This window comes from Carya illinoinensis, chromosome 4 (assembly GCF_018687715.1).
Source record: "Carya illinoinensis cultivar Pawnee chromosome 4, C.illinoinensisPawnee_v1, whole genome shotgun sequence".
NCBI lineage: Eukaryota > Viridiplantae > Streptophyta > Magnoliopsida > Fagales > Juglandaceae > Carya > Carya illinoinensis.
Genome location: NC_056755.1, coordinates 38210854 through 38282942, shown reverse-complemented (window position 1 = coordinate 38282942; position 72089 = coordinate 38210854). Strand labels below are relative to the sequence as shown.

The window sequence follows — 72089 nt, the reverse complement described above, 5'->3', positions numbered from 1 at the left end:
TCATAAAACCTAGAACTAGTGGCATACATTACATAAAACAGAGAAAGAAAATGAATGCTTATCAGTGATACAATCAAGATAACAAAATAAAATTAAAAAAAAAAAAAAAAGTAATTGAAACTCTATAGAGTAGACGTACTCTTTATCTGCAATGTGAATCGTCGAAACCAAATCGACCTACACCGCCAAAAGAACAAGAATCCCACAATCAGATAACCGCAAATAAGAAACATACGTACCCACTTGAAGTGATAAGAAACCGAGCTTGTACCTGAAGAAAAGGCCGCAAAAGAGACCAGGGAAACCTCTTCCTGTACCTGACCACAGCAGTCTGCAACTCCGCGCAGCCTCCATCAACACCCCTCTTGAACCTCATGAAGTCAGCAATGGAGTTATTCTGCAAAAACTGCTCCGTCGAACCATCTTCGATGGATTGTTTCAAAGAGGCCCTGGGGATTGCGAAGTTAAGGGGTTCGGACAAATTAAGGCTGCGTTTGGAGGTGAAGAAGGGTCTGAGCCTAGTGGAAGTGGAAGCGGAAGATGGATGCGCGCTGGAATGAGATGGAAATGAAGATGTGGAAGAGAGGATTGACAAAGAGCTTGCGACCATTCTTCTCTCGAGAGAGAGAGAAAGTTGTGCGTATTTGGATAACCAGAAAACGGGAGATTTTCCAGCGAGACCCTGCTTCGGGTTTTGCAGTTAATCTAGTTTCGTACCACAAATCTATATATATATATATATTTTTTTTTTCTTTTTTCTTTTTTCTTCTCCTTTTTAATAATGAATCTTTGCCATTCTATTTTATTTTCTCGTCTTTACTATTTATGTATTTAATTTTTATTTATTTATTAATTAAGAAAATGACTATTAGTGTATTGATATTTTTTTATATCTTTTAAAATATTTTAAAGTGTTAAAAAATATAAATAAGAATTTAAAGAAATTAAAAATATTAGTTTTGCCTAAAGCATGCCAAGCGGTTACTGGTAGATGGCACCCTAGTAGTATTTTTAAAAAAAATAGATAAATTTAAAATTTATATAAAAAATTATTTTTTTAATAATAGATTTTATTTTTTTAAAAAAATATAAGAAACTTACACACCTTAAAATTATATCTGACATTACTTATAAATATTATGAAATCTTTATATATATATATATATATTTCATGTATTTTTGTATGTCTTTGTTAACTAAATTCCATAAGATTTGTATTCAAAATCTTATAAATATATATATATATATATATTAAAATATAATTTCTTTATGTTGAATCTATTTTTCTTATGACCTAAACTAAGTTTAGAGTTTGGACAAAAAATCTTGTTCTTTTTGGACTGATTTGTTTCAATTTCAACTCTCAATGCGAACTTTTTAATAGATTAGAAGCAACTAGTAGTCTTAAAATTAGTTGAATCTTGCTTGCACGCCAAAAGTCGCGTTACTTTGAAGAATTGCTTTTGGATTATTTCCATTAGGTCGTGGAGGATGAATATGTTTATTTTTATTTTATATTTTAATTGGTAAATTCCATATGATTATTTGTAACACTAAGCAATAGTTATTTGTTTTCAGAGATGAGATAAGATGAGATGGGATAAATTGAGATTAAATTGAAAGTTAAATAAAATATTATTAGAATATATTGTTTTTATATTATGTTTATATTGTAATTTGAAAAAGTTAAATTATTTATTTTATTTTGTATGAAAATTTGAAAAAGTTGAAATGATTAAATAAGATGATATAAGATAAGAAGAGATAAGATATTTTGTGAAAGTGAACAAATGAAAATAACTCACTTAAGAGGGTGAGAAACCTCCAAAACAATAGAGAGGAAAAGAGAATGGAACTGATAGAATTTATATTCAATAACTAAATAATATTATTCGATGATTGTTCTGTCGTTCCTGCAAGCCTTATACCAACATATTCCCACTAACGGCTGGCAATGCAACCTCCAATCACATGGTAGGATTCATAACAGACTAAAGTAAAATAAGTATAAAGAAATACAGTGAATTAAACAAATGCTTAGCCATATAAGGCTTAAATTGTAAAAGCAAGAAATTGCATAGTCGCATCTCAAGTCTGTTGAGCCCAATCCGAGTCTTCAGCATCTCTGGCCCACGTCCAATCCAAATCCTCTTCCCAATCCTAACATGCGTGTGATAGATACCCCTCTCCTTTTGAAAACATTACCCACAAGGTGTGGGTAGGTTTCTCTCAACTCTGAATATGGTTCTCACATTGCATCCTCCATGCCCTGACCTTGCTAGCGAACTAAGAGCTCCATAAGGGCTTGATTTTTGCTCTTCCTCATCCTACAGGCCATAATCTCCTTAGGTTCGGGTTTAATCACCCCTTCTACGTTGATTGGAGGCAGAGTTGAGAGTGTCACAGCCCCATGCCTTAACTTCCTCTTTAGTTGCGAGACGTGAAATACCAGGTGGATGGACGTCGTGGGTGGCAGTTCAAGTTGGTAAGCCACCTCCTCGATCTGCTGCGTCACCTGAAAAGGCCCATAATATCAGGGTGAAAGTTTCAAGCTTTGTCCTCGCGCCACTCTCGTCTGCCTATATGGCTGCAACTTGAGGTAAACTCACTCTCCCACTTCAAAAGTTTGTTCCTTTTGCTTTAGATCTGCATATCTCTTCATGCGTTGTTAGGTCTTGTGTAAATTCTATTTCAACAATTGCATAATCTGGTCTTTGGTTTTGAGATTCTCTTCCACAGCTTGAACTTTAGTGGTCCTTGGGACATAGGGTAGTAGCTTTGGAGGCTCATACCCATATAGGGCCTCAAAGGGGGTAGTTCAGGTTGATGAGTAGTAGTTAGTGCTGTACCACCACTTGGCTAGGGATATCCAATAAGCCCAAGACTTAGGCTGATCACCCACAAAGCACTGTGGGTAGTTCTTCATGCACTTGTTCACTACCTCTGTCTGGCCGTCAGTTTGGGGATTATAAGAGTTACTGATAGATAATTGTATCACCTGAATTTTGAAGAGTTCCTACCAAATAATGGTGAAAATACTACCCTTATCTGACACTATTGACTGTGGCATCCCGTACAGTTTGAGCACATGTTTGACAAAGAGCAAAGCCATTGTTGTGGCGGAAAAAAGGGTAGGATAAAGGAACAAAGTGTGCATACTTGGTTAATCTGTCCACTATCACCCACACATTGTTAAACCACTGAAAATTAGGTGGCCCTCAACAAAATCCATGGTTATGCATAACCAAGGTTGGGAGGGAATGGGTAGGGGTTGGAGGAGTCCTCCAGGCTTAAACTGGTCTAATTTAACCCCTTGGCACACTTCACACTCATAAACTTTTTTAGATTAGACATCATGCCAGACCAATGAAATTCCTTCTTCACACGATGTAGAACCTTGTCATACCCTGAGTAGTCCCCTAAAGGCCCACTATGGAGAGTCTATAACACCTTATGTCTTGAATCACCATAATCAGTCACACACAATCTCTGTTTGTAGTATAGCAAACTAACAGTCCATCTTTTACTGCAAATTTCTGAGGAAGTTGGTCATTCTCAAACTGAGTGGGCAGGTTAGATGTGTAGGGGTCTTAGGGGTACCCCTTTTTTATTTCTTCCCAACAGTCAGTTGTAGGTGCTGACAAAGCATAAATGCTTACTTCTACCTCCTCCTTTCCACCTTAATCTCTTCTAGAAAGGGCATCGGCCACTTTATTTTCGATAACTTTCTTATACTCAACTCTTAAGTCATATCCCAATAGTTTAGACACCCGTTTTTGCTGCATAGGAGTGCCAACCTTTTGTTCAAGTAAGAATTTAAGGCTTTGATGATCTATCCTTACTGTAAAAATCTGCCCAATCAAGTAAGGCCTTCATTTTTGGATGACAGCCACTAAGGTGAATAATTCTTTCTCGTAAGTAGACCAAGCCAATACTCTTCCCTTCAAGGCCTAGCTAAAATAGGCAATGGGCCTATTTTCCTACATCAGTATAGTCCCAATGGCTTTCCCTGAGGCATCACACTCTATGACAAAAGGAAGTGTGAAATCTGGTAAAGCTAGGACATGGGGATTAGTGACTGTTGCCTTAAGTTTAAAAAAGGCCTATCTAGTCTCAAGGGTCCAACTGAACTGATTTTTCTTTAACAAGTTGGTTAATGTCCCTACAATGCCCCTATATCCCCTTAGAAACCTCCTATAATATCCTGTAAGGCCTAAAAAGCTCCTTGTAGACTTAAGTGTGGTAGGGAAAGGTCACTCTTCCATGGCTCTGATTTTTTCTCAATCTGCTTTCACCCCACTAGCAGATATTAAATGCCCCAAATAGGCCACCTCAGCACAAGCAAACCTGCATTTTGAGGTCTTAACAAGTAAACTGTGTGCCCTTAGAACCTCCAAAGTCAGTTTTAAGTGCTGCTCATGATCCTCCACATTTTTACTGTAGACTAGAATGTCGTAAAAAAAAAAAAAAAAAGAATAAATCTTCTTTAAGTACAATCTAAATATTTCATTCATTAGGTTTTGGAAGGTTGAAGGGGAGTTAATTAGCCCAAAGGGCATAACTAGAAACTCATAGTGGCTCTTAAGTGTTCTAAAGACCGTCTTAGGGATATCTTCCTCCCTTACCCTTATTTGATGATAACCTGAACGTAAGTCCAACTTTGAAAACACTTTAGCCCCACTGAGTTCATCAAGCAGTTTCTCCACTACTTGGTTGGGATATTTGTCTTTGATAGTGGCCTTGTTAAGGGCCATGTAGTCTACACACATCTTCCAAGATCCATTCACCTTTCTAACCAATAACACTAGTGAGGAAAATGAACTTTGATTGGGTTGAATTATCCCAGTTGGTAGTAGCTCCTGGATGATTTTTTTCAATTTCATCCTTCTAAAAGTAAGGGTACCTGTAGGGTCCCACAAACACAGGTGGTGTGTTGAGTTCTAAATTGATGGAGTGGTCACGTGTCCTGTTAGGTGGCAGCCCTTGTGGTTCCTCAAAAACATCAGTAAACTAATCTAATAGGTCATGCATGTGCCCAAGCACCTGTTCCCCCTCAAGAATGGTGTCATTCTCTAATAATTGTAGCAATAAACCCATTTTTTCCATTTTATGACTTTTATCGAGTCCCCCCAACTCAATTCTGGTTGTAGGGCTCAAGCCCTTCAACTTGATGGAATTTCTACCCTACTGGAATTCCATAGTCAGGTCTACAAAATTCTAGAGTATTGGTCCTAATTCCCTTAGCCATTGCACCCCCAACACCATGTCGCAACCAACTAATACCAAATTCTAAACTTCTATCAAGAAGTTATTTCCCTGCACTCTGAACTTTAATCCAGGACATCTTCCTTCACTAGTGAGCAGCTCCCCATTAGCTACCTTTACTTTAACCCTATTCTCCACTTCACTTCCAGGTTTCCCCTTCTTATCACCAAAGGGTCTTAGAAATTATGGGTGCTCCCCAAGCCATCTAGTACGACTACCTCTTGGTCCCCCCCACTCTCCCTTTCAACCTCGTAGTTTTGAGGTTTTGGGATCCTAACAGGGTATGTAGAGAGATTCTGGTTGTGTTGAGTGTTTGGTTTTCTAAGGTTGCTTCCTCTCCATTTTCCCTCTGAACTGCCTTCCTCCCTCAAGTTGTCCTCTACTTCCTCAATAAGGAATAGTGTCGAGTTAGAGCATTTGTGGTTTGGGTTCCATTTTGAATCATAGTAATAACATAATCTTTTATCCCTGCGATCCTTCATTTGGGTCTGGTTTATTTTCTAGACAGACACTATGGCTTTGAGATCTAGAGGTCCTTTTGGTGCAGTTGTTGGGCTGTAATAAGGGTTTTTTGTGATTATAGATTCAGGTAAGGGCGGCAATCCCTTAAAATGTTTCCTTATTGCTCCAAATATTTCCTCTTGAATCCTTGCTAGGCCATAAGCCGTGAGCAATATGTCTAGCTTGAATATCTTGACTGATAGTCTTATATCATCCCGAAGGCTACTCAAAAAGCAACTGATTTTGTAAGACTCAGACAAGCCTCTCAACCTATTAGACAGGGCCTCAATCTTGGATTTATATTCATCCACAATTTCAACTTGCTTCAAATGGGTCAATAATTCCATGGGGTCATCATATGAACTAGGTCCAAACCTAGTTAGTAGCGCTTGAGTGAATCCCTCCTAATGGTCCAAACTACTAGTTGCCTCTAGGTCTTGGAACCAAATGAAGGCTTGATCCTCCATATAAAAGGATGCCAACCTCAATTTTTGTTGTGCTAGTGTGTTGTAAAAATTAAAAAAAAAAATGGTTAGCCTTATAAAGCCATCCCGTGAGGTCTTCCCCTTTGAAGCTTGGAAAATCTATACGTATTGACCTTGGTATTATTTCTCCTCTAGATTCCTAATGCTCCTCACAGCGGTGGTGATTGGAAGACTCTGCCTAAGCATAATTGTGGTACAACTTCTGCAGCTTAGCATTCATCGTAACAAGTTGTTGCATGATAGTATCAGACTAGTGTTTCAATGCTACCATCTCGGCTTCTACTATTTTAAATTAAGAATCTGTAGATCTGTTAAGATTTATCAATCCTTCTTATAATTGACTTATTCTTGTACCTTCTGCCATTGTAAGCATAGTGAGATCAAAATCTCTAATACCAGATTGTAACACTCAAGCCACTAAATTAGGAAAAATGGGAATAACTCACTTAGAGGGTGAGAAACCTCCATAACAATGGAAAGGAAAAAAGAATGGAACTGATAGAATTTGTATTCAAGAACCAAATAATATTCTTTGATGATTGTTTCATCGTTCCTGCAGGCCTTGTACTAATAGATTCCCACTAATAGCTAGCAATGCATCCTCCAATCACATGGCAAGGTTCATAACAGACTAAAGTAAAATAAGCATAAAGAAATACAATTAATTAAACAAGTGCTAAGCCGTATAAGGCTTAGATTGTAAAAGCAAGAAACTGGGCCAAGCCCAGAGTCACATATCAAGTCTATCGAACCCAATCCGAGTCTTCAGTATCCCTGGCCCACGTGTAGCCTAGATCCACTTCCCAACCCTAACATGCATGTGACATTATTTTGACCTCATTGGAGCCCATGATTCTCTATCCCTAAACTAAATTCTGATTCGATACAATTTGAAAACAATAAAATTATAATTCTATTGTCATTGATCTTCTAAAATTATATCTATTAATGGTGCATACCACTCACTCTCATGCAATCAAGTTGTGAGTTTAAATTTGGAATATCAAAATGATTGTTACATGGGCAATGCAATGAAGAAGAAAGGGATAAACAATATTCTTGTTTATAATTATATGAGTAATTAGGGCTGTATAGAAACTGACGGGACTAATCGATGGAGTCTGAAATCGGCCGAAACTGATCGGCCTACGATATAAAATTAAGGAAACCAACGCTGGCCAGTTTGGTTTCGGTCTTAACCAAATCCAAACCACTGAACCGGTTGATTATATATGTATATATATTTTATATTATCCGCATATAAAACGACAGTGTCATTTTAGTTATGACTTTTATTTAAAAAAAGAGAGAGGTGAAATGGCACCATTTCGACTGCCATTTCGAGCTGGGATCAATAAACCCCCACTTCTTCTTCTTCCCTCTGCAAGTCTGCTTTCTTCCCACCAACGGCATAGCCCGTCACTCCCCTCCTCATTCACAACGATACTAAAGTCAAACTGACGAACTGCACCAACTCACACTGACACGAAGCTATCGATTTTCTCCCCCCTAACTGGCCAATTTTGAACCTCTCTAAAAGTCGTCGGTATGGCATCAATTCACACCGATGGCTTTTGACCGAAACCACACCGATGGCGTCAAGTTTTAACCCTTTTAAGTAATGTTAGGTACAAGTCCTAATATACAAGCTTTGTACAAACCATTTGTAAAAATGTAGGTCCCATCAAGGAAAAGTAAATTTTTCATACTTTTTGTAATGAGGTTCACTTTTTTTATAAAATGACTTGTGCGAGACTTGTGACTTTAGAGCTTGTATATACCATTTTTTTAAAAATGATAGTACAAGAAAAAGAATCATCTGAATTAATTATTGTTTAGAGATAAGTGACAATAAGTTAATCACTCAAATAAATTGACCCTCTTTTTTCAGAAAAATAAAATATGGCTGGCATTGGCATATACCCTCTGCATGGTTTAATATAAATAAATTATCTCTAACCCAAAGAATGTAAACCCAAGACTACTTTTAATTTCCCCTTTCATTCTTATGAACATATGACTGTAAGTGAACATGAATTAGTAGAAAGCAAGTAAATGAACAGAAAACCAGAAAATGAACGCCACTAATCTTCAAATCTCGAGTGGAGGAGCCGTCAAAAGACCATCACGTGATTTGCATGTGCCACCAAAGCTATGTGGCTTTCCTATGCATCGGTGCATTTTCCGACCTCCTACCACCACACGCGTGGCACAGCTGGACTCCCAACCTCTAGATCCTTCGGACCCCAGTTTCCAGGCTCTGTCCACAACGATGCATGTAGCATAGATGCCAGCTCCACCACGCGTCCCCCTATAAGTTTAGAATTGTGGTGAAAAATATTATTTTTAACTTAAGGTTTACAGTTTAGAGTTTAATGTAATAAACTTTATTATTAAAAAATTATTTATTATTTGAGATCTGTATGTCTAAGCATTTTCAAACATATTAGATTTATTTAGAAATAAATTTAAAAAAAAAAAAATTTTTGAAATAGAAATGACATATACTTGATAAAAATCAAATATTATAATAAAATAATAACAAAAATAGTCAATAGATTTTTCAGTAATTATAATGAAAAAGAAAATCTCTTCAACGATGCATAAGTGATAAGAGAAGAATGAAAAATATTAATAGGCAAAGTCATGAGTAGATTATACAAAAATAATGAAAAATATAGATGGGCAAAGTTGTCATTGTGTTAAAATGATGAGGGTCATTTTGTAATGTACAAAACACAGTAAAATATGGATTACTTTTTCTGAAGTGCTTCTGACAAAAAGTATCACTTTGATGCTTTTGTTGAAATGTGATTTTTTACTTTTTCTTGGTTTACAAGTACTTTGATGTAAAACTACTAAATGGACAAATTTTATCATTTAAACACTTTAGACTATTTTATCATACTTTTTAGATCTCCTATCGCAATCCCAAACAGGCTCTAAAACTGCCAGCGACTCGAACTATTTGATTCTAACTATCAAGACTATGTTACATCTTTCCCTAACTAAGAATCTAGGGAAAAAAATGTTAAGACCTTTGTCAGCAATTCCCTCAGATAGTTCAATGTTGCTTTCATGGATGCGGATTAAAACTGCTATTGCAACGGTCCCCTGGTTTGGGTCTACTTTATTAGTCCCATCGCCGATTTTTATTTTATCTTATATTGTATGCACTGCAATTTCTGTGAATGAGTTCTTGTCAGGGTCTCCCGCCTTCTCCTCTTGTATTCTTATTTTAATTCAATGCAAGTTTTATGAAAAAAATGAAAAAGTAAATGAACGCATGAAACCATGCAATATCTTGTTGTTCAGAATCTTCAGATAACAGAATAATACTTACCCAAAAGAGAACGGGGGGAAAACAGAACAATGTGCATCCAGGGCGGGAGAAATAGCCATCCATCAAATAACAGAAAGATAATCACATACTGAATGCGACATTCATTGCTCACTCCAAATCAATAAAAATACAATGAATTAGTGGAAAACCCCGCCCAGAAAATATCTCAAGCGCCATTGACGTATACAGGAAGTTTCCAACTAAAAAAATCAAAGATTGTTGGAACTCATCCTCAAAGGAGTAAAGTCGTATGTATAGAAATCTTCCTAATTCAACTTCAAGAGAAAGAATGACTGGTAATGGATTTCTTCAACTTCAATTAGAGAGGAAATAAAATGATAGAGACTGGCAAAAGAATGGTCGCCGAGTTTTTCCTAACTAAATCTATCCATTCCCGTCTCACGGTGACATCAGCCGTAGACCAGCTTTTAAATCCTCTAGGGTAATGGTACAAAGTTCATCTGTGTCTATACAGTCAAAACTTAGCCTAAGGTCCAAATACTCTCTAGCATTGACTAGAGTTGGATCCACTAAACCACCATTCATCTCCTTACGCTGCTTTTCCGTTGTTTCACTCTGTATCAGTGCTGCCACAGCTTCTTCAGTGCAAGAAGGGTGTAACTTAAACCCATACAACAAACTATCTTCCGCTTGATTATTCATCTTGATATGGAGAATCTTGGCTAGTTCTTCTGAACTGAAGTCATTAAAAGAGAAAATCTTGGTCACCCGCCTGCAGAAGCCTTCATTAGAAGCAATCACACGCTTCATTGGTTCACTATACCCAGCAAATATGACAACCACCTTTCCACTGTCCATGACAGACATAATCTCTTCTAAAGCTTCCAATCCATAGTCCTTATCATCTGCCTTCTGCATAGGTATCAGTCTATATGCTTCATCAACAAAAAGAATTCCTCCTTCTGCTTCTTTAATCTGTGCACAGTATTCTATGGTTAGTTTGTCACAGTAAAGCACAAAAGCCTATCTCTACGAGAGGGAGATACAGAACCTAAGAGCAATGATGCGGACAGCCCAGTATATACCTTCCTTCTAGTTTTTGGCCCAGTATGACCAACGAATTCTCCAACCAAGTCGGTCCGCTGTACCTCTGTTACTCTGTCGGTCGGTAAAATTCCCACCATATAGAGTAATTTTCCAAGGATTCGAGCTACCATAGTCTTACCTGTAGAAGATATTAATAATAATCTTGCTTTGCAAATTGATACAAGAAGATACAACAAAGTGATGCATTCACATATAGCAGAATGATAATGGTATATATCAAATTTTAATTTTCATTCACTCCTCAATGCCAGCAGTTAAAACCCCTTGAGAGATATTATTGGGATTTAAGAAATAAATGAGCATAATAAAAAAGAAATAATTTGCGTTTTGAAACTAGGGTTTCTAATTTTGTTTTGAATATTTTCAAATTATGCCTTAACTTCCCAAATTCCAGATGTTGTTTAACTGTTTGAAGGTTTTAAATGAATTGCTTTAGGTGCCGATTGACTTCATTAAATGTTGAAAAAGTTATGATAGGCAAGCAGGAAACTTTCCAATTTAAGCTTATAAGGTTCTGTGTAAAATAGGAAAACTTACCTAATTTCAGACTTCCTAGAAGCCCTAAAAGACATTTCTATCGAGTGCCTATAGGCTGTAAGTTTTCATTAACTGCACTTAAGGAAAAATGGGACTTCTAGAAACCCAAGGTCTGGCACCCCTCTTAGGAATAATTAGGTTCAGCCTCGCTTCTTTATTAACACTGCTAGGCTGCTAGAAAGTTCCCATTTTCTTCTCTCAAGTCTGCCATCCCTTTTGCAGCCACTCTTCCCCTAATTTTCCATCAACAACTCGAGGTCTAAGTCTGCTGCAGCCCATAGGTGAGAAAAAATTTTGAATTTTCAACACTTGTTCATGAGTTGATCAAGGAATAGCTGCTGAATGGGACCTTCATGTGTTTGTCCAGATCAGAAGCTTCAGATTTGAAACCCTAAACTGCAACCCTCCTTCCCTTTCTGCTGCCACTACAAAGTTTTTCCTTCACTTTAAAATGAAATAACCTCTGATTCCCATATGACAATATACAGAAATTTAAGGCTAAAGTAAGCAGAAACTGAAACAGTCAAAGAAACTCAAGCGGACAGATTCGCCACTTGATTTTCTTACAACTTCACGGATATTAAGGCGAGGTTATTTTATAAAACTGATCCCATGATAGATGTATGATGGATTGAGGGCAAAAGTAAGGCCATGTTTGGTTTAACAAAAAATTTCAATTTTTTATAAAACCAAATCAATTTTTCATCCCATCGTTACCCAATCATTATCTAAACACACACACACACAAACAACTTTTACAAACTCCAAAAGAAAAATAATCTTAAAACAACTGTACCTATTCACTTTCACAAACTTCAACACAACACTTACTTTTAAAAAAAATCAAATTGACCTCTTAGCTTCATGGAGATCAAGGCACTTCTCAGATTGCTGCAATTTAGAAGATGGTTCTAATATGTCTATGGTGGTGTCTTTGGAGGGAGAGGAACAAGCGAAACTTCGAAGATCGTGAGCGGTCATTGGATGAACTTTTTAACACCTTGTTCCAATGGTCGATTGTAATTGATTTTAGAGGCATGACCATCCATGAATTTCTTGTATCAATAGAACATCACTCCTAGGTGTTGCTCTTGTAGATGACCAGTATACTTGGGCTTTGCCTATTCTTATGATCAATAAAATTTTATTTACCAATTAAAAAAATCAAAATTTTCCCTCTCCTTTCCCAAAACCCATTCTCAAAAAAATTCTCAAATTTTCTCAAAATGGTTTTTTTTTTATGTCGGGGAACCTCTCCAAGGCAGGGCCCTTTGGACCCACCCCTGCAGAATAAACCCCGGTCCCGTGCACCGCACCCTCGGAAGTTTCCCTACACGGAATTGGTTAAATCGCTAGCTTTTCACCAGGGAGTGTGGCCCCAAAGGATTGTTTGTACCCATGAGGTGTTGAACCTTGGACCTTGAAGGGAATGAGACCCCAAGACCAAGGCCTTCACCACTTGGGCCAACCCCTTGGGGTTAATTTTCTCAAAATGTTTCATAACCAAGAATGGCCTAAGGCTTTTATTGACTGTTAGAATTTATACATGCTGTCCAAGGATGAAATAAACTGGTTTCTTTAAGTTTTACAAGATTTATGTCAGTATGAACACATCATACGATCATAGAATCCATGAGTGATGCATTTCATTGGTTGTATAATTGTCATACATGTAGTTAAGGGTGAGAGTTGGCTACTGCAGAGACACTGCAGCACCATAACCATAGAAGGGGGTTGCTGTTTGGACTAAATTTAGTTCTAACCCCAATGAGTAACCCTTGCAGTGACTCAAACCTCCTACGCATTGAGGGAAAACTTTGGAGTTGTAAGAGCACAAATTAGTTTCAGGCTATATGCTATGTTGATACTAGCCTTTACTCATACATATGATATGTTATGAAAGTGAGGTTTTGTAAATGCTTTAACCTGATGCATGTGCTATCTATTATGTCATTTATATATTTATGTTATGAAGGCTATGCCAATGTTTTTTATAGAAAAATCATGATTATTCTCATGTGATGAGTTTTATTTAAAAGCTCGCGTCATAACAGTTATGTGAAAAGAAATGGTCAATGAATGCATTATTGAATGTTTATTTTGGCCATATGATGATGCTTGGTGCCAAAGCTATGCTATGTACGGATGTGCAAGCCACACTGAAGATGTTGAGATGTGGCCTGACCGAGGTGTTCACATCCAACATGAATGTGGTACCCCTGATGTGAATGGGCTATGGAACTGGTGCATGATCTTGCACGCAAGGGTTAATGTGTTGGTCATTACGTAGGTAACTATTTAAATGTAAATGTTTTATTACATGTGTGCAAATGTTTAATTGTATGTAATAATGTTTTTCAAACGTAAATCCTAATTCAAAACCTTTTTTATTGAGTATTCAACTCATTTACTCTTTATGTTTTAAAATGTCCCGGGTGAAGAAGATGGGGATGGGCTAGCAGACCAAGACCAGTAGGAAGGGACCATGGCTTAATCAAGTTCTAGAAAGTGCTCATCAAAAGTGTTTTTGGGTCGAGAAGATATATTTACATCAAGGATATTATTTAATTTCAGTTTATTGAACTTTGTTACATCCTGCCTTATAGTTTGAGAATAGTTAAGTTATTGGTTTTGAGGTCTTAATATTTATGGATCGTTTATTACCTATTGCTACGTAATGTTATAAATTAGCATTCTTAACCCTACAAAGAGGTGTTAGATATATAGACAACCTAGTGATTATAAATAATAAAATTATGAGGCCTAAAAAACACCTTATTTTTTTAACAATGTTAGTGACTTACAAAAAGATTGTGCCCAAACGCAAAAAGCAAGTACCAAGCAAAGATCAAAAGGATTTCCAATGTTGAAGGAAAATATAGAAACATCATGACGAGCTAGAAAGAATCTTGCCAGCAACTACCTGTTCCAGGATTGCCAAGGAAAGCCATATGTGGGGGTCTTCTTGAGCCAATTTTCAGCCCAAGGGCCCTTCGTCTCTCATCCAAAAGCATACCCCTTGCCCATTTCCGGAGCTGTATCTTAAGCTCATGCAATCCTACTACCTTTGACATTTCATTTTCAAGTTCATCCATCTTAGATTTTGTTTCACTGCATGCTTCAATTGCTCTTCTCTTTCGCTGCTCTTCTAGATGCCAGTGCAAGAGTTCCCGCAACTTTTCACTTCCGGGGCCTCGTGAGAGATGATTTAGAGGAGTCATGCCCTCCTGCAATTCAAATGTTACACCAAATATGATTCTTTACCTAGGGAGAATCTTTTACTAAGCTGAGATTATGCCAATCAATTGCAGTCCACATACATTATCCTTGGCACTACAATCAGCATTGTATTCAAGCAATGTTTTGACAGTCAAGCAATCTTCAGCTCGAAGTGAGTACCAAACAGCAAGATGTAAAGGTGTCATTCCATTCTGCATTAACAAGACAGCACAAAAGCATAACATATCATCAACAGTCAAATCCCAGTTTTAATTTGAACTGCTCAAAAAATGGATCATAAGGCAAAGAAAAGCACATTTGCTTTTGCTTCAATAAAAGCACCATGACCAAGAAGCAGGCATGCAGCATCATTGCACCCATTCTTTGCTGCCATGTGTAGCGGAGTCTCTCCATACTGCAAACCACAATAAGTCACGAACACAAGCTTAAACAAATCCCCAAGCGTCATAACTGTAAGAATATCCACATCTATATTCACATTTTAGCCAAAGGAAAAATGCATACCATGTTCTTGGCTTCCAACTCAACCTTATCTGGCCCTTCCCAATCAAGAAGAAACTTGACTATCTCAACCCTGTTATAACCAGCAGAAACATGAAGTGGTGTCTGTGCCATCTGCAAACAGGCAAGCAAAACAGGTGCATAGAATAATAAATAAACAACTCCATATAACATGTAGATTTAGGAATCCTTTAATGAATATAATAAAACGTAGACCTCGCTTATTTTAATTCTAAAACTAGAAGCAGATACACATACAAGTACAGAAAAATCTAATAACAAAATAAATGCTAGCTCATTTTTATCATTTTACTAACAGGTTCCTTCCCACTTCCGTTGTTTGCACTCCAACATTTGCTGAACTTACTATGCATGTTTTCTACGTTCATCCTACCGTTGTAGAGCATGCTCATTCTTCGACCTTTATATCATTGACAGTTTCTCCGATCAAATTAAACCAAGTCTATGTCATTGCGTTATGGAACCTTTTCTTGAAACTGCCTATCAAATGCACAATTAAATAAGAATAACTTTGTATTAGATCAAAAAGATGAAGGATCAATGCACAATCATAGGAAAATTATTCATATGTAGCCCAATTGTGTACAAGCTAAAAAAAAATAAAAAATAAAAAATAAAAATAAAAAAATAAAAAAATAAAAATAAAAATAAAAAATAAAATAAAATAAAATTGTGTACGAGCTAATAGATCCATCTCCATATCTGTCTTTGATCTCATTAAAACACCAACTTCGTGCTTGTTTCCTCAACAAACTTCTTTTTTTTCTACTTTTTCTTTTTTTTTTTTCTTCTTCTTCTTCTTTTTTTTTTTTATTTTTTTTATTTTTATTATGTCGAGAAACCTCTCCAAGGCAGTGTCCTTCGGATCTATCCCTCTAGAATAAACTCCGGTCCTATGCACCGCACCTTCAAAAATTTTCCTACACAAAACTGGTTAAATCGCTGGCTTTTCACCGGGGGTGTCACCCCAAAGGATTGTTTGCACCCATTTGTTTCTTCAACAAACTCAACCACATTATATCTATATAGACCCCGCCAAACGCATGTCAACTACCACCGAAGAAAAAAACAATGCTTTTCAAGTTTTCTGGCTTATTTCCTTAGAAATTAATACAACATTCCCTACACACGAGACTTCAGCCGCCAACCCACCCCCCCGGCGGCGGGGATAAAAATTATAGGGTAGTCAATCCATATGAGTCATTGGGTTCGGTTCGTTCAATTTACACAACACAGTTCACACCCTTGAAATAACAACTGTGAAAACGGAAGTGAAAAAAAGAATTGAAATCTTGGGCAAAACGAAAAAAAACTAATTAACATAGAGAGAACGAAATCTTTACGACGGGATTTCTTTCATTGAGAAGAGAAGGGCGGTCTCGGAGTAGCCTTTGAACCCCAATAAGGTCCCCGGACTGGGCGCAGCCATGAATGGTGGTCGGCTTGGCAGATCTTGACCGTTGATCCTGTGGCCTCTGCATCCCTATGAATTCGGTCTGAATGTCTCTCTCCAGTAGGCGAAAAACGAAGAAAACGGTTGAGAGAGATTGCAGAGGCTGCTTTCTTTCTTCTTTCTGTTCTTCGTTCTACTTTTCTCTCGAGGATTGTCGTGTCCAGTCGTTGGCGGTCAGTTCGGAAATGAAGCTGAAACTCAGCCCGCGTCCGACTATCACGTCCGAAACTGCCACAACTGGGACTGTCCCCCCGGCTCTGGTTTTATTGTGCAACTCTCTCCCTTCGATTGATTTTAGTATTAACTATTCATTGGGTGTGTTAGAGCACCGACGTAACATTTTAAGATGAAAAATATTATTTAGTATATAAATAATTAGTAGAATAATTTAATTAATTTAAAATATATATTTTAAAAAATAAAATAAAATAAAATAATATGATATATAGTATGTATGTACGATAAGTAGTAAAACTCAAATTAATTTTTGCGATTTATCCAAGCCATTGAAATGTATTTTTTTTTTTTTTATGGATATTTGGGGAGGGGATCGAAGCCCAAACCTCACTTTTGGAAGCCGTTGGCCTTTGGCCATTGAAATGTACTTCATTTGTCATTTAGAGCACTACCTCCATCCCATAGCTGTTAGAATGACCTATTTTTTTAAAAGAGTAATCTTATATATAGGTAGTATGAGGATGTAAATCTCGCGAAATACTTTTTAAAAAGAGTAAAGCTCAATGTGAAAAAATAAAGTTTTTTATATAGGTTTCAACTATATCTTACTTTTGTTTATTTTAAAATAATTGTGTGAGGAGTGTAACTCCAGAAAATCTAACTAGTTTTAACTCTTTTAAATCCAATTGTTAAGGCTGTGGAAGACTCATAGGTAGTTTAGGGATGATAGTTACAATTGAATCTAGAGTTTGCATCTTTATGGTTGAATGGCGGTTCTCTTTTGAGATAAGTTCAGCAATTACAACCTCAATAAAGAAAATGGGTGTGCGATGCAAAAGAGATGCCCAAGTAGAAATTCTCAGAAAGTGCCATCATAAAATGTATAAATTTGTGACGATTACGATAGGCTACAAACAACTCAATATCCTTGGAATATTTGAGTTGGGGATTTGTAGTAGACAACTATTTCCAAAAATTATTAACTTGAGAATAGAAACCAGCAATAGATTAACCTGATACCTGATGCATATGATAAAACTTAATCTCAAGCTGAAACTGCAACGAAGCATCATAAGTACAGTTATATCTTTTAGTAAGAAAATCCTAAGCAGCTTTAGTATTACCAAGTTTGGGGAGCAAGCTATGGATGAAGGGATTAGAAGTGTTGATAAACAAAATAAGATTTTGTAGTGAACGTTATGTCAATCTTCAAGGTGGCATGCAAAAACATCAAGATTCTCACCTTCTTGTTGATTTGGTGCAATAATATCACCGGATACATAGCGCCACAATTTTCTTCCTCGAAGAAATACTTCCATATTTTTTACTCACATATTATAATTAGAACTATCTAAAAATTATCAATAGGACAAACAATGGTGTCAAGGTTGGGACAAGTGTGAGACATGCTATTGTAGTTTTTTTTTATTCAAACGGTCAACGGTCAACAATCAATGGTCATTGGTCCACAGGTCAAAAGTCAACATGTCAAAGAGGTTGGAACAAGTGGGCCAAATTGGATTGGGCTTGAACCAAAGTAGGCCGAATAAAAACAAAATGGAAGAATATTACTTTGGGCTGGGTGAAATTGGGCTTGAATTGGGCTGGACTAAGTTGCTGGAGTGAGGCGTGTACGTGTGACACATGGTGCGTATGGTCAGACACACCGACTAAAGCAGTAGCGCTTGAGGCAGCAAAAAAAGATTTGCTTGACACAGAAACATCGAGAAAACTCTTAGGACTCCCTTATGATCATATGATTTGATGAGAATCTAAGCAAGAAACAAACATAAACACGTGATAAACCACCGTCAAGTGGAGAGGTAGCCAAGTGCTGGCATGGAAGAAAGAAATAGCAAAAGGACGGCTTGCATAGACAGAGAAATCATAGATACCAAGTTAATGGTGGCTTTGATACCATGAATAGAGAGGGTTTTGGTGAATCATATGTGTATAATTTTTGTCTGTATAAAACTATAAAAAGTAGGCCTATATGTAGTTGAATATGACCAAAGTAAATAAGGAAATACAATGAAAAATGAAAGATTCTAACCTAGCATAATTACAAGAAACTAAGAATATTATCATAATATTATGTATAAATATCTAAGATACATATATATACACCAACTATAGTGTTAACTCTCTTTTACGGTAGTTTTAGGTCGTGGTCATGGAATGAAATCCTATAAATAGTGCTACTTGACTAAGAAATTTCTCCATGCAGTATTTGATGTGCACTTGAAGAAAATCTCTTCCAAAAGCCTATATATAAAATCAAAATACAAGAGTGCTTTGTCAGTGAAATTCCATTTCTTTCACCCACAGAAATTCCAAAAATAAACCCAACCCAAATAAGAAAAGAAAAACTCCAAATTCATGAATAACCCATGATATCACAAACACATCATATTTGAAGCTCCAAGAAAATTAAATTCAAGATTTACATTTGGTTCGAGATTGAAAGTAAATAGGAGGAGGATATGGGTGGTGGGCAGCATGTGTAAAGTTTAGAGACTCTGATTGCAAACAAAGGAATTGATTCTAACTTCATCAAAACGGTAAATTCACTTTTACATTGTTTTGTTTATATACATTATAACAAAAGTTGTTGAAAAAGGCAGAAGTAAAATATTACATGATTACACGTGTATACTTAAAACTAGAAAAGAACTAAATAACTAAGTGTTTAATAACAAGCACGTGATTGATATGCATATAATACTCTCCTTCAAGATGGAGAATCAATGTTTAAGATTCCCATCTTGTGTAACAAAGTAGAAAAAGAGAGAAAACCAAGTGGTTTGGTGAGAATGTCAGCCAATTGAGAAGCAGAAGCAACATGTAATGTTCAAATTAATCCAGCCTAAATCTTCTTACGAATAAAATGATAATCAATTTTTATGTGTTTCGTGCATTCATAGAAAACAGGATTTGCTGCAATCTGAAGTGTAGCCTGATTATCACAGAAAAGTAAAGCAGCTTGTGGGTGAGAAATGGAAAAATCAGAAAGCAAAGAATGAAGCCATGAAAGTTCAAAAACTGTAAAGGCCATAGCCCGATACTCATCCTCTACAGAAGATGTTGAGACAGTGGACTGCTTCTTAGCCTTCCAAGACAACAAAGACGTACCAAGAAATACACAAAAATCAGTGGTGGATTTCCTTGTATCAGAACAAGCTGCCCAATCTAAATCAACAAAAGCTTTGAGATGAAGTGGAGAATCTGATGGAAAAAATAAGCCTTGACCTTGTGTGGATTTAATGTAGCGTAGAATACGATGTGTAGCATGAAAATGAGGAACATGAGGATGTGCCATGAACTGACTTAAGGTATGAACTAAAAAGGTGAGATCTAGTCGAGTTAAACACAAGTATAATAGATGACCAATCAAAAGTCAATAAGCACCAAGATCAGATAGTAATTCACCCTCAAACTTATTGAGCTTCAAATGCTATTCCATAGGAAAATGGACAAGTTTAGCTCCAAGAAAACCTGTATCATTAAGAATGTCAATGGCATATTTTCTTTGACAAACAGAAATTCTTTTAGTTGAGCGAGCAACTTCAAAGCCTAAAAAAAACTTTAGAGGCCACAAATCCTTGAGTTTAAACTGACTATTGAGAAACTCTTTCAAAACAGAAACTACATAAGCATCATTACTGGCAATGACAATGTCGTCAACATAGACATAGAGAGCAATGAAAGAAGAACCTTGAACCCAAGTAAACAAAGAGTAATCATTCTTAGATTGAAAAAAACCATGTTGAACCAAGGTAGAGGAAAATTTAACAAACTATTGGCAGGATGCTTACTTTAATCCATAAAGAGATTTGTGTAATCAACAAGCTCGAGACCCCCTTACTGCCAAAACTAGGTGGAAGATTCATATAAACCTCCTCATCAAGATTACCATTCAAAAAAGCATTATTAACATCTAATTGGTTCAAAGACCAACCCTTGACAACAGCCAAAGCAAGTAAACATCAAATAGTCACCATTTTAGATACAAGAGAAAAAGTCTCCAGGTAATCCAAACCTTCATGCTGTGTATAACCGTTTGCAACTAAGCGGACTTTATACCTTTCAACTAAACTATCAGTTTTGAGTTTAACTTTATAAACCCACTTACAACTTATAGGCTACTTCCCAACATGTAGATCAGTAAGGGACTAGGTTTTATTCTCTTGTAAAGCTGCAATTTTAGTTCCCATTGTATCTCTCCAATGACTATAATGCATAGCTTGTTTAAAAGAAGTGGGCTCAAATTGATCAAAAATAGATAAGGAAAAACTCGATGGGCAGAAGTAGTTTGGAATATGAAAGTGTATGAGAAAGATCATAAGGTTTACCTGCAGGAGGAGATAGGATTGTAGGAGCTGAAATAGAACTACAATTATAATCATGCAAGTAGCCAGGTAATCGAGAAATATGAGTGGATCTTTTCAAACGATAAGAAGGAACATATGTTGAGGTATAATTTGAAGGAAACTGTGAAGAATTTGAAGTGGTAGGGTCAAAGATTGAGAAAGGTAAAACAAAACAGAAAAATTGTGAATTAGAAATAGGAGAATGCTGAGATGTATGAAGATTAAAAGGATGGAATGGGAAAATGGATTCATGAAACAAAATATCTCGTGAGACAAAAATGGAGTTTGTATCAAGATCTAAAAGTTTGTAACCCTTGACACCATGAGGATAACCAAGGAGAATACATTGACGAGATCTATGAACAAATTTAGCTCAATTATGAGAAAGGGTTGCAGCATAGCAAAGACAACCGAAAACTCTTAAGATGAGTATAAGAAGGAACAACATGAAAGAGCACTTCAAAATGAGCTTTATTGGACAAAACAGGTTTAGGAAGCCTATTAATGAGATGGAAAACAATAAGCATACAATCTCCCCATAAGCAAATGGGAAGATTAGCTTGAAATTTGAGAGAACAAGCAATATTTAAAATGTGTTGATGCTTACATTCAATAATGGAATTCTGTTGAGGTGTTTGCACACAACTATGCTCATGAACAACACCCTTAAGAGTAAAGAAAGCATACATAGAAAATTCTGCACCATTGTCTGGCGGAATGGTTTTAATTCTAGTTTGGAATTGAGTTTCAACCAAAAGAGAAAAAGGAAGGAATCAATGAGCATACTTTAGATTTATATTTTAGCAAGTAAACCCAAGTATGCCTAGAATAGTCATCGACAATTGTCAAGAAATATTCGAATCCATCAATTGTAGGAGTAAACATAGGATTCCAAATATCACAATGAACCAAATCAAAGATTAAATTAGTAACATGAGTACTAGTAGGATATGACAATTTCTTTTGTTTAGCTAGAAGACAAATTGAGCAATGATGTTGCTTATTACAAGAAGGAATTTCATATACAACATCATAAAGGATAATCAATTTAGAAAATGAAGGGTGACCTAAACGATGATGCCAAAGATTAATAGAATTGTGAAAAATAGGAAAAGCAATAAGAGCTACAATAGAAATGAAAGACTTGTGATACACTGGCTGCTGCAGAATGTAGAGATTTTCATGTCTGCTACCAAATCCAATCATCCTTCATTGAGTAAGGTCCTTAATGAAGCAATGTTGAGATAGAGAGAAAGAGGAAAAAAAAAAAAACACAACAACAACAACAATGTAAAGAACTAGTCATTTTATTGAAAAAAATGAGATATAAAGAGAAGGATGGCACATAGAGAACATTTCTAAGAACAAATGAATTAGAGAATTTTATTGTTCCAATATGAAAGATTGGAACAGAAGAGTCATTTGGTAACTTGATAGTAAAATTAACAACAGAAAGTGTGGAAATGAAAAAAATAATGGAAGATACTGTATGATCAGTGGTGCCTATATCAATGATCCAGGCGTTAGAGGACAAATGAGACAATTGAAAATTGCTAGAAAATACAAAATGTGTATTGTCAAGGGAGAAATTTTGGTGACCTGAAATATGTTGAGTGGCATTAGGCAAGGTGTTATTGGAGGCCACAGTAGCATCTTTCATGTACTCTGAACATTGTTTTTACGAGTTTAATTGCTAGATTATATGTATTATTTAGTCATTTTGATTATATTTTTTCAATTTAAACTTTAATTTCATAGTGGCCAAGTTTTGATTTAGTGTCTAATAATTTTATTGCAGGAATGAATTTAAAAATGATTAAGCTGAAGTCTGGTTAATAAGGAAGAAGAGAACAATCATTGTATAATTTCATACATCCAAAGTCAAAGAAATTCGAGTCATAAATAAGGAAGGAAAGAGTAATTAATGAAAAATATTCGGAATCCACAATCTCTCTGAGTATCTGTTATTATTATGGTCATATCTTCCACTGATGATATCTGATTAAGGCTATTAGGGATGCGTTGGAAAGCTAACTCAATATGTTACATTTATTTCAGAAATAGCCATTTTTTAATTTGGCCTTTTACTAAGTGAAAAGGGGCCCGCAATTTGCACATGAAAATTTGTAGTATTACCTCCCCGAGTTTGCACGAGATTTTCTTTCATGATTGGGAATAACTCATGAAAAAGTGAGAAAAATAGAGAGCCAAGGGGGAGAAAAGAAAAAGACTTTCTTGTTTTGGTGGAGAGGATGCTAGAGTTTGGAAAAACTGATCTTCTAGAAAAAAATTATTTTTCTTTCGAATGAGGAGCTAATTTCTTGGTGAAGTTAGGGATGAATTTGCTTGAATAATGATGATTTCAATTCTATCGGATTCATGTAATAAATTTTATTTCTGATACAATTCTTGTTATCATCTCTTATTAGTCTTTCTTATATTTGAATAATTTTACAACCAATACTTTTCGTAGATTCAGTCATACTTTCTCTATGAGATTGTTGATGTGTTTATGTTCAAGTCTGGTTGTTAATCTTATTGGTGTGATTCTCTGCTGCAGTATTGCTATTAAGTATATTGTTGTCTTTGAATCTAAGTCTAATATGATAGCAATCCGTGCTTTTAAAAGAAGAGTAATTTTTAAGAATTACATTTGAACAAATTGGTTATAAAGATATATTTTCCGATTAGAGAGTCTGGTGCTACGATATCTAATTGAGTATCTAATGAATCTGATATGGATAGAATTATCAAGTTCAAGTAAAGAATTCTAGACACTTCACTGCTTTGAATTCTGGTCAAACCTTTTTTATTATTACGTTTTGGTTCTTCAGTTTATTTCTTTTCAGAAAGGATTTGTCTTATATTGCTAATTTGATTTTTGTTTTCTTAAATTTTTAGTCTCTTTTATTACACTCAAGTCACATGACTAGAACTAGGTTCAACACTATGTTGAGATTGAGAATTGATAGATGCCAACAGTTGTTGACATTGTTCTGCAGAGATAGGCAACTGAGGAATTAGGCATAATCTGAAAACTAGGTGGATAGCCATGAAGCTTGTAACATTTATCTACATTATGGCCAGTCATACCACAGTGAGAACAAGTAGGTCGATCCTTACGATTTAATGATTTTCCAAAAGGGACTCAATTATTATTCACGGACTTGGAAAACAAAACAAAAGATTCCAAAGATGGAATGGTCATATGACTCACTTGTCGTTGTTTTTCTTTTTGTATAATAAGAGACAAAACCTTATTAATGGGAGGCAGATGATCCATGAGCAAGATTTGACCTCTAATACTTGAAAAACTCTCATGAAGCACCATAAGAAAATGAAGAACATATTGACGTTGCTGATAATCAATTAAAACCTTCAAAGCTCCACAAGAACAATGCGAAATGGGAGAATAATTTTGTAATTTATCGCAAAGCCCTTTCATCCTTATAAAGCAGGAACTAACAGACAAATTATATTGAGATAAAGAAAAAATATCCTTCTCTAATTGAAAGATACGAGGACCATTACCTTGATCAAAGCATTCTTTAAGATCAGACCATACCTCATTAGCAGTGTCAGCATAAATCACACTCACGGCAATATCCTTAGCAATAGAGTTAAAGATCCAAGATAGAATCATGTTATTGTAGCACTCCCAAGCAAGAAACAAAGGATCAGTGGAAATAGGTTATTGAATCAAACCATCAAAAAATCCAACTTTATTCTTTGCCCGTAGCGTCATCATCATTGATCTCGACTGAGTGGAGTAATTTCTCTCCCATGAGAGGTTGAGTAACCAGGATGGAGCCTGGATGATCTCCATTGTAAAGAAAATACGGATTCGAAGAGTCTGTAGAAGTAACAGAGGAAGCATTAGAGGAAGATGCCGTCGAAAAGAGAGAAAAAAAAAAAAAAAAGAAAGGCCTAAGCTGATACCATGTAAAGTTTAGAGACTCTGATTGCAAACAGAGGAATTAATTCTAATTTCATAAAAAAGGTAAAGTCACCTTTACACTATTCTGTTTATATACATTATAACAGAATCTATTGAAAAAAATAGAAGTAAAATATTACATGATTACATGTGTATATTTAAAACCATAAAAGAACTAAATAACTAAGTGCTTTGTAATATCTAGCCAGCAATGCATGTTAACATTTGTGTTTTGCACCAAATTTACTTGAGTACTTACTGTGTAGCGATTACTATGGGGGGATTAGATTAAGGAATGATGCAGTAAAATTAATTTTATGCTATAGCGTGTTGCCTAATTTATGTCACAAAATATAAATGGTTTGACTTTTATTGGTGAAAGCAATGTTTGGGATTAGTATTGGTATATATATGCATGGTTCCATAATAGTATAAGTTCAAATCATATATGCGGCTTTAATAAAGATTAGTCAATATTCAGCAAGAAATTTATATTAGTACTGTTACCGTGCCTATATCCACAGGCCTTTAAGAATGCAAAGGACAATGTGGAGGGAATGAAGAAGATCGTGATGCTAGTTTTGGATATTACATGAAGCAGCTGGATGCATGGGCTGATAGACACCATCGAGAAGCTTGACAAGGTGGACTTCAAACAGACTTCATGATGAGCAGCATGATGTGGTTAGAAAGAATTATTAGCATGGTATATATACATGCATATATATATATATATATATATTTCTTGTGGCTATTTGGAAGCTACATTTTTGTACTTAGCACAAATGGGTTGTTTTTGGTGACATTTTCATGAATGATTAATCTTATTACAATGCTATGATGATTATTAATCAATATCATGATTAATGTATGCATTGTTGGCAAAATTAGTATGAAAGGAACTTTTGGAAATTTAATTGGAATTGTTATAGAAAATGTCGTGATCTATATGATATTGCCGTGGGTATTTAAAGCAAAATCACAACAATAATCGCATAATAACAAAAGAAAAAAAATTACGGGACTTTATTTCCGGCACTACAAAACTGCCGACAAATAAGTTCTGCCATAGCAACAGCATAATAGCGGCGCCCAATGATCGCCGGTAATATATTTTCTTGTTGTCACAAATAAGTTTCAATGACAAACAACATTGTCACGAAAACATTTGCCAAAACCAAACAGGCACGTGGTTATATATGGTTTATGGCCATGATTGTACACCACAAAAGAGTTATAATGACCAAAAGATTTAATTGCGGTGAAAATAAGACAATGCAACAAAGTACTAGCAAAAGTATTAGGCAGTGCGTTTTTCCTATTAGTAGCGACCAATAAACGGCAGAACTAATCATCTGCGGCTGTTTTTACGCCACAAATGGAATATTTGGGTGATTTAAGGCCTTATTTGCGAGGTCTTTTAAAATTAATTACCACCATTAATAAAGTCACCGGGAATATTAAATGCGGCAATATGGTTTGCCGCAAACATTGCTTCACCTCATGACATAACCGCTAGAAACAATTATTTCCGAAGAATTTAAGCAACCGCAACAAAGTACTAGCCACAATATTGGGCAATGCTATTTTCATATTAGTGGCGATCAGTAACCATCAGTAGTAATATTTTGCAGCTACATAGACAGCCGCAAAAGGAATATCTACAAGATTGAAGGCTTTATTTGCGAACTCTTTAGAAATAATTGCCACTAATTAAATACCCAGAAATATTATAGCAGCGATATAGTTGGAAGCAAATTTTTTTTTTTTATGTCATTAAATAACCGCAGGCTATAGTTTTTTTTAAGGGTCTAAATTGCCGCAAAATGATTATCTTGGGCGATTCATGGACCAACCTAATGACTTATTTGAGACATATTTTGCAACTAATTGCCACGATTGTTAGCGCTGATAATAGTTGAGTATTTGCGACATGTATTAAAACTCCTAATTAAATAGAGTAATTCAGAAACTTAAACAGTTGCCAATTAAGTCATGAGACTAAATAATCGCCGCAATTAAGCTGTTGTGGCGTTCCAAGGTCATAGATCCGGCGAACACAAAAAAAAATGACTTCTATTGTAGTTTGATATACATCTAATAGCATGGTTAGGCTGGGACGGTACAAAGGATGGCAAGATTGTGCCGTGCTTGGTTGGGTACGTTGTGCGCGCGGCGCGCGGTGCACAAAGAGATGAGAGAGTGCGTGTGGTAGTTCTACGGTGCTTAGTGATTGCGAGAGTAAGACGGTGTAGAACTCAAAAGGGTAGGTATGCTTGCAGTTGGATAATTGTACACGCAGCAACCACAATCCTCCAAACATGCAACTCCATGCACGCCCACTAGTCCTCTTCTTTACGTGATCACCTCCAACAATCAACGTAACTTCATCAAGTTTCATTTTTGACACGTAACACAATCTCTCAAACACTTACATACGTTGCAGTGCGTGGACGCAAAGGTTGCTTGCTATGATTATTAATCAAACTCCACTCATGCATGCATGACTACAAGGAAATGAACTTCTTCTGGGTCCAAACCTCCATTACAGGTGGATGACACAACGTATTATCGTATTATATATATTGCCATCCCCATAGTTCCCGTATAAAAACTGATGAAAAATGATAACTATTACAGTTATAAAAAAATTATACAAAGTAAATTTATAAATTAACGTGATTTTATGTGATATGTTAGATTTGCTTTATGAGTTTATATAATAAAAATAGTTTTACAATCTAATTGTATAAAATCAACTTTACAATCTTACATACTACGTCATATTAAGTTACATCAACTTATAAATTTATTTTTATATAATTTATCTATATATACCTAAAAGATTCATCTTTCGTTAATTTCAACGTTAAAAGAATGTCTTAGTTTAAAGTTTAAACCTAAGGCTAACGGTCTCCTCTCCCACGAGGAATGTACGAGATTGATTATTTTGGGTGTTGAGATTATTAGTTCAATACTTCTCAACATATTTTATTATTATTTATTATTTTATTATTATTTTTTACTTAATTTTTTTACTATTTATTTATTTTTACTACTATTTAATATTTTATTATTACTTTTCACATATTTTTTTACTACATATTTCAACACCCAATCCCAACCTTAACAAGAAAACTGATACACCATATTAATATCACATCAGGCCCAATAAAAGAAATTGACACAATTACATATAGATTTTATAAAAATAAATTTATAAATTGATAAAACTTTACATGGTATGTTACAATAAAAATAACTTTAAAATTTAATATATCATATAAAACTATATCAATTTATATAAAATATTTTTTTTAATTTTACGTGGCTAAATCATTTTTTTTTAAAGTTTTTTTCATTAGGAACGCGATAAGTAAATATCCTATTAATCAATGAATTAAATTGGGATTAAAGAATAAGCTTATAATTATTAAATTGGGATGAAAGAATAAGCAGATTACTAAATAATACAATTACAATTCTTTTATAATTTATTTTATAATAAAACCATGTGAACATGACATTTTATTAGACATCAATTTTGATTTAATAAAATTACTTAATTTAATATAAAATTTGAAGATAATTATTTTCTTATTACCCACTAATCGCTGTCAAATTCTTTTTCATGACAGCATTAACTATAGCAAGTTTCGAAAGTGTCGAGCCAACGGCCCGACCATACCAGAACAAAGCGGCGCGAAGACCTTAGAGAGTGAGAGACCCACAAATTACAATGCTACGTGTCAGTCATTACACATAGTGATGAGGTTGGTTTAGCGTGTGGTCATCACAGTCCTCTCTTCTTCTCCTTCCTCCAGATCTCCTCCGAATCTCTCTCTCTCTCTCTGCTATTTTATTATCCTTATTTGTTTTTCTAATTTTATCCCAAGAAAAAGGAAAATCTACTGTACAATACATAATAAATATCGAAGACATCCCACAAAATATTGGAACGCTTGCTGTTATATGAACTATCGATCGGTTATTTTCAGTTTACAGTAGCCATGGCCACAGTAACTAGGCTTCACGTTTTCCCACAAAGCTTCGAGCACTGCGTCAAGCACCACCACTGGGGTTGTCAACCCGTCGTGCTCCGACCGGGTTTATGCCTGTACGGGTTGCGACAATCTGGTCGGGGTAATGGGATGTGTTCGAAACAGTGCCGGTCTCTTAGGAGGGAGGAGGGAGAAGTTGATAAGGAGAAAGAGAGGGTGGTGAAAAGTGCTAGAAAGTGTCGGAGTTTGAAGGAAAGTGAGGGTAAGCTCGAAACCGGAACTGGGTTTTGGAAATCTTTCAAGACTACTATTTTGGGTGGTTTTGGTGCGGCTCATGGTGATGAGTATAACACGGCTGTGGCCACGGTGGAGAAGGTGCTCTCCTTGGTAAGTTATATATGCTTTATGTTATCTTTATTTTAAAATTCTTCTTTTATTTGGTGAGATGATATTTGAAAGTTGGCAATTTTCCGAGTTTTTATTTTAAATTGAGTTTCCGGTCTGTTGGTTGCTATGAAAATGTTGAAGAATAGCAAACTTATTCTAACTGCAAGTCCTCAAACTTCATTACTTGCGACTTGAAAAACGAAACTTTCCCACTTAATGGCGCCTAACTTTAATGCTTTTCTTTGCTCGGCTATTCAGCCTTTTGAACAACAAAACTCACATGACTCAAAAGATCGTTTCTATTTTACTAATAATTAAATATAGAATTTGTGAGTTTTGTGAAACTTTTCTCATTTCTGGCGGTAATAATTAAAGAGAGACTGGACTTACCAAAGGTAGACTTTACTTTATTGGGAACAAAAAGGGAGTGAAATCTTAAGAATCAGAATGTTATTTTTTTGTTGTTATCCCTTTCCTGTTTAAATTTACTGAGTTGTTACGAAGTAACTTGTAAATTTGATTAACTTGTGTTAGTGAAATACACAAATTTGTGTGGAAAGTTTTATTTCCCCGACCGAAAGGACTTGCTCGTTAGTGTAATAGCCAACTGGTTTTGCATGGCAATCAAAGCGTACATGTGCTTGGGAAAAAAAGGAAAAAGAAAAAAATCAAGCCGTAGATGAGGTGAAGAAATTATATCGGCTGCCAAAAAAAAAAGCAGCGGATGTAAAACTTACCGAGCGGCTTGTTTGGTTGCTTTGTTTATTTATTAAGTTTTTGGTCAATAAGTGATTTTATTTGCTGATGAATTAGTTATATGGCCTTTCCCTGATGGCCGATGGTGATTATATGTTCAACTCTAACACTAACCACCCACCCCCCTCCTCTCTCGTAGGTTGCTATCCAAATTGGAAGGTATATGGTAACCATGATGAGCACGGGAGCAATACTTGCAACTGGATTTCAGTTGTCAGGTTAGCGAACATACATTCTGATTAAGAATGCATGCATTAATATAAGGTGAGCATCTGTAGATGTTCCATGTACAAGAATTGAGTTGTGTGTAATTTTGTGAAGGTGGAGACAGTCAGATGGACACTTTGATTTGGTATAGCTGGCTTGGAGGAATTATTACTGGAACCATGATAGGAGCTAATATGGTTCTAGAGGAACATTGTCGTGCTGGTCCACGTAATGTTGTCATAACTGGAAGGTACTCTCTCTCTCCTCCCCCCCCCCCCCCCCCCCCCGCCGCGCCACGTGCAGGGGGACGCAAGGGGCTTGATTAAATGGAGTATCCTATAATAAATGCTTAATGCCTTACCCGGTCCCTTCCCAAAGCTTGTCCTTGTATGCCATTATTCATTTGTGCACTCGATGTTGGTGTGAAGGGGTATGGCTCAACAATGATGTGTTATCATGAACTTTTGTCATTGTATTCCTTTGTCAAGAAGTTAGAGATTGAAACCTATGTTATATTTAATCTGATGTTAATGCTTTAAAATGTATGAGTAGATGTTTCCTTCTCCCAACTAATAAATCACCTGATCCTGTGGCTTGGGACAATATAATAGGGTGGTGTGATTACAATTTGGTCAGATGGGCTACCAGTTGCTTATCACTAATGAAAAAATAACAAGTCTATGATTTTGTATGTTTTAAATGTCTGGTACAGCACAAGGGGACTGGGAAAAGCTCTTGCTCGTGAATTTCTTCTTTCAGGAGATCGCGTGGTTGTTGCTTCTCGCAGGTGGTATTCAGAACTAGGATATTGGTTTTATTATATAATGCACCTTTAATTCCAACATTGTTATCACTAACAAAGGCCACTTCCATTCATGGATCTTGTGATGGCAGCCCTGAGTCTGTCGATATGACTGTCAAAGAGCTTGAGGAGAACCTAAAGGAATGCATGGCCGCAGCAAGTGACTCGTCCAGGAGAAAGCTGCAACATGCAAAAGTGGTAGGCATTGCATGTAATGTTTGTGAACCCGATGATGTGCAGAATTTGGCAGAATTTGCTCTCCATGAACTGGGTTTAATCAACATTTGGGTGAGTAAGTAACCTTTTTCAATTGATGCTTGTTGCTAACCAGTCACTAGCAGCTATTGTTGCAGAAGACAGATGTAGCAGTAGCATTTTATTAATATTATGCATTTTCATTTCACTTCACTAGTTTATACATCCATTTTATTGTTGGTTTTGCAAAAGATTATTGGTTCAAACCTTAAAACACCGAAACTTCTCATGGCATTAGAGTTTTGGCTCTCAATTATCAGATGGTTATCTTTATTCTGTCTCAAAACTCATGCTTTTTGGAACCATCTCCCATGTAGTCATGATACCAGACTTGAATGAGATGAAAAGTGGTATGAAATGATACTTTGTTTTTCATTGAACTACAAACTACAGTTATGAGAAGCCACTTAATTGGATATGGACATCTTATTATGATAAGGTTCCTGCATTTTGTGGAAATGGTGATGATGATTTGATAATACTGCCTATCTTTCATTATTGCCTCTGACAATACTGCCTATCATTTGTCCTTGTCTTTATCATATGCCAGCACAATTCCTGTGTATTCCTTGTTAAGTAGATTTTTTTTTTTTATAGATGTAATGTGGCATTTCTTGTACCCTTTACCGTTCTATCAATTACTTATATATTCCAATTTGTACTTGTACTATTTGGCAGATAAACAATGCTGGCACAAATAAAGGTTTTAGACCATTGCTGGAGTTTTCTGATGAAGATATTAAACAGGTATTCATATATGAATTTGTTAGTAATTTTTTTAATAGGTTCTGGTATTACCTATCAAAAAACAGGAGTTCTGGTATTTGAGAAGTTTCACTTTCTCCTGTATTATGTAGCTGTATTTAAGTGAACAGGATCTCCTTTCAGCAACCTAGCAAGCTCTTTGAAAGTAATAGGAGTTATGGTATTGAATCGCCTCTTTAATGATAGAGAACTTGATTTTAAACATCGCTAGTTTTCGTTGTTTGAATGACTACTAGTTGTTAGCCAAGCTTTAAACTGCTATACATGAATAAATGTTGAGAATTATCTTTAACCCCCAACTCCCAAGGGTGCACACGGATGCTTGTGTGTGAGTGGAAGACATGGATCATTTGCTTGCCTCTAAATGTTATGGTTCCAACTTCTTATTGAGAATCTATCTTGTATACTTTGCCTAGTTTTCCTACCAACAGTCACAATAGTTTACCCGTTCTGGTAAGAGATGTTTTACCTTAGAGCTTGAATTGATTTTCCTTGTCTCTCTCCAACTGATGCTAGATTGTCTCAACAAACCTGGTTGGGTCTCTTCTGTGCACTCGAGAAGCCATGCAAGTGATGAAGAATCAGGATAAGGGGGGCCACATTTTTAACATGGATGGTGCAGGCTCTGGGGGATCCAGTACCCCTCTTACAGCTGTGTAAGTTCTTTCGTATTTTATTTCACTCAGAACTGAGCTTATTCTGTAGCGTGCAGTGGTTGAGAATTTTCTCCTAGATTTTGCAAATTATTTTTCAGTGACTAGTGGAAGTTAAACCATTTCAAGTTTTCATGGTTGGTGTTGATATTTATTAGTTTATGTCCTTTGACTTGCAGTTATGGGTCAACAAAGTGTGGTCTTCGGCAGCTTCAAGCATCCCTTTTGAAAGAGTGCAAGCGATCTAAAGTTGGGGTGCACACAGCATCTCCAGGCATGGTTCTTACAGATCTGCTCCTGAGGTGCACAAGAAGCATCCCTACCTTTTCCAATGCTTATAAGTCCTTTCAGTTTCCTCTCCGATGTCATTCTAACGGGCCTCAACATTTAGTAGTATCCACGTCTATTTTCTAATTAAATTTGTATACTTAATTTTAGATTCAAAGGTTGCTTCTGCTCTTCCATCTATTGATATTGTGCTAACCTTATATACTGTCTGTGGCTTCTATGGTTCGCAGTGGCTCGACTGTACAGAATAAGCAGATGTTTAACATAATCTGTGAGCTTCCTGAAACAGTTGCTAGAACTTTAGTTCCGAGGATGAGGGTCGTAAAGGGAACAGGGAAGGCAATAAATTACTTGACTCCTCCTAGGATCTTGCTTGCTTTAGTCACCATATGGCTTCGACAGGGTCGCTGGTTTGATGCACAGGTAATCTTCATTACTTCGTGAATGCATTACACTGCTGCAGCTCGAGTGCTCCACTATGGGTTTAGTCTAACATCCAGAGGATCTTCTTATCAAATTACTAGCAGTAAATAAAATCTTCACATCTGTAATGATTGAATGTGAGTGTGGTAAATGAATATAAATTTAGCCTTACATTGATTCCCCTGCATCTAAACTGATCAGGGGGGAACAGTGAACATTGATTCTGCTCCATCGATGTGGTAGATTTTCCATGCCAGCAAAACTAATCGTGCCAAGTTGGCCAGTGGACACAAGTTCAACTACTTACTGTGAAAAGTTAAAACGCAGTCCATTATCCTATTTCAAGCTTTTATTTTTCATATTTTGCCTTTTTAATGTATTTCACTTGATAAATGCAATTTACCTCGGAATTAGAAGGTCCTTCATTTCCTGTTTGAATACTGTCTGGCATGGGGATTCATATAGTTTATTTATATCCTAAAAGTAATTGAATATTTTATAAAAAATTATAAAAGGCATAGCTCAAGAACTATGCAAGTGAACGCCTAATTATAAATAGAAAAAGATACCAGGAAATCATGAAAGCATCAGCCAATTGAAATCTATAGTACCTGCCCAAAAAGAAAATATTGAAAGCTCTTTCAAGTTTCATCCTTCGCATGTGTTCCTAAATAATTCTGTGATGTGTCATATGACATGACACATATATAGTGCATAGAGATATGTAAGGTTTGTTTCTTTTAAAAAAAAAAAAAAATAGATACTTCAAAGCATAAATTGAAATAATTTTGTCATGTAAGCATCATAATTCATCCTTTACTTATGAAGTACCTGATATGTTAGATTTGCATTCTTGTATTAAAGAGGGTAATATCCTATTGCACTTTTTGGACTAATATTTATCAGTGCAGTTTATAGTTTGATGATAATGGCAATTGTGAAAACTACTTATTTCTTTAAGCTAATTATGCTGTGATCTAGCAAAAGCTTATTTCGACACATATTGCAGGGAAAGGCATTATATGCAGCAGAGGCAGATCGCCTCCGAAATTGGGCTGAAAACCGCACTCGATTTTCTTTTACAGATGCAATGGAGATGTACACAGAAAACACTTGGATGTCAGTTTTCTCACTTTCTGTAGTTTGTGCCTTCATAATCCTTTCTACCAGTGGCAGCACCTATCCTGGTACTTGAGTTCTTAGCACAATTACAACCTGAAAGAATCAGGAATATTTGTAGAACAGGCCAATGCTCTTGTTGAAGGATGTCAACTACATCTCATAAATCAACTACCAGCTGGTTAGTGGTTTTTATATCCTGCATCCTTCAGACACTTCCCTAACAATTGGGAAGTCCAGTTATACCCTGCATCCTTCAGACACTTTCTTCAACCACGCATGCACAAGAGTCCATCCAGTAAAGGTTGAGTGGTGTAGACAGAGATGAATGCTACTTAAGTCAATTATTAAGCATTCCAGATTAACATACAATGTTTCTACGACCTCATTGTGTTCCCTTTCAACATCTTTGTACATTCATACAATGCTTTGACAATCACTTTCAAAGCCGTTTCTTTCTTTGATGTCTTTCTGTTATTGTATCTAACTTAATGATCTCCTGGCAGGCAAAACGAATCTGGATTTCCTCTAATTTTCTGACCCATGCACTTTCTAATTAATGTTGTGGTCCATACTATCTATAGGCCGCATTTCATGTCGTGAGATCCACAGCTACTTTCACTCTCAAGTATAGAAAGTGTTCGGATATAAGAATTGTAGAGGATTTTAATCCAAAGCACCATGGCCCATTAAAAAAATCATTTCAACATATCACAGCACATCATATTATCAGAAAGAATGGAGGACATATTTTTTTTTTTTTATCAGTAAACGACAATGCGTTCACAACAGTATCCTAGTTTTAGCAGTTTAGCAGTTTAGAGTTTTACTTTTTTCAAAATAAGTTTATTAATAAATCTTTATTAATAAAGATAAGTACATTAGTGGGAGTGGAGATTCTCAGCAAACACCTGCAAATAATATATACGGCGCACAACTTAAAAAATAGAAAAATATAGACATTCAATCTATTTTATAGAGAAAATGAAACTTTTGTAATAGTAACATCGTTTTAGGTAAATATTCTCATTTTTTTAAAGGAAACAATTTCATTAAATCAGAAGTATCAATACAAACGAAGGGTATCCACCCATATAACATATTTAATAAAATCAGGAGCAGATCCTTCCCATACACTTACATTTAGAAGATTCCAAGCATGCTTTGCCAATTTGCGTGCCCCTTCATTGCCTAAACGACCAACATGCTGTATACTGCATTGGTTGAAGATTCTCATCATTTCTTGAATGTCGTTAACCATATTTCCCAGGAGAGATTTGGAAGCTCCTTTATCTTGAATGGCTTGGACCATTATTAAAGAGTCACTCTCAATCACCAAGTTTGTAATTCCCCTGTGGATGCAAAGTTGCAAACCTCTTAAGATTGCCAACAACTCTATTTCAATAGGTTCATTGACAGCCATCTCCTTCTTACTAGCTGCAAATAGCACCTTTCCCTTATCATCTATAAGGATGGCACCAATCCCCGAACTTTGTTGATCTTGAAATATAGCACCGTCCACATTAAGCTTTAGAAATCCAAGTGGAAGGGGGGAGCTATGTTCCTTTATGCTTCTTGTCCACACACTTACTCACTTTGTGATCGGACCATAATGAAAGAGCATTTTGAATTGCAATAGCAGGCTGAACATCTTTATTTTCATACAATTTCTGATTTCAACTGTACCAAAATCCCTAAGCCGTTAGGAAGAATTTCTCCACTACTTGATTACTGCGATTAGCAAGGACATGTCTAACAAGATCACCCAAATCTAAAAAATTGGTTGTAAGATGCCCCCATTGACAGTTTCTTGGTCCGAATACCTTGGCCTTGAGTTTTCTCTTTATTATATAAACTATACCACCGAATACTATACATGGAAAGTCAACTACATACAACAAACGGTGCCTAACATTCCTCCATAATTCAACTAATACAGTGCCTAATATTCTCGTTGACAGCCCCCCTCAAATTGATGCCCGTAAATCAACAAGCATCAATTTGTTACTTAGGAAGTAATGTCGATGACTAGTGAGAGCCTTGGTGAAGATATCAGTAATTTGTAGTTCAGTAAAAATATGTGGAAGAGTGATAACACGAGCTTCAAATGCTTCACGGATAGAGTGACAATCGACTTCAATATGCTTCTTGCGCTCATGATAGACAAGATTGGTTGTGATCTGAATAGCACTTGTATTATCGGCATGTAGAGGTGTGGGATCAGTCTCTAAAAAATCTAGCTCAGCAAACATACCTCGAAGCCAAATAATTTCAGAATAAGCTAAAGACATCGCCCGGTATTCAGATTCCGTGGATGACTTAGAAACTCTGTCTTGCTTCTTACTCTTCTAAGAGATCAATGCATTACCTAAGAACACACACCAACCAGTGATGGAGCGACGTGTATCCTCACAACCAGCCCAATCAGCATCGCTATAAGCAGCAAGACGAGTAGAGTTGCTAGCCAGGAAGAATAAACGACGGGCAGAAGTGCCCTGAACATAGCGTATGATCCTACGAACAGCAGCCAAATGAAGATGACGAGGAGTCTGAAGAAATTGACTAACTTGCTGTACAGCAAAAGAAATGTCTGGTCTAGTAATGGTGAGATAAACAAGGCTACCCACCAACTTTCGATATAAACTAGGATCAACAAGTAAGTCACCCTCCTCTTTGCAAAGCTTGACATTTAATTCCATAGGTGTATCAACAGAAGTAGCCTCCTGTAGGCCAGCTGTAGCCACCAAGTCACTAGCATACTTATATTGATTGAGTGAAATACCAGAAGGACTACGATGCACCTCAAGACCAAGAAAATATGTGAGAGATCCAAGATCTTTCATATGAAAGGACTCTAAGAGATGAGTTTTGAGCTGGCCGAGTAAGACAGAATCGGAACCAGTGATCACAATATCATCAACATAAACTAAAAGAACAACAATACCCATGTCTGATTTCCAAAGAAACAATGAAGTATCATACTTGCTTTGTTTGAATGAAAATTGTAATAAAGTTGTGCGGAATTTATCAAACCAGGCCCTTGGAGCTTGCTTGAGACCATAAAAGGAGCGACGAAACTTACACACATGTGAAGTTGGAGAGGTGAACAATCCCTGGGGTGGCTTCATGTAAATACACTCTTTAAGATCACCATGAAGGAAAGTATTCTTAACATCCATCTGATGTAGTGGCCAATCATTGGAAGCAGCAAGAGCTAGAATCAGACGAACAGTAGTCATTTTAGCCACAGGAGCAAAGGTCTCTTCATAATTGACACCATATTTTTTATTATTCCCAAGTGCAACAAGTCGAGCTTTGTAACATTCCAAACGTCCATCAGATTGGACTTTGACTAAATAAACCCATTTGCAACCCAGAGGAACAATGGTAGGAGGATATGGCTCAATGTCCTAGGTGTGATTGGCCTCTAAAGCAACAATTTCTTCTTGCATAGCTTGTCGCCAACAATCTTGCTTGACAGCATGTGAGGAGCATATGGGAATATCAAAATTGGATAATGTAGCACTAAGAGCAGGAGCAAACCATCCATACCTATCCGGAGGTACTGACACTCGAGAAGAGCGACTTGCCAAGTGCTCTGAGGGTGTTGCAATTGATTGGTCTTGGAGCATGGTAGGAGCAGATATCGGTGGAGCCACCGGAAGAGATTGTGGACGGGAGCGTCTCGTATACACAAAACCTGGTCTAAAGCGAGAACTGACGGGATGATGATCTGAGAATGGCTGTTCAAAGGAGGGGAGAATCACAGTAGAAGAGGATGACACAGAAGACACAGGAAAGAAATGTTGATTTTCAAAGAAAATAACATTTCTAGAAATCCGTGTACAATGTAAAGTATGATCATAACACACAAATCCCTTTTGACACACATTATATCCCAAGAAAGCACAGCGGATAGATTGAGCAGATAATTTATGTCGCTCATGAGGAGTTAAATGCACAAAACATACACAACCAAATGTACGAAGGTTATCATAACTAGGTTGCGTAGCAAATAAGCGGAAATAGGGAGACTCCATATTTAAGACTTGAGAAGGCAAACGATTAATCAAATAAGTAGCTGTTTTCAGAGCCTCGACCCAAAACATAGATGGAACAGAAGATTCTAACAAGAGAGTATGTACCGCATCAAGGAGATGACGATTTTTGCATTCGGCTACTCCATTTTGTTGAGGAGTAGAGGGACATGAACGTTGATGAATAATATCCTTAGAAGCCAAGAATGTTTGAAACTCAGTAAACAAATATTCACCACCGGAATCTGTGCGTAATGTTTTAATAGAAGCAGAAAATTGATTGTCAACATACGCTGAAAATTCAGTAAAAATACGAAAGACCTCAGATTTAGAGCGAAGGAAGTAAACCCAAGTAAATCTACTATGATCATCAATAAAAGTCACATAGTATTTAAACTTTTCATGTGAAGAAACAGGAGAAGGTCCCCAAACATCACTATAGATAAGATCAAAGCAGTGAGATGCTCTACTAGCATGCAAAGGGAAGGGAAGAGTTTTGCTTTTACCAAGTTTGCAAGAATCACATTCAAGAGATAAAGAAGAACGATTTTTATTACCAAGTAAACTAGAGTTCAATACATGAGATAAGATTTGAGTATGGGGATGACCTAAACGACGATGCCATACCATACTAAGATCTGAAACATTATTACAAGCAAAAGACTTAATAGAAGAAACTGGAGAAAAATTGGGAACAGACAAAAATAGTGGAAACAAGCGCCCACTTTAGGTCCCTTCGCGATCGGCTCCCCCGTTACCTAGCCCTGCACAACACAACCATCACCAGAAAAATTAACAGTACAATTATTATCAACTAATTGGCCGACAGAAATAAGATTCGTAGAAAGCTGAGGAGCAAGAAACACATTAGTGAGCTTCGAAGAAACATCTCCGACAGCAGCTATGGGCAAAGAGCTGCCATTGGCAGTCTGAATAGCAGATTTACCAGCGTAGGGCCGGACATGGCATAAAGCAATGAGATTATTAGTCATGTGATTGGAGGCCCCCGAGTCCATGTACCAGAGTTTAGTAGAATTGTCACCTTGGAACCCCATTGCTGATAATGTCGAAATGAGCATCTGTTGCACCATGTCGGGGGTGCAGTAATTCAATGCAAGAGGTGCAGGAGAGCCATTTGCTGCAGAAGGTGCTGCGGGCAAAACAGTAACCGAAGTCTGAAATGCTTGGGTCTGACGATGCTGAGGGCGAGTACGACACTCTGTGATAATGTGACCCTTCTTCTTGCAATAAGAGCAGAATTTCTTAGAACAATTGGCAGCAATATGCCTATATTCCTTGCAGCAGAAACATTGTAAGTTTTTAGAATTGATAGGAGGTCCTCGTCTGTGTGCAACATAAGCTATAGTTGACATCCCAGAACTGCCATGAGATTGCTCCAGAATAGCTTGAGTACTAAGACGTTGTTCTTCACGAAATAACTCTCCAAAACAAATATCAAGAGAGGGAACAGGAGATCTATTCAGTAAAGAGGAGCGAACAGATTCATATTCTGAACGTAGCTTCATAAGAAACTGATCACGGCGGCTAGTCGCATGAAGAGTCTGAATAGTGCAAAGAGCGGCATCGGGAACATCCGCTGTAACCAAATCAGCATATTCATGCCAAAGGGTCAGAAAAGCCGAGTAGTAGTCCTGGATAGAAAGATTACCCTGTTGAAACATGGCAATCGCATGTTCTAACTGAAAGCGACGAGCATCATTATCCTGATGATAAACCCTCTTCAAGTAAGCCCACATAGATTGAGCGGAGCGATGGGGTCGCAAGTTGGTGACAATATGAGGCTCCACGGAACCAAGAAGCCAAGACATGATGCGTGCATCAAGCACGGCCCATGACGGAGAAGACCCGACATCCTGAGATTGTGTAGAAGCTGAGGGTTTGGCGACATCCGTGCCATCAATATGACCCCAAAAGTCTTTGCCCTTGAGAAAAAATTCAAACTGAAATGCCCAGGTAGAATAATTTGTACCCATAAATTTAACACACACAAGTGCAGAATCCATTGGAAAAAAAATTGCCAAGACAAAAAAAATAGCACTAAAGATGCAAAGAAGCAAAATCACAAAAAAGAATTAGGAAGCTAATAAAACTGCCGAGAGAATACCAAAATTGTCAAGAGATAAATGCCCGAAAAAAAATGGACTGAAGAAAGTAACAGAGTGCATCGAAGACTGACCCACGGACTGTGTGCTCGAAATACCACACAGAATCTCAAATCTAATCCAGAATTTCACGTTGGATTGCTTAGAATTCTCCAGAAGGTGCCGACATATGAAACCGAGAGGGGAAAAGAAAGAAAAAAAAATACACGGGAAGACAACACCTGACCTTAATGTCCAGAGAGCCGATAATAAAGACAACACGACGGAATGTATTTTTAGCTTGTGAAGGGTTAGGATAGATCAAGTCAAAACAATTTTCTATGGTATTTTAGCACCAGATTTTAGTTTGTATAGAACTGGTAAACAGACCGAGAGAACTAGTAAACAGAACTAGAAGAGAAATGAGACCGAGAGAAATGAGACCGAGAGAAACCGAGAGGAGAGGAACCTGCAGAACCTGCCGAGAGGAGAGGAGAGAAGCTGTTCTCGTGTGGTTTGCCGAGAACCTGCAGAACACGAAGCCAACAAGATGATGGTGCCAAGAACTTGCCAAAAGACAACTCACAGAGTGCCGAAAGACACAGAACAGAACTGGGAACAGAACAGAGCAGTTTGGTCGAAAATTTCTGTAAGAAAAAAATTTCTGTAGAATCACACTACTAAGATAGATCGAAACACAAGAAAAATTTTAAGAAAGCTCTGATACCATGACAGTTTCTTGGTCCGAATACCCTGGCCTTGAGTTTTCTCTTTATTATATAAACTATACCACCGAATATTATACATGGAAAGTCAACTATATACAACAAACGGTGCCTAACATTCCTCCATAATTCAACTAATACGGTGCCTAATATTCTTGTTGACACCCATAACTCTTGGCTCTCCCAACATTGTCTCAGCTTAGGACATTTGCATAAAGCACGTAACACATCCTTTTCTCTATTTTCACAAAAAACATGAGTCATCCCTTATCACCTGCCTTTTCTTCAAGTTAACTCTTGTAGGGAGACCATTCTTACACGCTCTCCTGTAAAAACCTTTATCTTGTTAGGAAGGTTTAGCTTCCATTTTACTTTCCATAAATGCTTCTGTTATGCTATATTGTAAGATTCTGCTTGTCTGAAATCTTTCTTCAAAGTTCTAAAAAGTTTGTAAGCACTTTTCTCCGGTTCCCATATTAACTTATCTTGATTATCACTTGGACTAACTAAGATTCTGAAAATCTCTACTGCAACAGTTGCTAGAAACATCTGATTCACCTTCTCAACATCCCACCAATAAGTATTCTTATCAATAAGGTATTCAACCTTTTGATTCACATCCATCTCTACCTCATGAACACTATGTATCCATTGTCTATGGTTAGAGACCAAGTAATCAGTCCAGAGGTTTATCTCACTGCCTTTCCCCACCCTCCATCTGCAATCCATTTTCAGACTTTGCTTGGCTTTCCATATACCCTCCATGCATACGAGGGGTAATAGCCCAATTTTGCATTCAAAAACTCTATATTGGGGAAATACTTGGCTTTGTATACTTTATGCAATAGAGTGGACTCCTCATTCATGATCCTCTAGCCTTGTTTTGCAAGAAGGGTCACGTTAAAAAGTTTTAGGTCTTTAAATCCCATGCCTCCATCTATCTTAGAATCAAACATTTTCCTCCAACTTACCCAATGTATTTCTTTCTCCTCATTCTTCTATCCCTACCAGAACTTAGCCATCATCCTTTCTAAATCCTCACACAAGCCATCTAGTAATTGAAAATAACTCATTGTATAAGTAGGAATAGACATAGCTACAACCTTAATTATGATCTCATTTCCTCCTTGTGACAGCAGTTTCTCTTTCTAGGACTTCAACTTCTACCAAACTCTATGTTTAATATTAAAAAAGACTTGATGTTTTGCACGCCCAACAATAGGTGGCAGTCCCAAGTATTTATCATACTGTTGATGCTTTCGGACTCCCCATAGCGATAAAAGGCCTTCTTGTTGGATAAGTGAAACATTTTTGCTAAAACCATGATTGTCTTTGTTCTATTGACCTGCTGTCAAGATGCTTGCTCGTGCACTTTAAGTAGATGTTGGATCCTCAAATTTTCCTGCATACCAGTCTTGCAAAACAAAACACAATCATCTACAAAGAGCAGATGATTAATTCGATGTGCCCTTCTACATACTTGAATGCCTCTGATATGATGTTTAGTTGCATCTTGTTGAAGTAGACAAATAAGTACTTCAATACAAAATAAAAAAAATATATATAGATAAAGGATCCCCTCTACCTAAGACCTCTAGAAGGAAAATGAGACCTTTAAATTAGACTCACCATTTATGAGAACAGAAAAAGATACAATGCTTAAAAAATTCATAATCAACTCAACCTATTTTCTACTACAACCCATCTTAACCATAGTGGCCTAAAGGAAAGACTAATTGACTCGATCATAGGCTTTACTCATGTCTAGTTTGAGAGACATGAACCTATCTTTACCCTCTCTAGGGTTGAAAAAAAAATCAATGAATTGGTAAACTAGATCAGATCGGACCAAACCGATGGGCTGGGTTTTGATACTGGGTTCGGTCCAATTTGGTACTGATTCTATTTTTCTCAAAATCGGTCTGGTTCCAATTTTCATTTTTCTAAAACCGGACCGGTTCATATATATATTAATTTTTTTATATTGTAGAAAATATTTTTTATATTATATATAATATATAATTAAATATAAAATAATTTTGTGTTATATGATAAATTACTTATTGATATAATATTAAATTTTAAAATCTTATATAAATAACTATATATTATCACTATATTCTATTGTATTAACAGTTATAAAAATATTATATCATTAAATTATATATTATCACTATATTATGATATACCATATTATATGCAGTATATAATATATCGAAAAAATCAGATTGAACCGGATCAGAACTAGTAAAATTGGTGGTACAAGTTTAGGAGTGTAACCAGTGCGATATCAGTTCTTCAAATTTCAAAACTAGTATATACCAGTTTGGTTCTAAAATATATCCAAAACAAGACTAAACCGGATCGGTTACACTCCTAACCCTCTCTTTTCCTCCTAAAAGAATGAATGATTTCATGAGCTACAAGCACATTGTGAGTAATGAGACGACCAAGAATAAAAAGCACTTTGAGACAATGAAATAACATAAAGGAGAATACCCTTTAAGCCTATTAGCAATAGCTTTAGATATTAACTTATAAATCACATTACAAAGGCTTATAGGTTTATATTTAGCAACAAAAACATGATTCTTTTTCTTTGGGATCAAAGTGATAAAAGTGTGATTTATGGAATGAGGAAACTAGCTAGTATTGAGCACTTTAAGAGCAACATTTGTTACTGATCTTCACATTATATGCCAATACTTCTGAGAAAATATAGAAGCCATCCCATCAGGATTTGATGCTTTGGTTGGACTCACTTACTAGAGAGCCTCTTGTATATCTACTTTTGTGAACCTCTGGGACAACACCTAGTTCATATCCTCTGTTACTCTACCTTTTAGGCCATCCAAAAAGTCCAAGTACCCTCTTTAATTAGGAACAGTAAACAAATCCACAATAATCTAGTCTATTCCCTCCTTAACATGCCAATTTTCTTCTCTAACTTGTATCCCAATAATGAAGTTTTTCTTTTTTCTTTGGGAAGCTTTCCTATGAAAATATTTAATATTGAGATCCCCCTCATTGAGCCATAAGTTTTTTTTTTTTTTTTTTTTGAATCTTTGTCTCCACATGATTTCTTCCTTCTCTAACCACTATTGTAACTCCACTCTAGCCTCCTGCAAATTAACATTTTGATTATAAAGATCATCATTATGGATCTGTTGTAGTTTTAGCCTAGCCTTCTTTTATATTTAGATGAAATTTTCCAAAACTAATTTTGTTCCACACTCCCAAATTTTCACTACATCTAGAGATTTTTTTCATAATCCCATGCATATCATCTACCCCTGCACAAACCTGCCAAGAATTAGAAATCACTTTCTCATATTCTTCATTTTCTCCCCACATAGTTTCAAATCCAAATGGTCTCTTTCTCCCTCTATAGAAACCTTTGCATGCAAAATAACTGGAATATGAACAAAATGGCCAGTCAATCCATGCTTAACAATTGATGTGGGGAACATATTTGACCAACTGTCATTTGCTAAGAATCTATCAATTCTTCCACTAATTCTATATTGAGACTCTCACCCATTACACAAAGTGTATTTTGAGCTAAGGTAACCCATATCAGATAAAGTAGAATCATCTAGAACAACTTTAAAATCCATCATTTGCTTCTTAGGTCTCTCTCTACCACCACTTTTTTTCCTGATTGCATATCACCTCATTGAAATACCCAAAAACCAACTATGCCTCAGGTTGAGTAACTTTTAATCTCCTCAAGAGGGACCGGGATTCATGTCTTTTTGTCACCTCAGGCTTTCCATAGAACCCTGTTAAACACCATTCATCTGTATCTCTCTTTACACATGCATGAATATGAAATCTAGAGAAGTTGAGAATCTACAAGTTAACAACTTCTTCCCAAAGTAGTGCCAGTCCACTACTTATTATTATGCAATCAATAGCAAAGCATCCTCCAAACGCCAGCCTAATCTTAACACTTCACAGTTTCTTAACTGTCAACTTTGTTTCAATATATAAACGGAGCTTCACTCTTGACTAAATCATGGAGTGCTCAAATTCTCTTTGGATTCCCAAGCTCACGAGAATTCCAACTTAAAATTTTCATGACTCTTGGCGGGGTTGGCCCCCAGCCTCTGCTATATACATTCTATATGTACATGCAAGTCATTCTCCTTTTGCAATGGGGTATCTATATATGGAAATTCTTTATGAGTCTGCTTTACCTTCTTTCTTTCTCTGTCACATAGAGTCATATCGTTCTCTTCTATTACACTTTTTTTTTTTTCATTAGACTCCTAGTAACAGATACTGAATTCATAGCTAGAGCTCGGGCTCTTCTCTTATAGTTTCTACAAGTTGGTTGATGTTGCTTTTGCCTCCTCACCTCTTATTAAAATTTGGTTTTACCATCTAAACATCCAAAGGCAAGCCTGAAAAGAGATCATGATCGCTTCTTGGGCTAACAGTTAATCGAGCATTTGGACTAGGCCCTTCACTAGCAAGGCCCACTTGAGGAATACTTTTTCCAGCTTACCAAATTGGTTTCCCTTTTCCCAAATAGGTAATTCCTTCAAATTTTCCCTCATTAATGCTCATCAAAAGTCAGATCTCCCTTTTTCTTTCATTTCTCAATTGTTTCCTTACTCATATCATCCATCAGAGCCACTCCCAGATTTTCCTCTTTATCTTCAACTTCTTTCTCGCCACCTTCCAAGCTCTTCCCATAATGATCCTTGGAGACTAATTCTTCATCATAGATGTCTTCCCGACTCCCATCATTGGTCGGCCGATCATGGAACCACCATGCTGTCTATAGGCCTATTACCCAGCTTGTTTCCTACCTCTATTATCTCAATATTGAGATCGATTAATTCAACGTCTCTCATTTGCCTCTGCACAAAGCCGTGACCCAAATTTCTCCCTTCCAACCTTTTTTGTGTCTCTTGAACATACCCTCCCTTCATGCACAATTCGACTACACTCAAAACAAACACAGGGAAGCTTCTCATATTTGATTGGCACCCACACTCTTTCCCCATTAATTGTGATTGTTCACCCTCGAGCAATAGGTTTAGTAATGCCCATGATGATTTTAACACGTAAACTCTTGCCTCATCTCACACCATGATCATCTACATCAACCTCTTCCACCACCCCTATAGAACTACCCGCCCTTTCACCTATCTTCTTGTTCATATAAGCTAGAGGTAGGTTATGTAATTGCACCCACATGGAGGCATGGTTGAAATCTATTTTACTAGGTTTTGTAAATCATCATAAGGCTTGATCACAAAAAAATTATTATCACGGAACCATGGTCTCCCTCCTTCCACACGTTGTTTATCTGCATGAGTCTTGAACAAAATTAGAGAAACATTCTACCCCACTACTTGAAAAATTGCTAGTTTGCTCAAACGCCAGACCTTGGTCATAGTTGTTTCAATAGTTGCTTGTTAATCACCCTCTCCATACAAACTTTTCCAATCAAACATCTTTTCCCCTTACGTTGAGCATTCTCTATTTCCTCGCCGTTGATATCAATGGGCACAACTTCCTCTTTTGTAAGAGTTAAAAGTCCCAACCGATCCTCAAGGTCTTCCATTGGAAGATATTGATTCACCACCCCTGCTTCCCACCAAACGAGAGCGAGGGAGCAAAAGAGGAGACTTGGTCTATCATACTTCGATAGCATTATAAATACTCTCATTTTAAAATATGATTGTATGAAGAATTGTAAAAAGTATTATACATATATCACTATTCTTTAAAATAACATACAATGGACAAATTGTATCAAAGAATTGGTCCCAATTTGCCATTCATGGTGACTATGAAAGTGGATGTAGAGCGATCCATTTATCATATTGCATTAACATCCATTGTGGATGAAGCCTTGAACATGAAGTATGTGGTGGTTGAATTTAACTGTAACAAGATGGTGTTGGGTTATTTCAAATATTTAAAATAAATATTATCTTTTAGAGTTTTCCTCTAATGCAATTTTTTGTTAGTCCTATATCAAAAAGACAATCAAACTTTTAGTAATTTATAAGTGAATGAGTTTCACGATATATTAAATAGAATATAAGGGCAGACACACAGTGATAGTATTACCTAGTGTGAAGCACTGACCACACGCGCGCATACACGTGTGTGATGTATAGACTCATTGACAGTTTAGACGCATTTAATCATTTACTTGAAAAAACATCTCATGTTCCATATAACCCTACTTTGAATTTTGGAACAAATAAATATCGATGTGTATTACAACTAAATTATTCTAATGTTATTGGAAGTTTGATATATGCAATGCATTACACACGTCTTTTGCGGTGGGCAAATTGAGTATATACACAAATTGTCCAGGTGTGGAACATTGGAAAGCAATTTTCATTGTTTTGGGCTATTTAAAAGGAACTAAGTCTTGTACTCTATATTATGGAAGATATCCATGTGTAGTTGAGGGTTTTAGTGACTCTAACCGGAATTGTGTGGATGATGGATCTAAATCCACAAGTTTGTGGTGTTCACACTTGGTGGTGTGGCCATCTCATGGGGATCCAAAAAACAAACTTGCATAACTCACTCAACTATGGAGTTTGAGTTTGTGGCTTTAGGAGTTGCTGGAAAAGAGGCCAAATGGTTGAGAAACCTCTTAATAGACTTGCCAATGTGGCCAAGTCCAATGCCTCCTATTTCCGTATATTGTGGCAGTCAAGCTACATTGTCAAGGGTGTATAGCAAATCATACACTGGGAAATCAAGACATATAAGTCTTCGACGGAATACCGTGAGACAATTGGAGGAAGACATAATCACAGTAGACTATATAAAGTCAAGTACAAACTTTGCAAAACCTATAACAAATGGCCTAAATAAGGATCTGATTCGTAAGACATCGCTTGAGATGGGTCTAAGACCTATATGGAATAGATCACTAAAAGATGGCAACCCAACCTCGATTTTGAATTCTAAATTCTAGATTCAATGGAAAAAACAAAGTCTTATTAGTGATGGTAATAGCACTAAAAAAAATTATTACTATTTAGTGCTGGTCCTGCAATGAAAAGGAAAGGTTGAGTATAACTCTTAGTTAGTTAGCATAAAAGGTGTTTTTTATGCAAGAGCACCTACAAGAACTCTACCTATGTGAGTGTAAAGTCAGGCCACTTTTGTTGGGGTTTGGTAAACCGCCTATACCACTCATGAAGTTGGTATAATGCGTATGACCTTTAATGTGAGGCTATAAAGAACGATAGAAATATGTGTTGATAGTTCAAAGACATCATGTCTACTATCATATCGATAAAGTTTTGAGAATCATACACTACATGGAAGCTCAAACCCAAAAGGTACTTACATATAAGTGTCAACGTATAATTGTAATGGCAGCAAATATGTTTTTAAAAAAATAAATTATCTATTGTTTGAAATAAGTGGGGGAATGTTGGATTATTTCAAATATTTTAAATAAATCTTATCTTTTAGAGTTTTTCTCAAATGTGATTTTTTGTTAGTCCCGCATTAAAAAAACAATCAAACTTTTAGTGATTTCTAAGTGAATGAATTTCATGATATATAAATAGAATATAAAGTTAGACACACAGTATTAGTGTCACCCAGTGCGAAGCATTTACCATACGCATACGACACATTGACAATTTAGATGCACTTAGCACGTACGTATCGTCGCAAGCGACAGATTTATTTTAATTAAATGGTAGGATGCATTGCTTGAGTTTTTGACAATTATTAATAACTGTCAATGATAGTTATTTTTTGACCGTTTTATTTAAATCAAAATGAAATATTGTATCTGTTGCTGCTATTTACATATGTTCGTTTTAAGATTAGTGTTCAAAATATGCAATTTGCACACTATACAAATAGGGTTATATCCTGAGATTATAATTGCGAGATTCTCTTTTACAAAATTTAATTTTTGAGAGTGAGGTAATATTTATCTAAGAGACAGATTCTTAATCGTCTCACTGTTTGCAAATTTCGATCTCTGTTTGCTATTCTATTTCTAACAAATGGTGATTACTGATTCGGTAAAAAATAGTACAAATTGGCTTTCGAAAAGTGGCGTTGGAGCGTTGGAACTAGACACAGCTTATAGTAGCCATGGGCAATAGCACCACCGCGTATGGCTAAGTGATGGATGAAAGAGAGGAGCCTGTGGCAATCAAAGAGAGTCGATGCAATCCAAGAGGGTCATGGTCGACTAAAGGTGAATAAACCATTAAATTTCACCCATTTACTTTAATGAAAATGAGGAATGCTACACATCATCCCACACCACACACTTTATATATTAAAATATTATTTTTTATTTATTTTATTTTTTATTTCATTTTATTCTTATTAAACTAATTAAATTATTTTATTTATCATCTGCACACTATATATTTATTATAGAAAAAATAAAAATAAAAATAAAATAAGTGTGGTATGTGAAGTGTGAGGATGACAAGAAAAATTTTCTAACGAAAATACATGTCCACTACCCTTTTTGTTTCGGATTGGATCTTGAAGACAACTGGCGACTAACTACGATGATCTACTCCCATATAAGGCCAAACATAAAATGGAAAAAAGGACCAAATGACAAATTAGACCGTTTTAACATTTCTGGATGAACGCGGTTTGGTCCCTCTATTATACTACAAAGATAATATTTTAACTATAAATATATTTTATAAAAATAAGTTTATAAATTAATATAGTGTATTAAATTATAAAATTATTTTTATTATAAAATAAATTAAAATTATGTCAATTTAACAGGTCTTATTGGACCAACCCCCACGAAAAAAAAATGAAGGAAACTGAAAGATAGAGATGGGAAGTCTATTTTACTTTTATTTTTTGAATTAATAGAAATTAAAAATTGGGACATTGATAGCTGTATTGATTGGGACATTTGGTTGTGGTGGTGAATCACCGAATGTCATGCCCCTAATTATGAGGAAGACTATTGTAATTAGCATGTGATGAGGGTAGTAGTGGCCCTTCACCTCTGTCAATCTACACAACCAACACGCCATCTATTATCTGTATATTTTATTACCAAATTTCTTTGATTCTAATATATAGATATCCGAATTCAGTGTCAACAACCACATAGACAAATGAACAAAGAAAGATTGGATGTAAGAATGAGTTTAGATAAATTGAGTCTTTTTATAAATAATAATGAGTTGAGATATGGTGAGTAATTTTTGTGAGTTTATTTAAGATGATTTTATATATGTTTGGATGTTAAAATGAGTTTATATGTATTTATAAGAAGTTGAAAAAGATTATAGATTTCACGTGTAAAGAATTGTTGAGTTGAGAAAAGATGTTGATCTCACATGTAAAGAGATTTTAGGTTGAGTGATATTTAATGATTTAAAAATTATGTATTTGAATGTTGGAATAGGTCTAAAACATAACCCAATTACGATGAATTAAGCTCATTCAAAAATTCAAATATGTCACACTTTTTTTTGAATGAAATCAATGGATTATATAGGACTTACATACTCTAATACTGTACAAATGATTTGAGTCTATTTCAATGCCAAGAACTCAAACAAAAACTATCAAAATGCTAACTCAAATGAAAGACTAAACAAATAGATATGAAGAACTTTCACGAGAGCCACATAAGATGGAATTCTTAGAATGCAAATGCATCTAATAATATTAGTAAAAATGATCTCAAACGAGATTTCACACCAAGAAACCATAGAATTGACAGCATAGAAGTTGGCTCTATTAAAAGCACAAGTGTACGTGTATGGAAATTTTGCATTTATCAAAATATATTGCGGCAAATCGGGGCAACATCTTGAAAATGTGTAAGAGAAATAAGCTCCATTGATGAATTATATTCCGTGTTTGGTCTTACCTAATAAATCAATTAAAATCTTATGCTTTGCTTGGTATCAAAGGCTCCTACTTCTATTTACTTGGATGAACAAAAAAAAAAGTTTGTTTTCTTCTCAATAATTTCTCAATCAAACATATATTTTTTTAATTTTTTTTCACGGATATATATATATATATCTATATAAAGTTTATGTGTAGTCACTTTTCTGTATTCTTTTATGTATTTTATTGATGTAATTGATTATGTATTAAAAAAATTAATATAACAATCTTTTTTATGTATTTTATGTGCACCCCACTGATATGATTGATTGGATTATTTTTTTAATATAAAACTAATCATATTTATAATATGTATAAAAGAGTACGTAATAATAACTGCCTATATAATTTTTTATTATGGATATTGATGCCGATTGCCGGCAGCAGCTGCAAACTCTAATTTCCTCCTTAACTAATTAGTTCGTTTACAAACATAAGATGATAAATATATAAATAATAATAAAATAATTTAAATTAAGATTTTAATGTAATTTTTTTGAATGAGAATAAAAAAATTATAGAATTAGAAGAAGATTAGAATATAATTTTTTAATATTATTTATTTTTTAAAATTTAAAAAAATTGAATTATTTTTTCAAACTTTCTAATGATTAAATAAAAAAATTAAAAATTAAAAAATATTTATATTTAAATAATATTTATACGTTGAGATGTGATGAGATAGTTTCTAAAATTTGTGAAAACATACTAGGTCTTAATCTTGTTAATGATACATATATTATTTTTATTATTTATTTTTATACTTTTATTTAAATAAAATATATATAATTCAAAATTAATTAAATAATTAAATTTTTTATTAAGTTTTTAATTATTTTTATATTGAAATAGAAAAATGTTATAACCATAAAAATCTTATTAAAATAAAATCTAACATGATAATTAAAATTTATTTTATGAAAAATTAATTTTACACTAATATATTATATTATACCACGTCGGTACGTAAATTTATTTTCGTGAGAATTATTTACGACAAATCGTTTCTTGTAAAGGGAAAATAAGCCATGATAGAATCATAAATTGTATTATTATCTTATTAATAGCAATATAATATACATATATAGTTATATTTTTGTCTTTACATATGAAGGCCACTTCAGTCTCCCCATTTATTATCTATTAATTACACGTCGACGTCGTTAACCGAGGTGTGAAGATCTGGCGGGTCTCCCTTTAGTTAGAGTAACAGCTACAGCCTACTATCCCTATAAAGGGCTATAAAACTTGAAAAAACCAAAAACAAACCAAATAGTACGAATTCTTTGACTTTAAAATTTTGTTACACAGTTACACACTAATTTATATATTAATATTAATTTATTTATATTTAAAATTTAAATTAATATTATTTTTAATAAAATTTATTTTTTAACTAATCACATTTTAATAATATATAAATTAATATTACAATTATATTTTTTCTTAACTTATTAATCATAACTGACCCATCAAAAAAAAATTCTTTTGTTATTTCTAAAAAGAAAAATGAAAGTTGCGAGCAATTATTTAAAAATAAATATATAATTTATATAAAAAATTAATTATTTAATAATATATATATTTTTAAATAATTACATAATATTTATATATTTTACGATTACTTTTAAAATATTATATAAAGAGTTGACAGCAGGCTTTCACATGGAAGAAAATTTTTATGGTTTTGCCTATTAATACATTTTGGGATACGAAAATGGAATTTAATCATTACATGAGTGGCTTTAATTGCATCCTCTAGAATTATTTTTCTAAAATTTAGAAATAAATATATAAGAGTAATTACTAAATCTTCTCGCGTGGTTTGTCTTAATAATTTAGGGCTGTTCATCCGGGTTTTAGACCGGGTATCCGGGTATACCCGGCCCGGAATCCGGAATCTAAATCCGGACCGGGTTCCAGCCCGGATATACCCGGGTCATGACCCGGTCCGAAACCCGGATGAATCCGGATTTTTATAACCCAGAAATCCGGGTACCGGGCTGTATCCGTTTTTTTTTAATTAATTAATTAATTTATTTATTTATTTATTTATTTTAATACTAAGGCTATATACTACTAAATTTTGTTCCAAAAAAAATGTTGTAAAGCAATTTTTTTTAAAAAGATCTAAAGCCTATATTCCATTACATTTGAAAAACTATTTTTTTTTAATACAGAAAACTTATTATCTTTTTAAATAAATGCATCTAAAAAATAGAAATTCCAAAAGCTTCACACTGATATATACAATGAAGATAGAAACTACTGACCATCATCATTCCAAGCTAAAACAACAACTTGGGGTTTGTTAACAAGTTAATAGCAAAGCTTAGCAAGATTGTAGTTTGTTCTTATCAAAACAACTTCAATGATGCATTACTGTATTTTAGTTTCTGTTTTTCATGTTTAACAAAAGAAAAACTCTCCTAACACTGTCAATATTACCTAGCACTTGATCACCAGTTATGTCTCTGATAGTGGTCAAGACAACATTTCAATATCAAAAATGAGAATTGAATTGGGAGAAATCAGGGGTGGAGAGCCGAGTTCCCCATAGGCTAAGTTTGGTGGTATTGTGAAGATTGCTCTCTCACCCTTCTTCATGGTCGCGACCCCTTCATCCCATCCTTTTATAACTTCATCTGAAATTGAAATGTTAAAGAAGCATATTAGCAACACCTAATAAATGCAAACGAGATCTAATCAACTATTGTCTGATCTCCAAATAAAAAGAAATGATAAATCTATTAGTTTTCTTTTTCAATACTACACATAAAAACTAGAGAACGAGAGCAAGATAACAAGCCATGCAAATCATTGACCTCTCAAATCGTCGATGCTGAGAGCTTAAAGTACGTGGAGGAAAGCCATACTGTAGTGACACTTGCAGGAGAAAGAATGAGTCGTCGCCACTCTTACTCAATGACAATGATCATCAAAGGCATGGATACACTATATGATAGAGTCCCTGATTTCTTAGTAGTTATTGATCTCTCGAACAACAGATTTGATGGAGAAATTCCAGAAGTGGGGGGGAATCTGAAAGGACTTAATTTGCTCAACCTTTCCTGAGAATCTGTTTTCCTTTCCTAAAACATCTCCACGATTCAAAAAACAACCAAAAAAAAAAAAAAAACCCCACTCTCTTTATACCCATGTTTAACAGAAAAAAAAAAAAAAAAAAAAAAAAAACCAGATCAATCAAAATAACAGCATATACTTCATACGTGTTTAACAAAATCACAAGAAACCCAGATCTACCAAAGATTCTTCCCCTTTTCATTTTCTACACAAATGTTACAAAGAGATATTTCCTTGCTACCTATTTCTATCTGGGTTTGCCTTTTTTTTTTTTTTTTTTTCTGGTTCAAAGAGTTCGATTCTTACCTTTTTCTTATCGTAATAAAACAGATCCAAATCTAAAACATACCCAAATCACAGAGAACATACCTTGAGGTCACGAGGATGACAGCGAGTCGGCGACGACGATGATGGGTCACGGGATGACGGGGTTTCTTCGATTGGCAGTGAGGAAGGAAAGGGAGGCTATCTTCTTCGATCGGCAGTGAGGGAGGGAGGCTAGGGTTTCTTCGGATTGAGAGAGAGAGAGAGAGAGAGAGAGAGAGAGAGAGAGAGAGAGAGAGAGAGAGAGAGAGAGAGAGAGAGAGAGAGAGAGAGAGAGAGAGAGAGAGAGAGAGGTATCCATCAACTCTTGGTACACTCCCGCCGCTAGTCAATCGTGAGTTCCTTGAACGGTTTCGGGGGAGAGTAGATGAGAGAGAGAGAGAGAGAGAGAGAGAGAGAGAGAGAGAGAGAGAGAGAGAGAGAGAGAGAGAGAGAGAGGTACCATCGCAGAGCACAGAGAGAGGGAGAGAGGGAGAGCAGATGAGTGAATGAGAGAGGATGAGAGTGATTTCGGGGGGAGGGGGCGGCTAGGGCAATTACGGGTAGGGAAAGTTTTAAGAAACCCGGGTACCGGGTTTTGGATTTAAATCCGAAACCTGGCCCAGATTCATTCGGATTTTGAAATCCGGATTTCGGCCCGGATTTAATCCGGGCCGAAAACCATAACCGGAATCCGGCCCATATAAACAGTCCTACTTAATATTAAATAGCATATTGTCTATGTATTGTGTTTAATCTAATTTATTTAAAAAAAAAAAAGTAGATGAAAGAGAGCCAAGGCATTTGAAAAGATTGGTGTACTAATAAGAGAAGAAATAATCAGATTACCAACAATCTATTTCAATTTAGAAATCGTTTCATGGTATTTCATTATTATAATTTTCTTAAATTATCACATAAAATATAATAAATAATTTAACTTTTTTAAATCTCAAAACGATAATAATATTAAAAACTAATATTCTAATAATATTTTATTTAACTTTCATCTAAAACTCTCAAATCTAGACAAGTCAATTTTGGAATCTTACTACTTTGTTAGCAAATAGTATTGCTTTCAACCAAAAAAAGAAAAAAAAAAAAAAAAAAACCTTTCAACCAATCATCTAAAGTGGGTGGCCTTTCCTTTCCATTGGCACAAAAATCAAACCCATGATAGCGTTTGATGGTTAACTTTTCTTTCTTACACTAATAAGAATGAAGCCACCACTCATCCACTTCAAAGGGTGTTGCCTACAAAGTTCATGTTTACTAATGGGATGTTAATTAGCTTCCACATGCAAAGTGTGTGTGACATCATTATCTTTTCTAATCTTAAACTAACCAAACTTCAAAAGTCAAGTTGATTAAAAAAATAGAAATGAAATTATATATAAAAAAATATTAAAAAATAACTACACATAAAATTTTTGATAAATTTTAGTATTTTCAAAAGTGTGGCCTTCTGCCACGAAGGGACATTGGATGGGTCGTGGTGTGCCCCTATAAGCCGATGACATCCCTCACAGTTATACTATATTCGACGGTGATTCCATACCCAAGGTCTTGAACATAATCACATATGTCATAAGATGGTGACTACGTCAGCTGGCATGTGATGTTTAGACATAGAATCGAGTTCTTGTGAATGGCCATAATAAGGTGCTCTTATTTTAGGACGGTAGGGACGATAGCTTCCATTTCTGATCCTACATATCACACTGTATAAATGAGGTACTTTTTGTCATCTAATTTATTTAAAAACAAAGTTAAAAATTGACATGCAATGTTATCTCCAGTATGTAATAGTTTTTACAATATAAGAACAATGATTTATACAAGTCTAAGTCTAAGGTTTCTTTTTAGATGTTAGGTTAAGTTGAAATGAGTCGAGTTCTTTATGAATTATAGTAAGTTAAGATAGTGGAATAAATTTTATAAGATCTACCTAAGATGAGTTTAGATGTATTTATAAGAAATTAAAAAAGATTACGAATCTCACGTGTAAATAAGTATTAAATTAAAAAAAATTATGAATCTCACGTATAAAAATGTTTTAAGTTGAATTATGTTTTGTTATTTAAAAGTTGTGTATTTAAATATTATGATAAATCTAAACGAGAACCTAATTAAAATGAACTGAACTCATTCAAAGATCTAAACGAAGCCTAATTATATAAGTCCTGTATAAACCCTTTTTAAAAATGCAGACTAATTTTTTTTTTTAAAGCATGGTTTGGATTTACATCCTTGAAACCTGTATTTAACGTTATTTAAATTTAATAGGTACATCTCACCCTTTTTTTATTTTTTTAATATTAAAATCTATAGCCCTTTAAATTTGAAAATGAAAAAATTGTTATTATAAGACACCGCAAGCAACGGGATAAAAGAGAAAATAATCTTCATTTCGTCCGCCAAACGCCAAACATAAACAGCACACAAGAGTTATATTAAAAACAAAAAAACAATAATTTAATTAAAAAAAGAATAAAAAATGGTCAAACCAGATCAAAAAACGAATAAGGAGAGGATCCAAACTCCAGACGCGTTGGTCCTATAATCACGCTCCAGCTCTCTGTATGTCTTTCTGTCTTGCTTTGTCTGTCTCTGTGCTGTAGTAATTGTGTTAATGTAATCTCGGAGACGATTCTTCCTTTACAAAGAAAGAGTTGAGAACTTGAGAGGGTTGATACACATTCTTCGAATGCAAGACCCTCTCCAAACTTTCTTCCAACCCACGTTTACTTGCCACAATTACTCTCTCTCTCTTTCTCTCTCTCGGAAGTGGAAGCTCATTTTTTGATTAGCCATGTCTCAGTCTCCAACCACCTCTCCGCCTTCGCCCACCACTCCTTCTGCTTCGCCTCCCGCAACTCCCACCGCGCCACCTCCAGCAACTCCCTCTGCGCCCCCAACTTCCACGCCGTCTCCTCCACCACCGTCCACGGTCTCTTCCCCGCCACCTACCTCTTCTCCTTCACCTCCGTCGTCATCTACGCCACCGAGCGCCACTGGGTCCCCGCCGCCACCCTCCTCGACGAGAAGCCCGCCTCCTCCGTCGAGTTCTGGCAACACCCCGTCCGTTGGGAGCCCGCCTCCGCCGCCTTCTAAATCTTCGTCTCCTCAGGCGTCATCGCCGAGTGGTATGTCTACTGGGGTCGTGGTCGGCATAGCGATCGGTGGCGTGTTGGTTCTGGCAGTGCTGAGTATATTGTGCTTGTGTTGCACCAAGAAGAAGAGGAAGCGCCGTGATGAGGAGGACTACTATCCGCCTCCACCTCCCAAAGGTGAAGGCTTTTCTTCTTTTTTTCTTTTCAAATTAATCATGTCTTCGTAAATGTGCTTTGATTTTATTTTCGATCTTGTGGGGTTTGATTTAACTCTATCAATTGGAAGTTTATCTTTCTTTTTTCTTTTTCTTTCTTTTTTAACCGAAAATTTTTAGTTTCGACTCGATATGCTCTGTTTCGTCTGTGAATCACATTTTTTCTTGCTTCCCTTTTTTGGTGAAAAAGAAGTTACCTATTACTTTTTGTTTATTTATTTATTTGTTTTTTAATGTCTGCTAAATAATGTGTCCGGTCACAGGCCTGAAAAACGTTTTGTTGAAAAAAAACAAGAGGATCTAATATGGTTTATTTATCTTTCGTTTCCGAGACGGTCATGCATGTTCGCTTTCTTGGGTTTCGATGAAGATCTGGTGAATGTGATGAAGATAGTTATAGCTTTTGGACGATTCTTCAGCTATGATATAGGAAGCTGTTTTATTGTCCCATTTTTGAAATATAAGCTTTTACTCCAGTAAAATGATTTTGCTTTGTCGTGTTGGTTTTTGGTTATTCTTGAGTTTTTTTTTTTTTTTTTTTTTTCCTTCTGTATTGCTTTTCATGACCATACCTGACTATTTGGAGCAATACCAATGCCTCTCTACTACCATGTTTTCTATGCAATCTCTTGGGTCATGGACCTTCTGGAAATAGTAAAATGAAATGATTAACTCAATTTTGATTAGCATTTGATTGAAATAAAAAGGCCTAAAAATATAGTGAGCTCATTTGTAGTTTTTGTTGAAATTGCCAGGTGGCCCATACGGTGGTCCACCACAACAATGGCAACACAATGCTCCGGCACCTGCGGTTCAAGTTGTTGGAGCTTTTCCAAACCCCTCTCCTCCACCAGCAGTTGCATCACGACCACCGCACTCACCAACTCCTACAACACCACAGGCCCCACAGCCACCACCTCCTTTCCAGAGCAGCAGTGGAGGTTCCGGTTCCAATTATTCAGGGTCAGAAAATCCACTGCCACCACCTCATCCAGGAATGGTCTTAGGTTTCTCAAAGAGCACTTTTACGTATGATGAATTAGCTATGGCAACGGATGGCTTTGCAGATGCCAACCTCCTTGGACAAGGTGGATTTGGATATGTGCATAGGGGAGTCCTCCCAAATGGGAAGGAAGTAGCTATCAAGCAGTTGAAAGCTGGAAGTGGGCAGGGGGAGCGCGAGTTTCAGGCAGAGGTTGAGATTATTAGCCGAGTACATCACAAACATCTTGTTTCTTTGGTTGGGTACTGTATCACTGGTTCCCAGAGACTACTGGTTTATGAGTTTGTTCCAAACAATACTTTAGAGTTCCACTTACATGGTAAGCTTGTTTCTTCAGCACTTTTTTTCTGGATGTTAACATGTAAAGCTTCATTGTTAAACACCAAATGTTTTTTTCTTTCCGAGCTTTCCTTGCATTTGACTTAATCGATTGTTGCTTATTTTGGTACGAATAAAATTTCTTTGCCGATTCTTTTGTTGGCTTTTTGTCTCAACATTGAATCTTTTATAAACGCTATTTCAATTCAAATATCAACCTGCCTGGACACTAGATTCTTCATGCATTTACACACTGTTGAGGTGTTCATCGTTTTGCTGGAGCAGAGATCCTGATAGAGAATGTTTATTGCAGGGAAGGGGCGACCGACAATGGATTGGTCCACCAGACATAAAATTGCTTTAGGATCTGCAAAAGGACTGGCATATCTTCATGAGGATTGTAAGTTCTCTCTCTCTCTCTCTCTCTCTCTCTCTCCCTCACAGATTGTTTGAGCAATTACTGGTTTATTCAATTAACATCCTAAAATTATTTGTGTAGGTCATCCTAAGATCATTCATCGTGACATCAAAGCTGCTAATATACTTATAGATTTCAAGTTTGAAGCAAAGGTATCAATCTCAATATTGATTTCTTAACACCTGTATCCTATTGCGTTGTAATAAATTGAAGTTGTGCCTTATATATAAATGGAAGATCGCATACTTCTATGATTTTGATCATTATGATTGATTAGTTATAGTTATTACTAATAAGGAAAATTCAACGATTTTGTTGCTCAGGTTGCAGATTTTGGACTCGCAAAGGTTTCTTCTGATACCAATACTCACGTCTCCACTCGGGTGATGGGAACTTTTGGGTGAGACTTAACTTTTTTCATATTCTAATTATTTTTATGCTTTTGACAGTTAACTCTTTATAAATTAATAAGCGTGGATGAAAACTCTTAGGGGTTGGCTCAAGTGGTAAAGGCCTTGGTCTTGGTGGTATGCTCCCTCCACGTCTAAGGTTCGAACCCTTGGGTACAAACAATTTCTAAGGGCCACGTCCCATCGGTGAAAGCCAATGATTTACCTAATCCATGTGATAGGGACGTGCTACATGAGTTTGGGGTTTAACTGGTTTAAAGACATGTTGTGTTTGCACAGTCTCTGAGATTCCTTGTTACAAAAAAATGAGCCTGGATGCATGTGCTGTTTTTGCATGCAATTTATGTTGTAACAGAAAGTTTTATGTGAATCCTGCTGTGGGGTTTTGATAGCCATTTATCTTCATGTCAAGTTTGCCTGATGCTCTTCTGTCTACTCTGTGGTTCTCAAAATTGTCGTGATAGTCAACTTTTATGCTCATTGCCATATTTATTATGGATTGATGTTGTTATGTATCTAAGTCAGGTTATATTCCTCGAGTTCTCACATGCTCTCTTGTGGCAGTTATATGGCTCCCGAATATGCTTCAAGCGGGAAACTCACAGACAAATCAGATGTTTTCTCCTATGGGATCATGCTTCTGGAGTTGATCACTGGACGCCGACCTGTTGACACGACCCATTCTTACATGGAGGATAGTTTGGTAGACTGGGTGAGTTATATATTGTTCCTTATAAGGGCTGACAGCTATTGGTGTGCACGTGTGCACAGAAGAGAGAGAGAGAGAGGAGTCTTATATTTGTATTTACATTTTTCCCGGTTCCTTTTAAGTTGTTGGGGGCAGGGGAATGTAATTACCGAACCCAGTTTTTAAATCTGCAACGTCATATACAAAAAAAACTAAACTTCTATTGACTTTACAGGCAAGGCATTTGCTCACACGAGCTCTGGAAGGGAGAGAGAGGAGTCTTATATTTGTATTTACATTTTTCCCGGTTCCTTTTAAGTTGTTGGGGGCAGGGGAATGTAATTACCGAACCCAGTTTTTAAATCTGCAACGTCATATACAAAAAAAACTAAACTTCTATTGACTTTACAGGCAAGGCCTTTGCTCACACGAGCTCTGGAAGAGAGAGAGAGGAGTCTTATATTTGTATTTACATTTTTCCCGGTTCCTTTTAAGTTGTTGGGGGCAGGGGAATGTAATTACCGAACCCAGTTTTTAAATCTGCAACGTCATATACAAAAAAAACTAAACTTCTATTGACTTTACAGGCAAGGCCTTTGCTTACACGAGCTCTGGAAGAAAGAAACTTTGATGCACTTATTGATCCAAGGCTGCAAAATGATTTTGACTCCAATGAGATGACCAGCATGGTTGCTTGTGCGGCAGCTTGTGTGCGACATTCAGCACGGCGTCGGCCACGAATGAGCCAGGTAGAGTTTACATTTTCATGTTTGCTTGCTCTATTCCTTTGCTTACTGAATGCAGTGGTTAAATCTGTTGAAACAACCAGATAGTATTTGTACTTGGAGCAGATTCTATTTAACTTAATTTTTTGGTCTGGACATGCGTGGCTCAAAAATTTAGTTGAATCTGATGAAGCATGTCTAGAAAGGTCAAAATGTTTGTCAAGTAATGTCAACATGGATTTTAATACGTGCTCTGCCGGAGATGACAGATTTTTTTTTTTTTTTCTCCTTATGAAAGCCATGCCAGTGGGATCTTGTGCTCGTCAGCAAGATTATTAAGTTCACCTTTGTATTTGCTATTTATTGAAAGTTTTCTAACCAGTAAGTATCACTCAAAACTATGCAGATTGTTCGTGCTTTGGAAGGGGATGCATCTCTATCAGATCTTAATGAAGGAATCAGACCTGGACACAGCACTCTATACAATTCTCATGGAAGCTCAGACTATGACACCAGCCAATACAATGAGGACATGAAAAAATTCAGGAAGATGGCATTGGGAAGCCAGGAGTACGGTGCCAGTACCGAATACAGTGGACCAACTAGTGAGTATGGTTTGTACCCATCTGGCTCAAGCAGCGAAGGGCAAAACACCCGAGAAATGGAGATGAGAAAGATGAAGAAAAGCAGCCAAGGTTTCAGTGGAAGCTCTTGACAACCGAGCAACGTATTTTTTACACGTGTGAAATTGATTGCAGGATGCTATGTTCTGTACGAGTTCTATCACATTTTCTTTTTTCTATTTGGTTTCTCAGAATGTATGTATCGATAGTGCTTTTACGAGAAAATGACAGAGAAACTTGTTCAATTCTTTAATTCGTTGCTTCAGTGTGTTGACCTGATGTGGTTAGTGCTCACCTTAATTTGTTGTTGTGTCAGTTATGCTTGTATTGAAAAGTAGCGACAATTAGGTGGGTTATTGAAGAGGTGTTGGCAAAGCACTGAAAGCTATTTCTATATATATATTTTTTCAGTTTATTCTGTCTGCAACTGTGTTATGGCTGTCATATGACATTGCTTGGGTTGTTCTCATTATGTATCATGCTTGTTGGTGACGAATCCTTTTAGCTTAGGATGGGTTCCTTCTCTTGGGCTTCACTCGTCATTCAGGTTAGGCTTTGTTTGGTTGCAAGACTGATATCAATTCAGTTCAGTCTAATTTTAAGATGAATCTAATATCTGAATACTCAATTTTTAAATAGAAAATATTTTAGCCACAAAGAGATTAGACAAAAGTAAATATACAAACTGATATGACTTGATATGATATGGCAGATTGTAAAATTATTTTTATTGTAAAGTAGATCTAACGGATTTTATTATAGCAGTTCTCTTATTAAATTACTAAACGCATTTCAATTCAAAACCTCATTACATATAGACTTGAAACTCTTTTTTATCTCAACATATCTTATATGTAGAACTTACAATTTTTTTTCAAATTTTTATAAATAGTATTAAATTTATCTTAATATTTAAATATATTTAAATTCATTTTAGATGAATTTTACATAATTTATTTTATTTACTCAATTTATTACTATTTATAAAGAGCTTAACTCGACTCAACATTCAAATACAAAATCAAGAAGATATAAGGGAGGTCCAAGACCACCTCAAACAAAGAGCAAATCATACAGTTGTACATGTCGAGTGTTCGAGAAAAGCATCTTGACTAATCTTGCGGATTTATAGGTATTTGATAAAGAGATTTTTGTAAGTACACTTTAATTAATTGAAGAAAAAAATATTGCTCATAACCCATAAAAGAATTATTTGTGTACTGTATTAAATAAAAATAATAATTAATTTGATTGTGTATAAAATAAGTATACGACGCTGAGTATTAATCCCAAACTGTTACAGCTATGATTATTCTTTATAAATTATAATATTAGATCATGGCCAGGCTGGGGAAGGAAAATGGTCGCCAGCTCATGCAACTTTTGGCTTCTTTCTCCTGCACATGCGTCTTTCATAATTATACTACACGAGAGAGAAAATATGATGGGACCAATAATAATAAATATTATTATTATTATTTACAGGTAGTTTTACATATTTTTTTTTATAGATTATTAGTTATTTTAATTTTTTTAATATACAGTTAATTATATTAATAAAATGTTTAAAAAAATACGTAAAAATAAAATTTTTGAAAAAGAAAATGCAGTCTCCTTAATTCTATCCCTTTTTTAATTTTAATTTTAATTTTTTTTTACTTTTTCGGTTTGTGACCGTTGGTTCGTTGGTCTGTGGTGGGCTTAGTTTAAAAAAGTGTCGTTGGTTGGTCCTTAAAAAAGTGTTGTTGGTTGGTCCTTGAATCAGAAAGCAGCGTTGACGTGTTTTATGAGTTTGATGAGTTTAATGAACTTCCACAATTCTCTTTTGAAAACAAAAAAATAAAAATAAAAAATTAATGAAAAATGCTAGTATTATTTTTTAATACTACTCATCATTCTTACACTTTAGAGTTATTTTTATTAAATTAATTGAATTCTTTTACTCATCATTTATACACTACATATTATATAATAAAAAAATATATTATGTGATATATAATGTAAGATGATAAATAGATTTTTTTAAAAGAATATTACATTAGTACCGATTATGATTCATCATTGAGCAACATTGTTTTAAATAACGTACCGGCCACTGGTCCGGTACAGGTATTATACTTTTTTGTACCACTCCAAATACCGACCGTAGCATTCGACACTTAGGCCTTATTTCGGCATTTACTTTTTTTTTTTTCATTTCTTCAAATTGCAAACTCATTTTTTTATCCTTAATTCAGACTATGCTATTTATAATTTATATATATATATATTTATATATAATTTATTTATATATAGACTATTATTTTAGAATATATATAATTAATTCATATATCAACTACCCCAAAATAGTATACGAAACGTTACCAGTATCTAAATATTTCGTTTCAATATCTTAACCGATACGGCATCTGGTATGATATTCAAAACTTTGTTGAACACACCTTCTTTGAGTGGACGCATGTGTAAAATTAAAAATAAACAAAGTAGTATTAAAAAGGATAAAAAAAAAATCATTTAAATAGTATACAAGATCTTAACAAATTAGGCGCAAACAAAAAACGTAAAATAAAAACATATAAAAAAATAGTAAATTAAAAACCCTCAGGTGTCGTTTGGATAGTAAATTGAGAAGAGACAGATTGAAATAAAAATTAAAAGTTGAATAAAATATTATTATAATATTATCTTTGATATTATTATTATTTTGAGATTTGAAAATGTTAAATTATTTATTATATTTTGTATAGAAATTTGATAAAATTATAATAATGAGATAAAATATTTTTTATATCCAAACGGGATTTAATTTAAACAAAAAAATAAATTAAAATAAAATCACATTAAAAACAAAAATTAATATTGAAAGAACTGGGAGTGACTGGGCCTTGGCAAATAAGGAAGGAGAAAAACAACCAAATAGGATTATAAATTTATAATTTATAAGGAGACTCCTCCCTTGTCTCCATCGAGAAGGTATCGTCTTCGTTGCTCAACTTCTTTAGATAGAGAATCCAAGATTTATGGTAGGTTTGGATAGTAAGATGAGATTTTTTTTTTTTTTAGATGAAAGTTTAAAATATTATTTTTTTAATATTATTAATATTTGATATTTAAAAAAATTAAATTATTTATTATATTTTATATAAAAAATTTTAAAAAATTATATTAATAAGATAATATAAGTTAAAAATTTTAGATCTCACCTTACTTGCTAAACAGTTAAAGTATATGTTCTTTCCAAATGTTTAAATTTTTTAAATAAATAATAATTTTATATCATCTCGAACATTTGAGTCCAAAATCCATTGTAACTCCCAATTTTGAGAAGGCCCAAACTCTGGCTATGCTCCTAGCGCTATCTTGGAACTAGAGCGGACATTGTCAAACGTGTACTTAGAGATAAAAAAGGTCTAGGCTGGTTTGGAATATGTAATGAATTTCTAATTTTAAGTTTAGTTTAATATTTAAATATTAATTATTAAATTAATAAATTCATTTTAAATTAAAATTTTTTTATAAGTGATATTTATAATCTTTTTCAATTCAATACTTCTTTACATATGAGATCTATAATATTTTTTAACTTTTTATAAATACATTTAAACTTATCTTAACATCTAAATATATCTAAACTCATTTTAAGTGGATTTTACAAAACTCACTCTACTATTTCAACTCATTACTATTTATAAAGAACTCAATTTATCACAACTTAGAGCATCTCATCCGAGTCCACATAAAATTTCCTATAATTTAACTAAAACTCACATTTCTTAAATTTTATTGATCTTTTAAAAACCTCATATATCACATTCCTCATCCCTATCTTTATTCTATTAAATAATATTTCTCTATTTTTTATTACTTTTTTCTCTAATTTCTATTTACAATTTTAACTACTAACTCTTTTGTCTTATTATTTTCTTTTCAAATATCACATTCTGCTAAATACTTATACGATTTTGACTACTAAATACAATATTATATTTCAAATTGAAATCTGTATTATAAAAATAATAAATTTTTTTAATATGTACATTTTCTAACGTGATAGTATTTTTTTTAATATCTACTTCTTATCAATTTCTTCAATGGTAATACCTAGTCACATTAATATTAACATTTTTTGTCATTTCTATAACGGTAATATTTTTTGTCATTTTTCTAGCAGTAGGATTTCGAAAACTTTCTCCAACGGTAACATTTTGAACTCTTACCTCCAATGGTAACATTGTTTATCTTTTCTCCAACGTTAACTTTTTTTTATCTTCTCTTAAACGATAACATTTTTTGTCTTATATTTAACGGTAACTTTTCCCTCTATAATTCAGATTTTGCTAGCATTCACATTCTCACAAACTCAAGTCTCATTTGATCTAAAGAACTAAAATCAATAGTCTCCCATGATCTCCCACTCCCTTCATTAAATGGCTCGTACCTTCTTTCGCAAATCACTCACATACTTATCATCTAAAAATGAGTTGGATGTTGTTCTTAATGACGAGGCCCGTGGACAATCATTGAGGCATCATGGCAATCGACAATGCCGTAAGTTTATTTGGCGTGATCATATTCAAGGGCACGAGTGCCTATTTCGCGATTACCTCGCAGAAAATCCAGTATATCTCTCGAATATATTTCAAATGAGATTTTGGATGAGCTGTCTCCTATTTTTCCGAATTCTAAATGAGATAAAGTCTTACAAGCCATATTTCGTCCAGAGAAGAGATAATGTCGGAAGACTTGGTTTATCTCCTATGCAAAAGATAACCACAGCACTTAGAATGTTAGTGTATGGTGTTACTGGAGATTTTATGGATGAATACATACGTATTGGTGAAAGCACCGCAATGGAGAGCCTAAAAAATTCTCTGAAAAAATAGTAAGTGTTTTTTCATATGAATATTTGCGGTCACCAAATGCCAATGATACTGCTTGATTGCTTGCGGTTGGTGAACAACGGGAATTCCTAGGAAGGCTGGAAAGCATTGGCTACATGCAATTGAAAGTGAAAAAATTGTCCCCCAGCCTGGAAAGCTATGTACTATGGCCACATTCGTGAGCCAACTATTATTTTAGAAGCAGTTGCTTCATATGATCTTTGGATATGCTCGGTTCATATAACGACATTAATGTGCTAGAGAGAAATTCTATTTTTATGGAACTTATCCAAGGGCATGTTCCTCCAGTCAATTACACAATCAATAGCAACGACTACATTATGGGGTATTACCTTGCAGATAGTATTTATCCCAAGGAACGAACTTTTGTGAAGACGATTCAATCACCAGAAGAGAATAAGAAGAAAAATTTTGTGAAAGCACAATAATCCGCAAGAAAAGATGTTGAGTGTAAATTTGATGTACTTCAACAACGATTTGCAATAATTCGTGGATCTTCCCAAATGTTCAAAGTCAAAGAACTAACAAATATAATGAAAGCATGTGTTATTCTATATAATATGATCATTGAAAACGAGCGTGATGATAGTAAGGGTCTGAACATTGAGTATGATCAACTTGATGATGAAGTCCACGAATTGTCGTGCAATCATACAACTAAGCTTACGAACTTTATCTAGCGTCGTCATCATCGTATTAGAAACAGCTCGGCACATCATTAGCTCTAAGTAGATCTAATTAAACATCAATAGCTATTATATTCCCAACAATAGACATGTTGCATTATAGTATGATATTTCCTTTATGTTAGTAGTGACTATATTTGAGGTAATCAAATTTCCATTCGTATTTCCTTTATGATAGTAGTGATTATATTTGAGGTAATTTGTAATAGTTTCTAAAATTGTAATTGCCAATTTCCATGTTTCAAAATATCAATTTACAAAAAAAAAAAAAAAAGTAAATGCCTTAATATCAATAATATACTCATCTATCATTGTCTGAAATATAAAGTAAAGAAATAAACTTTTTACAGAAAAAAGTTAATCAATTTGAATATACTGTAGCATTGCATCTCGCCATGATTTCCCTTTGTAATTGCTAGAAATATAACCCTTGCATTCCTGGCATGGCACTCACATCCATTATCATAATGCGCTAATCTGTTTCCTTCTTGGTGAGCTCTAGTTTCTCCGCCTCCAACCTCAGTCTCTCATCCTCTTAACAGATTTTATTTATCTCATTTTTCTGATCATTTTCCATCTTCTCGGTCTCCAACTTCAGTCTTTCATTCTCGAGACGTATTTTATTTGTCCTATTTTTTCTTGTCATATTTCATCTTCTTGGTCTTGAGGCGAAAAAACTCTTTCTCCTGAGCACGTGACTCCTTCAAAAGCATATACTTCATCTTCTTGAACACAAAATTTTCCTCTGCTTGCCTGCCTTGGGCCTTTTTTTTTTCATTTCTTAGCTTTCCTTCCCATTGGTCAGTCCAATTTGGTCATGTCATTATCTATCATATTATCCGCCTCAAGATCAAAAATTGAATTTACCATAGTGCCCGAACATCGAGTCAAGGTCAGGGATGGGGACATCATCTTCCTTTGGATCTTCATTTGTGGAATGCCAAATCCATTTAGGTTGGTACATAACCTTGGCTTTGTCAAACTTGCATGTAAACAAAAAAATTTATATTAAACCAATGTACAAAAAAATTAATTATTCGTAAAACAAGTAAAAGTAAATATATTATACACTGTCTTGCTCGATCATATCACTTTAATTCAATCCTCCAACCTGGGCTAGTTTCGCACAAAATTTGTTTGCCGTTTTCTGAATAACCACATACCAATGTATTAAAGACTTTATTGTCCAGTCATTTGTAGTTTCTTTAAATTGTTGGAAATACTCAAATATTTTTTCCTAAAGTTGGGAGTGTTTTTGGTCTGTTCCCTGGATGACATCAAAGCTAAAATTCAGCCATGCAGAAACAAGTAACTTGTCTTATTTGGAGATGAAGTTCATACCCTTGATTGATTTCCTAACGCCGATAAGATCGTTATGGGGTATGGGTGGAGAGGTATCAACAGTCATAGGAGAGTTTCTAATTAGCCACCGTAGGTGGGGTCAAGTTGAGGATCTTGATTTAAGAGGTTGGTGAAGTACATATGTCTAGAGTCTTGTGAATCTATCTCTAAAAAAGCATTAAAATGTTAGACACGTAACTTTGTGAAGTTTGAGATTTATCCATTGTCAGCTCAGGAACCAAGTTGTGACATCTTGGAAATTTGGCCACATCCTCTCATGGTTGCAACAACAGTTTGCCACTACTTGTTAACTGTCCGGGGTTACCAAGTCATTGAGGAAATGACCATAAATTTCCTACATTCTCACCAGGCTTTGTCATCATCACAGTTGATGGGGTTTAATTTACACAGAACTTCTCTATCACAACACAACACAAAGTAATGACACATCACAAAACAATGTAACAGAACTAACCAATTCACATATTCACACAAAAAAACAACCAAACAGCATGCAAATCACAATAATGCTAAATAAGATCATTCCCATCATGTGCCTTTATATCGTATGTAATGATAAATAGGGTTCAGAATGGTGGAAATATTGACAGCATACATAAGTAAGGCGCCCAACATCGAATGGCTACAAAACTCCACCCGAACCCCGATTTTCTTTTGTGAAAAGTACCACAAACTGCAATATGGCCATCCTGGTGACTATTACCTCGCCACATTGGTGGGGCTCCATTAATACTTGTGAATTAACCCACACTATAATAGCATTATCATAGCCTAGTAATAGCCCCCTCCCCCGAGAGATACGAGACACTGTAAAGGACCCAACAATACAGAACAAATTACCCATAAAAAGAACAATGAAAGTGCACATAGTTAAGAAATTAATTTAGGGAAAAAATGACTGCTATGTCAAATTTTGCATATATCTGCATGATAGAACAAACATAAGACCATATATATATTGCACCTAATTGCATAATCAAAAGGCAACCCAGATTTTTGTGCATCCAATACTGACTACTGAGCATAATCAAATGGAAAGTTAATAAAGAGTTAACCCAATCAAATCTCAGAAAAAATACTAACTACTGAGCATAATCAAATGGAAAGTTAATAAAGAATTAACCCATTCAAATCTCAAAAAAAAATTTAAAACTTTAGAAAGTAATTGTAAAGAAATTCAAACAAAAGCTCTAGAAAAATGGCTTAATCTAGCCTTTGAAGTTGCAATATGGATGCTTTTCAGTAACTTAAAATCAGAAGAGATAATTTAAAAGCAAGATTAATGAAGGAGATATCTTTTAATAGAAATTATTGTTTGTATGAGCTACTTATCAACAAAAAAATTATTGTTTGTATGAGCTACTTATCAAAAAACAAAAAAACAAAATTATTGTTTGTATAAATAGTTGCATAAAGGTTTGCATGTCATATTATGTGTAATATCTTTATGCAGTTTCTTATAACTCTAGTTGGAAATTGAAAGGTTGTCATGTGGACTTAGCAATAGATAGGTTAAAGAATACAAATCTGTAAAATTGGAAGGATAAGTAAAAAGGATATGCAAAGCGAGTTGTTTAAAGCATGTTTTGAGTTTACTTGAAGCCAAACTTTGGCAATTATGATAAGACTTTAGTTTATCATGAGTCGTCTAATACATGGACTCATATCCTGTTATTATATATATATATATATATATATATATAATATATTACATTTGCATATCAAATAGCATAATTCCTCTCAAATTGTAGCTTGTATCCAATCTATTGTTTATCAACCAATAGATTATTTGTCCAGATGTTTCCAGAAGCTTTAATTACTCGTTTGGTGGAGAAGATGAGCTCTCTTTTCTAGCTTATTTTGCCAATAAAAAGTAAACAAATTCTAGCTTATTTCTTTTAGACTGGCATCTCTTGCTCACATATTCTCAATAACCAGTTTCAAATGACTGCCATACCAACAATTATCAAACTCAACCGCATAGCAAATAACCAGAATCCATAATAGTAAAGACAAACAAGCATAATGCTCAACCATTATGCCAACCAAATTTATAAACCAACCAATCACCCAAATGACATATTCAAGGCCACCTACAATCACCCCAATAACATATTCAAGGCCACCCACCAAAGCAAACAAAAGTAGAGGCATAGAGTCCACAAGCCATGAAAATTCTACACCCATTTAATCCAATTTGTATACACCAAACTGAAATTGAGGATAAATTCATTCAAAATCATTCTCTATCACCAAAAATTAAAACATCCATAAAATCATATCAAAGTGACAAGAAATTCATTGAAATTGATATCCAACAATTAAAAATAAAAACTTTCAGAAAATCAAACTCAAACCGAATGTTTGAAGCCCTAGATCAAACAGGGCATGAGACGGGTTCCTCTGCTATCGAACCAGAGCCTCCATCCATGGTTAACCACCGCACGGAAAGCACAAAGCAAGTTGTTTGAAGAAAATGTGTGGGGAAAAAAAATGGGTTCGAAAATATGTAGGTTTTTTTTAGAGGGAGATAAAGACGAAGAGAGATTGAAAAATAAGCTTAAGAAACCATACAGATTTTTTGAGAGGGAGGGAATTGGTTCATAGAAAGTCCAAATTTAGAAAAATAACATTCAGAATCCATAGAGAGGAGGGGGGGAAACCAGCCATGAAAAGAAACCGAGGGAGGGATATGACTTAACCAAAATTACTGATGGAGAGGACGCACTCGATGGTGGCTGCGTTACAAGGGAGGGGTGATATGGATGAGATCACCCAACTGTCGAGAGAGAAGAAGACCTGGGATAACGATGGCCAGGGAATGAAAATAACATTTGGGGATGTATAATTGTTCCCCAAATATGAGGAACTTCTGTAGCACACGTAAACCTCATCCCCATTTTAGGGATTGAGATGGAGTAG

The 72089-nt window shown here is 35.2% G+C and overlaps 4 protein-coding genes and 1 long non-coding RNA gene across 12 annotated transcripts in view; 2 read left to right on the top strand and 3 right to left on the bottom strand.

Annotated features, from left to right (window-relative positions):
* Positions 1-712, bottom strand: part of LOC122308285 — a 5913-nt gene extending 5201 nt beyond the window's left edge. For all 3 annotated transcript variants that reach the window (XM_043121530.1, XM_043121531.1, XM_043121532.1), the window contains exons 1-2: positions 272-712; positions 140-177 (exon numbers count right to left, since the gene is read on the bottom strand). In XM_043121530.1, the coding sequence (XP_042977464.1) occupies positions 140-177; positions 272-610 (377 nt within the window). In that variant the 5' untranslated portion in view covers positions 611-712. The remainder of the gene's footprint in view (positions 1-139; positions 178-271) is intronic.
* Positions 713-9661: 8949 nt separating this feature from the next.
* On the bottom strand, positions 9662-16723 carry LOC122308283 (protein CfxQ homolog). 5 transcript variants are annotated; one of them, XM_043121527.1, is made up of 8 exons: positions 16305-16439; positions 15258-15441; positions 14944-15054; positions 14735-14833; positions 14520-14630; positions 14123-14426; positions 10641-10780; positions 9662-10530 (listed from the first exon to the last, which is right to left on the bottom strand). In XM_043121527.1, exons 2-8 carry the CDS (start codon positions 15351-15353, stop codon positions 9994-9996), a joined length of 1398 nt encoding a protein of 465 aa, XP_042977461.1. In that variant the 5' UTR covers positions 15354-15441; positions 16305-16439; the 3' UTR covers positions 9662-9993. The 5 variants fall into 5 exon arrangements, with proteins under 5 accessions (XP_042977461.1, XP_042977458.1, XP_042977460.1 ...); XM_043121524.1 differs by lacking the exon at positions 15258-15441 and having other exon boundaries at positions 16284-16723; XM_043121526.1 differs by lacking the exon at positions 15258-15441 and having other exon boundaries at positions 16305-16723.
* An 11936-nt stretch (positions 16724-28659) lies between these two features.
* On the top strand, positions 28660-35086 carry LOC122308282 (probable chlorophyll(ide) b reductase NYC1, chloroplastic). Its single transcript, XM_043121523.1, has 10 exons — positions 28660-29286; positions 30182-30260; positions 30364-30499; positions 30962-31036; positions 31144-31339; positions 31985-32053; positions 32588-32727; positions 32904-33026; positions 33243-33435; positions 34445-35086. Exons 1-10 carry the CDS (start codon positions 28909-28911, stop codon positions 34628-34630), a joined length of 1575 nt encoding a protein of 524 aa, XP_042977457.1. The 5' UTR covers positions 28660-28908; the 3' UTR covers positions 34631-35086.
* Positions 35087-53637: 18551 nt separating this feature from the next.
* On the bottom strand, positions 53638-54953 carry LOC122308079. Its single transcript, XR_006241907.1, has 2 exons — positions 54772-54953; positions 53638-53963 (listed from the first exon to the last, which is right to left on the bottom strand). It is a non-coding gene; the product is annotated as an uncharacterized LOC122308079 (long non-coding RNA).
* A 2275-nt stretch (positions 54954-57228) lies between these two features.
* On the top strand, positions 57229-62636 carry LOC122308281 (proline-rich receptor-like protein kinase PERK1). 2 transcript variants are annotated; one of them, XM_043121521.1, is made up of 8 exons: positions 57234-57995; positions 58789-59355; positions 59668-59754; positions 59854-59924; positions 60096-60172; positions 60747-60894; positions 61458-61619; positions 62002-62636. In XM_043121521.1, the coding sequence occupies exons 1-8, from the start codon at positions 57518-57520 to the stop codon at positions 62308-62310; spliced, it is 1899 nt and encodes a 632-aa protein (XP_042977455.1). In that variant the 5' UTR covers positions 57234-57517; the 3' UTR covers positions 62311-62636. The 2 variants fall into 2 exon arrangements, with proteins under 2 accessions (XP_042977456.1, XP_042977455.1); XM_043121522.1 differs by lacking the exons at positions 61458-61619; positions 62002-62636 and adding an exon at positions 61282-61450 and having other exon boundaries at positions 57229-57995.
* Positions 62637-72089: the final 9453 nt, after the last annotated feature.

Bases quoted from the DNA above. Each gene is read 5' to 3' on its own strand.
- LOC122308283 (XM_043121524.1), bottom strand. From the start codon at position 16,442: ATGCAGAGGCCACAGGATCAACGGTCAAGATCTGCCAAGCCGACCACC. The intron at 14,427-14,519 runs GTATGTGGACTG...TTTGAATTGCAG, and splicing joins ATTGTAGTGCCAAGGATAAT to GAGGGCATGACTCCTCTAAA. The intron at 10,781-14,122 runs GTAGTTGCTGGC...TATCTTCTACAG, and splicing joins CCTTGGCAATCCTGGAACAG to GTAAGACTATGGTAGCTCGA.
- LOC122308282 (XM_043121523.1), top strand. From the start codon at position 28,909: ATGGCCACAGTAACTAGGCTTCACGTTTTCCCACAAAGCTTCGAGCAC. The intron at 29,287-30,181 runs GTAAGTTATATA...CCTCTCTCGTAG, and splicing joins TGGAGAAGGTGCTCTCCTTG to GTTGCTATCCAAATTGGAAG. The intron at 30,500-30,961 runs GTACTCTCTCTC...TGTCTGGTACAG, and splicing joins AATGTTGTCATAACTGGAAG to CACAAGGGGACTGGGAAAAG.
- LOC122308281 (XM_043121521.1), top strand. From the start codon at position 57,518: ATGTCTCAGTCTCCAACCACCTCTCCGCCTTCGCCCACCACTCCTTCT. The intron at 59,755-59,853 runs GTAAGTTCTCTC...TTATTTGTGTAG, and splicing joins GGCATATCTTCATGAGGATT to GTCATCCTAAGATCATTCAT. The intron at 59,925-60,095 runs GTATCAATCTCA...TTTGTTGCTCAG, and splicing joins ATTTCAAGTTTGAAGCAAAG to GTTGCAGATTTTGGACTCGC.